Source organism: Setaria viridis, chromosome 5 (genome assembly GCF_005286985.2).
Source record: "Setaria viridis chromosome 5, Setaria_viridis_v4.0, whole genome shotgun sequence".
Lineage (NCBI taxonomy): Eukaryota > Viridiplantae > Streptophyta > Magnoliopsida > Poales > Poaceae > Setaria > Setaria viridis.
In genome coordinates this window covers 34,243,108-34,313,003 of record NC_048267.2, presented here as the reverse complement: position 1 = coordinate 34,313,003, position 69,896 = coordinate 34,243,108, and the positions used below count along the sequence as shown (strand labels likewise).

The 69,896-nt window shown below is 44.9% G+C and overlaps 6 protein-coding genes and 3 pseudogenes across 6 annotated transcripts; 3 read left to right on the top strand and 6 right to left on the bottom strand.

Moving 5' to 3' along the window:
- Nucleotides 1-20,289: 20,289 nt before the first annotated feature.
- On the top strand, nt 20,290-20,946 carry LOC140223023 (uncharacterized). Its single transcript, XM_072294322.1, has one exon. The coding sequence runs from the start codon at nt 20,314-20,316 to the stop codon at nt 20,863-20,865; it is 552 nt and encodes a 183-aa protein (XP_072150423.1). The 5' UTR covers nt 20,290-20,313; the 3' UTR covers nt 20,866-20,946.
- Nucleotides 20,947-23,731: 2,785 nt separating this feature from the next.
- On the bottom strand, nt 23,732-26,611 carry LOC117858569 (wall-associated receptor kinase 3). Its single transcript, XM_034741653.2, has 3 exons — nt 25,523-26,611; nt 25,276-25,443; nt 23,732-25,137 (listed from the first exon to the last, which is right to left on the bottom strand). Exons 1-3 carry the CDS (start codon nt 26,535-26,537, stop codon nt 24,059-24,061), a joined length of 2,262 nt encoding a protein of 753 aa, XP_034597544.2. The 5' UTR covers nt 26,538-26,611; the 3' UTR covers nt 23,732-24,058.
- Nucleotides 26,612-32,139: 5,528 nt separating this feature from the next.
- LOC117857799 (uncharacterized) lies at nt 32,140-36,926 on the bottom strand. The gene is made up of 10 exons (XM_034740663.2): nt 36,788-36,926; nt 36,629-36,668; nt 36,507-36,550; nt 34,567-36,395; nt 34,149-34,257; nt 33,836-34,064; nt 33,591-33,734; nt 32,795-32,938; nt 32,521-32,644; nt 32,140-32,371 (listed from the first exon to the last, which is right to left on the bottom strand). The coding sequence occupies exons 4-9, from the start codon at nt 34,574-34,576 to the stop codon at nt 32,534-32,536; spliced, it is 747 nt and encodes a 248-aa protein (XP_034596554.1). The 5' UTR covers nt 34,577-36,395; nt 36,507-36,550; nt 36,629-36,668; nt 36,788-36,926; the 3' UTR covers nt 32,140-32,371; nt 32,521-32,533.
- Nucleotides 36,927-38,958: 2,032 nt separating this feature from the next.
- Nucleotides 38,959-42,974, bottom strand: LOC117855145 (nucleosome assembly protein 1;2). The gene is made up of 10 exons (XM_034737429.2): nt 42,652-42,974; nt 42,491-42,534; nt 42,287-42,382; nt 40,955-41,047; nt 40,602-40,680; nt 40,419-40,480; nt 40,091-40,275; nt 39,732-39,906; nt 39,598-39,641; nt 38,959-39,461 (listed from the first exon to the last, which is right to left on the bottom strand). The coding sequence occupies exons 1-10, from the start codon at nt 42,701-42,703 to the stop codon at nt 39,311-39,313; spliced, it is 981 nt and encodes a 326-aa protein (XP_034593320.1). The 5' UTR covers nt 42,704-42,974; the 3' UTR covers nt 38,959-39,310.
- Nucleotides 42,975-46,638: 3,664 nt separating this feature from the next.
- On the bottom strand, nt 46,639-49,603 carry LOC117855867 (protein REVERSION-TO-ETHYLENE SENSITIVITY1). Its single transcript, XM_034738265.2, has 3 exons — nt 49,421-49,603; nt 48,004-48,371; nt 46,639-47,127 (listed from the first exon to the last, which is right to left on the bottom strand). Exons 2-3 carry the CDS (start codon nt 48,307-48,309, stop codon nt 46,708-46,710), a joined length of 726 nt encoding a protein of 241 aa, XP_034594156.1. The 5' UTR covers nt 48,310-48,371; nt 49,421-49,603; the 3' UTR covers nt 46,639-46,707.
- Nucleotides 49,604-50,057: 454 nt separating this feature from the next.
- Nucleotides 50,058-54,527, bottom strand: LOC117855865 (calcineurin B-like protein 10; annotated as a pseudogene).
- Nucleotides 54,528-55,347: 820 nt separating this feature from the next.
- Nucleotides 55,348-57,287, top strand: LOC117855866 (uncharacterized; annotated as a pseudogene).
- Nucleotides 57,288-57,486: 199 nt separating this feature from the next.
- LOC140222888 (protein ALP1-like) lies at nt 57,487-58,962 on the top strand (annotated as a pseudogene).
- A 1,980-nt stretch (nt 58,963-60,942) lies between these two features.
- On the bottom strand, nt 60,943-67,837 carry LOC117856739 (glycine dehydrogenase (decarboxylating), mitochondrial). The gene is made up of 15 exons (XM_034739113.2): nt 66,294-67,837; nt 65,876-66,121; nt 65,707-65,784; nt 65,515-65,615; nt 65,239-65,434; nt 65,022-65,147; nt 64,753-64,938; nt 64,187-64,300; nt 63,580-63,732; nt 62,409-62,597; nt 62,235-62,312; nt 62,029-62,154; nt 61,834-61,932; nt 61,437-61,554; nt 60,943-61,352 (listed from the first exon to the last, which is right to left on the bottom strand). Exons 1-15 carry the CDS (start codon nt 67,488-67,490, stop codon nt 61,258-61,260), a joined length of 3,102 nt encoding a protein of 1,033 aa, XP_034595004.1. The 5' UTR covers nt 67,491-67,837; the 3' UTR covers nt 60,943-61,257.
- Between the last annotated feature and the right edge of the window lie 2,059 nt (nt 67,838-69,896).

Below are 69,896 nucleotides of genomic sequence, written 5' to 3'. Positions count from 1 at the left end.
TAACAAACCAAACTAAACATTGAAGCCCAATTATAATTCCAGCCCGTCCCAATAGCACCCCCCTCTAACACACCACCACTGTCACCCTCTCAGTCCACTCCCCCTACCCGTCAGCCACCAGCTCAAGTCTTGCGCAAGGGCAGCACAGCTAGCACCGGGCAATCCTTCCCCAACTCCTCTCCTCCACTTTGATGGGCGACGACGACATGTTGAGTCAAGCCTCCAACACTACATCCCCAATTTGACTGTTGTTGGCTGCTGTAATCCTCTAGTATTAGTTGTTGGCCCATATGCCTCAATTCTGATTTGGTGCGACTTCATCCCCTACCCTAAGAATTAAGGACTAGGCAGCCAACCGCTCCTTCAGCGGGGGGCCTGGCTGCCTGTGCAGGTGCACCTCCTTCCTCCAATCCTCCCTCGGCTACAACAACAGCTTGACGTTGGGTGGGAGCGGCAATGCAGCGCCACCCCCCCCCCCCCCCAAAAAAAAAATCTGGTGAGGGGAACACGCAGTCCATGATGAGAATTCTCCGATCGACGAAGATGGACTTTTTCTTTTTTTTGTGTTTCGTATGTTTTTTGTTGTGATTTGCGTGAATTTTGGATGGGTTTCCTTCAATCTGTAAATATAATCGATTATCGAAAACCGAATCCGAAATGCTCGGTCTTGATTATGTTTGGGAACTGGTCTTCGTTTCTTGATAACGGAATTTTCGAATTAACCGGAGAACTGACTGATTGGTCTCGGTTAACCGAATGTTGGTGCCCACCTGCACCACGCCTGCCTGCTACTCGGGCTCGCGCTTCGCACACAGCGGTCGCGTGGCTGCTCCATCGTTCAGGCGCTCAGTGGCAGAAGAGGGAGACGTCACTGGCGGCGTGACTGCGTGAGCGGCCTCCACGGCGGTATTGCGGTGCCTAGCCACACCCACACGCACGCACCTTCTCGGTCAGACCACCACCCGCGGCCCGCCGACCACCGTTCACGCGACCACGTACGCTTCGGCAACCTCTCCACTCCAGCGCTGGGGGTGACACAGTTGGAGACTTGGAGCAGGTGGCATTGGCGTGTTGCTTTGTCAAGTAATAAGTGGCTGCAGTCTGCAGACGAGCGAGGTAAATCGATCGTAAGCAGACTAAAGAATTCCATTGCGACTCGTACTGACTGCAAGTGAATTTGGAGGCGCTGCTTCATCGGTAGTCGCCGTTTTTCTAATGATTGGTTCCAGTTTTGCAATCAGCATTTGTATCGATCAACGTGACTGAACGGATTGGCATAGCACGCAAGCGGTGTCAATTTCGGGCGCTGGCCGGCGAGAATGTCGGATGAACACGAGCCGCAGCCCCCCAGGCGCCTCACCTCTGTCCTCTGGGGCTCCATCGGGCGATGCCTCGACCAGCCTCTTGAACAGATTATGTCCGACGGTGATGACAAGCTCTCCCAAACGATGTATTACAACCAGACATTGATTGATTGACCCTAGGCTGACGAAACCGTGCATGAGCCTGGCTGCCTGTGCCACTGCGGCAGGCAACCCTCCCAGCAGGATCGGAAGCAAACAAGCCCCTGGGTGCCCGGGGAGGGATCGATTAACTCAATCCAGGGGAGTATTAGATCACCCGTGCTGCCAAACAAAGCCCTTAAAGCACGTTGCACCAGGGACTAGGGAGAGGTGCTACGATTTTGAGTTGACAACTACGAGCTACCTGTGTGCAACTTGACATATTTTGAATGTTTGTCCTGCAGTTCTCTTAGCGCAGTTTTTTTTTCCTACTAGTATTAATGCAAAAGACAAAAAAGATAGACAAGCACCCTACTTAAGAATCGTCTTGATTATCAGAATACCGATGCACATATCTTAGATACAACCAGGTAGATTCACTTAGATGTACAGGAATTCAACCCCTGTAAATCTCCCTAGTCCCTAGATGTAAATTCCAGTCAGGGCATTCTCGCATAAACCACAACAAAACCAATACCTCCCGGTATGGACCAAAAGAAAAGGGTACACTCTACTCATCATATCTCTCCGGCCCTGTGGCCTCTTCCGCTCCTTCCACCTTTCTCAACCAAGCAGCAAACTTAGGGACGATCCACTGGTATACCTCCACTCCACGCAGAAAACCAAGAATGTAGGAGGTACTCTTGAGGATAATAACACAACAGTAAACATATGACTTTCAAATCATAACATAGTTTGCTCTTTTTTGGTTCATCAACTGACCTTGTATTGCAGCGCTACACAAATGTTTGGGTGGTAAAGCCAAATGAACGCAGTAGCTGTTCCAAACACAGAATAGAGGCACAGCTCTAAATTGAATTCGCTGTAGTCCTGCATAAAGAAATTTGGCATTGAAAATTACCGTGACAACAAATTTTGTTTTTTGTAAGTTTTTTTAACTAATTTCTATCCTTAAAATCATTCACCAAAGTTGCCATTTTTCCTAATAAGTTGTTTGATGAATTTATGCATTTCTCTGCATTATTCCGGTACAGAATGGTAGCAAGTTCACTTAACTTGCTGTCTCTATCAAAAGAATAAGAGCAAATTTCGCAAAACACCATGTATTGGGCCATATGTAGCACAAAAACACCAGTTTTTGTTTCTTGTTTCACATAACACCACACACAAGACGCCAGTTTTTTCAACCTTCCTAGAGTGACAATCATGCAGGATTTTCTGTTACATATGGCTCTAGACTTGGTGTTTTGTAAACTTTTCTCAAAAAATAATGTTCTTAGATTTTTCTAACAAGCCAAAGATGGTAAATATTTACCATAGATGTCATCTTGAAGCACTGAGAGAGAAATCCAAACCCAAGGCCCACCCATCCAGTGGCAGCAACATTGGATCTTAATATACTAGCAAATGCAGATAAACATAGGCCCCCATAAATCATATTTCTGGTTCTGCATCCCTGAAAATAAAAACCATGTTACCAATTACGCGTAACAGGTTCTACATTTTCCTCAAACATACAAGAGTTTTAGCGGTATTACCGACACATGGGTAGGAACTTTCGACATAGCCACCAGAACAAGTAGAACATGAATCCATATTCCAGCAAATGATGAAAGCCACATTGGGCATGTTGAGTAACCTGATTCACACGTGGAGAAATAAAAGGCCCAGAAGATACATTGTGCAAGGCCAAGGATTAGCGACCAACAAAAGAAGGTATTTCTCACACCCAAGTGCTGTGGGCTCAATTTCCATATACGCCTTCTGCCAAGCCAAAATTATAAGTGCATTATAATGGTTAGCACATGTGATCCATTAAAGAAGGATGGGGAAAATTATATGAAAGACAGTGATAGCATTAGCTTACATTGCTGGAACAGAAAACAACAGAATGGAACATACGCTTGATATCCAGGGGACCCAATGGTCAGCAGGTGACGTAGGCTTGCTACACACAACAGTAACATTCCCACTGCAAAGATTTCAGCTTATAACAGCATGCTTGCAAAAAAAGAACACATTGCCTTATACTAACTTTCACTAGTAGAGAAATGACTTTCCATCCACCCCCTTTTGTCCCGGTTTAAAGTTGGCCCGGGACAAAAGGTTCACCAACCGGGACTAAAACTCGGTCACTGGTGGGGGCTCACCAACCGGGACCTTTTATCCCGGTTGCAAAGGCTAGTGGGAAAAAAAAGACTCTGAGAGGCATTTTATCCCGGTTTGAAACACCAACCGGGATAAAAGACCCCCCTTTTATCCCGGTTGGTAACACCAACCGAGATAAAAGGGTCAAGAGCCTTTTATCCCGGTTTGTAATACCAACCGGGATAAAAGGGGGTCATTTATCCCGGTTGGTGTTTCAAACCGGGATAAAAGGGCCCCCAACGAGGTGACTGGAAAGTGACTGGAAAGGAATTAAATCGGGGGGACCCTTTTATCCCGGTTGGAAACACCAACCGGGATAAAAGACCCCCTTTTATCCCGGTTGGTGTTTCCAACCGGGATAAAAGGGTCCCCCACGAGTTAATACAAAAGGATAGTATCCCCTACATAGTCAGATGTGGTGTGTAGGTGGGATGGCAAGGAAACTACGCGCGAGGCTGGAGGTTGTGGGTTCGAATCCCACGAACCGCGCACGCGCATATTTCGCGTGAAAAATCGCGTGACTTGTGACTTGCGACTTGCGCGTGTGGGGGCCTCCTGGGAGCATATTTAAGTTCCTGGCACCAAAACATTATTGACTATTGAGTTTGAACATCCCTCACTGGCGTGAATGGGGCAACATCAAAGCAATCTTTTCTTCTATCGAGCAAGATATAGCGGTTATGAGCAGTTTAATGCAGCACGGTACTAAAACATTAAATTGCACACAAACAGCAAGATAACGCAACTGAGATGTGAGTAACTAACCAGGTACAATTTGGGATCAGGTTTGAGATATGTGAGGAGGTAGGCGCAGTGGCTGAGGATGAGTAGCCAGATGCGGTGGCTGCAACTGACCTGACTGGTTCACCAGCCAATCCAAAGTGGAAAACTACCATCACCATGATGATCATCCACAGGGTCCTTACAGCCATCCTTGCTACAAAAATTACACAAAATTGGTGATGTACGGGATAATGGATTCATCCAGACAAATAATAGTATCACTTGTCAAGAGTCAATGAGAAATATGAAAAATCAATTATATATCAAGTCATGTTATATATATATAGATAAAGGGGGCAAACAACACATCAATGAGAGATTAGAATCAAGATGCAATCAAAATAGGCTGGTCACTGCTGAAAACTCATTTACTCAGCACTCACACACTAGTAGTGGCCTCAAGTATATGTTGTCTGATCTCCATTAGGACCATAATCCTTCTGATTAATCCAACCTGGCAGGGCAGCAGCTTGGCATTTGCTCGCCCACTGATACTCAACTCTCAATATGATAAAAAAAAATTACTTACCTTTGCCAAGTATCATCCAAGGACTTTTTTCCCAACTGCAAGTGAGACGCACATACGCCCTCATGCACATAGACCACAAGGCACAAGCGGCAAGCGCAGAATTGATAAGGTTGAACTCCAATTTGGCAAGTTTGTTGATGATATGAGAAAACGATGATACAATGTAATCAATTCCGAAAGGACTCATTAGGCTTGTTGAAACAAATAAACATGCTAGTATTATTAGATGTATTTCCTTCTTAAGCTAGTGTTGGCCAACAGTGCTCAACAGTGCCATAAGTTGAGAAATAGTAGTATAGATATGTTATAGGCAATTGTTTGCTCACATTTATTGAGGATGACATAATCAAGACTTCCATGGCCACGATGAAGTTTGTGGGTGAAGAATTTAGAGTACTATTATATCCATTTATGTAAGACAATATTTTACAAGTCCGAAATATTTACAATGTAATTTTTAAAAAATAGACTAACTTTTGAAATGTACAGTATTATAAGCCCTTTTTCATATATTTATTTTATATTGAATTTGTGTCCTTATGAAAATTTGGAGTGCATACCCATTGTAAAATTTTTGGCTCGACCAGTGGCATGCCAATATATACCGTCTATGAGACTAGAGAACAAGGTGGTAGTCATAAAAAGATGAGGAGCAAGGGTGGGCTTGGGAAAATTTGAAAGATGGAAAAAGCTAGTGCGGGCGATGAGCACTGCCAATATCATCATCGGCCTACGCACGTTCTGCATGTCAGCCAAAGAGATCTGCCTCAACTACATCCTAACTGCCCACGCTCTAGTTTGTCCTACCACGGCACGCCCCAAACTCTCTATCTCCCGCTCCCATTTTGGGGTATTCTGTATTCTGGTCCCAAACTTGCCCCATAATTCATGTGCATCGAAAAGTTTCAAATCCAAAGTTAAAATGTACATGGAGTAAGAAAAAGAAGTAAAATCAGTATGGATTTCTATAATGAGCAACCCATTACTCTTTTGATCCACAACAAGTTACTATTTTTACACTGATTTCACTTTTCATTACAACGTATGCATTCCACGTTTGAGTTTGAAACTTCACTAAGAGTAAGAGATAGATGCACATGGTGAAAAAAAAATTCAGGTGAAAATTTTCAAGTATCTTTTAAAATGCATCTGCACGGAACATGGGGCGTGCGACCGGATGGAGGCATCAGATATGGTCTCATGAAGTAAAACCTCAAGCAACTTCTTTTGAAGGATATTGGATAGTCAGGACCCAAGAACAATAGCATAGTCAATAGTGGCAAGATTAGCATTTGACTAACATTACGACCATGTATTTCTTAGTACCAGAGACGTTAAGGTCTAGGATCGCATTGACAATGCCATATCATACTACGTCAATCGTTTTGTGCTAAGGGCTAGAAGTCGCACGATTATGCCACTCCTGTAATTTAACACCTCAGGACAGAGTGTACGACTGAAAATAATTTATATTGCCCCGTCACTGCAGCAAAGACAAGGAAGAAGCCATCTAGTGAAGCTGAGAACCATACAACCACATCACTGCAACGCACAACGATCATGATCGGAGGGCTAGAACGCATCGAGTGAACCGCATGGAATTCGGTTGCTGGTGTAAATAGACAAAGCGTTCAGATTATGCTGACCAACTGTGTGGGGGGGCCTCCTGGGAGCTCGGGAATTTTTTTTTTTTGCAGCGCCGGCCGTGGGTGAACCCTTTTATCCCGGTTGGTATTACCAACCGGGATAAAAGGGGGTCTTTTGTCCCGGTTGAGTGACCCGGGATAAAAGACCCCCCCCTTTTGTCCCGGTTGGTTTGTCCCGGATGCATTTTCGAGATCTTTGCACCCTACCAACCGGGATAATAGGTGAGTTCTCCACCAGTGTTTCTAGAGTTCAAAGTACTCTTGTTTGGCCCTCCCTCCTATCCACAAAATCTCAATCGAACACACTAACCCAATAACAAGGGGCCTTAACAAAAACTGAAACCAGATCATATGTTGTGTTGCATCCATTCAACATATTTAAGTTCCTGGCACCAAAACATTATTGACTATTGAGTTTGAACATCCCTCACTGGCGTGAATGGGGCAACATCAAAGCAATCTTTTCTTCTATCGAGCAAGATATAGCGGTTATGAGCAGTTTAATGCAGCACGGTACTAAAACATTAAATTGCACACAAACAGCAAGATAACGCAACTGAGATGTGAGTAACTAACCAGGTACAATTTGGGATCAGGTTTGAGATATGTGAGGAGGTAGGCGCAGTGGCTGAGGATGAGTAGCCAGATGCGGTGGCTGCAACTGACCTGACTGGTTCACCAGCCAATCCAAAGTGGAAAACTACCATCACCATGATGATCATCCACAGGGTCCTTACAGCCATCCTTGCTACAAAAATTACACAAAATTGGTGATGTACGGGATAATGGATTCATCCAGACAAATAATAGTATCACTTGTCAAGAGTCAATGAGAAATATGAAAAATCAATTATATATCAAGTCATGTTATATATATATAGATAAAGGGGGCAAACAACACATCAATGAGAGATTAGAATCAAGATGCAATCAAAATAGGCTGGTCACTGCTGAAAACTCATTTACTCAGCACTCACACACTAGTAGTGGCCTCAAGTATATGTTGTCTGATCTCCATTAGGACCATAATCCTTCTGATTAATCCAACCTGGCAGGGCAGCAGCTTGGCATTTGCTCGCCCACTGATACTCAACTCTCAATATGATAAAAAAAAATTACTTACCTTTGCCAAGTATCATCCAAGGACTTTTTTCCCAACTGCAAGTGAGACGCACATACGCCCTCATGCACATAGACCACAAGGCACAAGCGGCAAGCGCAGAATTGATAAGGTTGAACTCCAATTTGGCAAGTTTGTTGATGATATGAGAAAACGATGATACAATGTAATCAATTCCGAAAGGACTCATTAGGCTTGTTGAAACAAATAAACATGCTAGTATTATTAGATGTATTTCCTTCTTAAGCTAGTGTTGGCCAACAGTGCTCAACAGTGCCATAAGTTGAGAAATAGTAGTATAGATATGTTATAGGCAATTGTTTGCTCACATTTATTGAGGATGACATAATCAAGACTTCCATGGCCACGATGAAGTTTGTGGGTGAAGAATTTAGAGTACTATTATATCCATTTATGTAAGACAATATTTTACAAGTCCGAAATATTTACAATGTAATTTTTAAAAAATAGACTAACTTTTGAAATGTACAGTATTATAAGCCCTTTTTCATATATTTATTTTATATTGAATTTGTGTCCTTATGAAAATTTGGAGTGCATACCCATTGTAAAATTTTTGGCTCGACCAGTGGCATGCCAATATATACCGTCTATGAGACTAGAGAACAAGGTGGTAGTCATAAAAAGATGAGGAGCAAGGGTGGGCTTGGGAAAATTTGAAAGATGGAAAAAGCTAGTGCGGGCGATGAGCACTGCCAATATCATCATCGGCCTACGCACGTTCTGCATGTCAGCCAAAGAGATCTGCCTCAACTACATCCTAACTGCCCACGCTCTAGTTTGTCCTACCACGGCACGCCCCAAACTCTCTATCTCCCGCTCCCATTTTGGGGTATTCTGTATTCTGGTCCCAAACTTGCCCCATAATTCATGTGCATCGAAAAGTTTCAAATCCAAAGTTAAAATGTACATGGAGTAAGAAAAAGAAGTAAAATCAGTATGGATTTCTATAATGAGCAACCCATTACTCTTTTGATCCACAACAAGTTACTATTTTTACACTGATTTCACTTTTCATTACAACGTATGCATTCCACGTTTGAGTTTGAAACTTCACTAAGAGTAAGAGATAGATGCACATGGTGAAAAAAAAATTCAGGTGAAAATTTTCAAGTATCTTTTAAAATGCATCTGCACGGAACATGGGGCGTGCGACCGGATGGAGGCATCAGATATGGTCTCATGAAGTAAAACCTCAAGCAACTTCTTTTGAAGGATATTGGATAGTCAGGACCCAAGAACAATAGCATAGTCAATAGTGGCAAGATTAGCATTTGACTAACATTACGACCATGTATTTCTTAGTACCAGAGACGTTAAGGTCTAGGATCGCATTGACAATGCCATATCATACTACGTCAATCGTTTTGTGCTAAGGGCTAGAAGTCGCACGATTATGCCACTCCTGTAATTTAACACCTCAGGACAGAGTGTACGACTGAAAATAATTTATATTGCCCCGTCACTGCAGCAAAGACAAGGAAGAAGCCATCTAGTGAAGCTGAGAACCATACAACCACATCACTGCAACGCACAACGATCATGATCGGAGGGCTAGAACGCATCGAGTGAACCGCATGGAATTCGGTTGCTGGTGTAAATAGACAAAGCGTTCAGATTATGCTGACCAACTGTGTGGGGGGGCCTCCTGGGAGCTCGGGAATTTTTTTTTTTTGCAGCGCCGGCCGTGGGTGAACCCTTTTATCCCGGTTGGTATTACCAACCGGGATAAAAGGGGGTCTTTTGTCCCGGTTGAGTGACCCGGGATAAAAGACCCCCCCCTTTTGTCCCGGTTGGTTTGTCCCGGATGCATTTTCGAGATCTTTGCACCCTACCAACCGGGATAATAGGTGAGTTCTCCACCAGTGTTTCTAGAGTTCAAAGTACTCTTGTTTGGCCCTCCCTCCTATCCACAAAATCTCAATCGAACACACTAACCCAATAACAAGGGGCCTTAACAAAAACTGAAACCAGATCATATGTTGTGTTGCATCCATTCAACATATTTAAGTTCCTGGCACCAAAACATTATTGACTATTGAGTTTGAACATCCCTCACTGGCGTGAATGGGGCAACATCAAAGCAATCTTTTCTTCTATCGAGCAAGATATAGCGGTTATGAGCAGTTTAATGCAGCACGGTACTAAAACATTAAATTGCACACAAACAGCAAGATAACGCAACTGAGATGTGAGTAACTAACCAGGTACAATTTGGGATCAGGTTTGAGATATGTGAGGAGGTAGGCGCAGTGGCTGAGGATGAGTAGCCAGATGCGGTGGCTGCAACTGACCTGACTGGTTCACCAGCCAATCCAAAGTGGAAAACTACCATCACCATGATGATCATCCACAGGGTCCTTACAGCCATCCTTGCTACAAAAATTACACAAAATTGGTGATGTACGGGATAATGGATTCATCCAGACAAATAATAGTATCACTTGTCAAGAGTCAATGAGAAATATGAAAAATCAATTATATATCAAGTCATGTTATATATATATAGATAAAGGGGGCAAACAACACATCAATGAGAGATTAGAATCAAGATGCAATCAAAATAGGCTGGTCACTGCTGAAAACTCATTTACTCAGCACTCACACACTAGTAGTGGCCTCAAGTATATGTTGTCTGATCTCCATTAGGACCATAATCCTTCTGATTAATCCAACCTGGCAGGGCAGCAGCTTGGCATTTGCTCGCCCACTGATACTCAACTCTCAATATGATAAAAAAAAATTACTTACCTTTGCCAAGTATCATCCAAGGACTTTTTTCCCAACTGCAAGTGAGACGCACATACGCCCTCATGCACATAGACCACAAGGCACAAGCGGCAAGCGCAGAATTGATAAGGTTGAACTCCAATTTGGCAAGTTTGTTGATGATATGAGAAAACGATGATACAATGTAATCAATTCCGAAAGGACTCATTAGGCTTGTTGAAACAAATAAACATGCTAGTATTATTAGATGTATTTCCTTCTTAAGCTAGTGTTGGCCAACAGTGCTCAACAGTGCCATAAGTTGAGAAATAGTAGTATAGATATGTTATAGGCAATTGTTTGCTCACATTTATTGAGGATGACATAATCAAGACTTCCATGGCCACGATGAAGTTTGTGGGTGAAGAATTTAGAGTACTATTATATCCATTTATGTAAGACAATATTTTACAAGTCCGAAATATTTACAATGTAATTTTTAAAAAATAGACTAACTTTTGAAATGTACAGTATTATAAGCCCTTTTTCATATATTTATTTTATATTGAATTTGTGTCCTTATGAAAATTTGGAGTGCATACCCATTGTAAAATTTTTGGCTCGACCAGTGGCATGCCAATATATACCGTCTATGAGACTAGAGAACAAGGTGGTAGTCATAAAAAGATGAGGAGCAAGGGTGGGCTTGGGAAAATTTGAAAGATGGAAAAAGCTAGTGCGGGCGATGAGCACTGCCAATATCATCATCGGCCTACGCACGTTCTGCATGTCAGCCAAAGAGATCTGCCTCAACTACATCCTAACTGCCCACGCTCTAGTTTGTCCTACCACGGCACGCCCCAAACTCTCTATCTCCCGCTCCCATTTTGGGGTATTCTGTATTCTGGTCCCAAACTTGCCCCATAATTCATGTGCATCGAAAAGTTTCAAATCCAAAGTTAAAATGTACATGGAGTAAGAAAAAGAAGTAAAATCAGTATGGATTTCTATAATGAGCAACCCATTACTCTTTTGATCCACAACAAGTTACTATTTTTACACTGATTTCACTTTTCATTACAACGTATGCATTCCACGTTTGAGTTTGAAACTTCACTAAGAGTAAGAGATAGATGCACATGGTGAAAAAAAAATTCAGGTGAAAATTTTCAAGTATCTTTTAAAATGCATCTGCACGGAACATGGGGCGTGCGACCGGATGGAGGCATCAGATATGGTCTCATGAAGTAAAACCTCAAGCAACTTCTTTTGAAGGATATTGGATAGTCAGGACCCAAGAACAATAGCATAGTCAATAGTGGCAAGATTAGCATTTGACTAACATTACGACCATGTATTTCTTAGTACCAGAGACGTTAAGGTCTAGGATCGCATTGACAATGCCATATCATACTACGTCAATCGTTTTGTGCTAAGGGCTAGAAGTCGCACGATTATGCCACTCCTGTAATTTAACACCTCAGGACAGAGTGTACGACTGAAAATAATTTATATTGCCCCGTCACTGCAGCAAAGACAAGGAAGAAGCCATCTAGTGAAGCTGAGAACCATACAACCACATCACTGCAACGCACAACGATCATGATCGGAGGGCTAGAACGCATCGAGTGAACCGCATGGAATTCGGTTGCTGGTGTAAATAGACAAAGCGTTCAGATTATGCTGACCAACTGTGTGGGGGGGCCTCCTGGGAGCTCGGGAATTTTTTTTTTTTGCAGCGCCGGCCGTGGGTGAACCCTTTTATCCCGGTTGGTATTACCAACCGGGATAAAAGGGGGTCTTTTGTCCCGGTTGAGTGACCCGGGATAAAAGACCCCCCCCTTTTGTCCCGGTTGGTTTGTCCCGGATGCATTTTCGAGATCTTTGCACCCTACCAACCGGGATAATAGGTGAGTTCTCCACCAGTGTTTCTAGAGTTCAAAGTACTCTTGTTTGGCCCTCCCTCCTATCCACAAAATCTCAATCGAACACACTAACCCAATAACAAGGGGCCTTAACAAAAACTGAAACCAGATCATATGTTGTGTTGCATCCATTCAACATATTTAAGTTCCTGGCACCAAAACATTATTGACTATTGAGTTTGAACATCCCTCACTGGCGTGAATGGGGCAACATCAAAGCAATCTTTTCTTCTATCGAGCAAGATATAGCGGTTATGAGCAGTTTAATGCAGCACGGTACTAAAACATTAAATTGCACACAAACAGCAAGATAACGCAACTGAGATGTGAGTAACTAACCAGGTACAATTTGGGATCAGGTTTGAGATATGTGAGGAGGTAGGCGCAGTGGCTGAGGATGAGTAGCCAGATGCGGTGGCTGCAACTGACCTGACTGGTTCACCAGCCAATCCAAAGTGGAAAACTACCATCACCATGATGATCATCCACAGGGTCCTTACAGCCATCCTTGCTACAAAAATTACACAAAATTGGTGATGTACAGGATAATGGATTCATCCAGACAAATAATAGTATCACTTGTCAAGAGTCAATGAGAAATATGAAAAATCAATTATATATCAAGTCATGTTATATATATATAGATAAAGGGGGCAAACAACACATCAATGAGAGATTAGAATCAAGATGCAATCAAAATAGGCTGGTCACTGCTGAAAACTCATTTACTCAGCACTCACACACTAGTAGTGGCCTCAAGTATATGTTGTCTGATCTCCATTAGGACCATAATCCTTCTGATTAATCCAACCTGGCAGGGCAGCAGCTTGGCATTTGCTCGCCCACTGATACTCAACTCTCAATATGATAAAAAAAAATTACTTACCTTTGCCAAGTATCATCCAAGGACTTTTTTCCCAACTGCAAGTGAGACGCACATACGCCCTCATGCACATAGACCACAAGGCACAAGCGGCAAGCGCAGAATTGATAAGGTTGAACTCCAATTTGGCAAGTTTGTTGATGATATGAGAAAACGATGATACAATGTAATCAATTCCGAAAGGACTCATTAGGCTTGTTGAAACAAATAAACATGCTAGTATTATTAGATGTATTTCCTTCTTAAGCTAGTGTTGGCCAACAGTGCTCAACAGTGCCATAAGTTGAGAAATAGTAGTATAGATATGTTATAGGCAATTGTTTGCTCACATTTATTGAGGATGACATAATCAAGACTTCCATGGCCACGATGAAGTTTGTGGGTGAAGAATTTAGAGTACTATTATATCCATTTATGTAAGACAATATTTTACAAGTCCGAAATATTTACAATGTAATTTTTAAAAAATAGACTAACTTTTGAAATGTACAGTATTATAAGCCCTTTTTCATATATTTATTTTATATTGAATTTGTGTCCTTATGAAAATTTGGAGTGCATACCCATTGTAAAATTTTTGGCTCGACCAGTGGCATGCCAATATATACCGTCTATGAGACTAGAGAACAAGGTGGTAGTCATAAAAAGATGAGGAGCAAGGGTGGGCTTGGGAAAATTTGAAAGATGGAAAAAGCTAGTGCGGGCGATGAGCACTGCCAATATCATCATCGGCCTACGCACGTTCTGCATGTCAGCCAAAGAGATCTGCCTCAACTACATCCTAACTGCCCACGCTCTAGTTTGTCCTACCACGGCACGCCCCAAACTCTCTATCTCCCGCTCCCATTTTGGGGTATTCTGTATTCTGGTCCCAAACTTGCCCCATAATTCATGTGCATCGAAAAGTTTCAAATCCAAAGTTAAAATGTACATGGAGTAAGAAAAAGAAGTAAAATCAGTATGGATTTCTATAATGAGCAACCCATTACTCTTTTGATCCACAACAAGTTACTATTTTTACACTGATTTCACTTTTCATTACAACGTATGCATTCCACGTTTGAGTTTGAAACTTCACTAAGAGTAAGAGATAGATGCACATGGTGAAAAAAAAATTCAGGTGAAAATTTTCAAGTATCTTTTAAAATGCATCTGCACGGAACATGGGGCGTGCGACCGGATGGAGGCATCAAATATGGTCTCATGAAGTAAAACCTCAAGCAACTTCTTTTGAAGGATATTGGATAGTCAGGACCCAAGAACAATAGCATAGTCAATAGTGGCAAGATTAGCATTTGACTAACATTACGACCATGTATTTCTTAGTACCAGAGACGTTAAGGTCTAGGATCGCATTGACAATGCCATATCATACTACGTCAATCGTTTTGTGCTAAGGGCTAGAAGTCGCACGATTATGCCACTCCTGTAATTTAACACCTCAAGACAGAGTGTACGACTGAAAATAATTTATATTGCCCCGTCACTGCAGCAAAGACAAGGAAGAAGCCATCTAGTGAAGCTGAGAACCATACAACCACATCACTGCAACGCATAACGATCATGATCGGAGGGCTAGAACGCATCGAGTGAACCGCATGGAATTCGGTTGCTGGTGTAAATAGACAAAGCGTTCAGATTATGCTGACCAACTGTGTGGTTATGACTCTATAAATCAAGCATTTTATCATATTTTAGGATATGTCTCACTTGAATTGTTGCATCACCGCATCTTGAATAAAAAAATATCTATGTTGGACTCCACGAGACAGAGAATTGGGGGTGTTTGGTTCATCGAGCTAAAGTTTAGTCCGTATCACATCGAATATTCGGAGGCTAATTAGAATTGCAACGACGAGATGAATCTATTAAGCCTAATTAGTCCATGATTTGACAGCTTAATAGATTGATCTCGCCGTTTAGCCTCCGGCTGTGTAATATGTTTTTATAAATAATCTACGTTTAATACTGCTAGTATCTAAATATTCGATGTGACATTCGATGTGACATGTACTAAAAATACTAAAAATAAGTCGAAGAAACCAAATGGCCCCTTAGAAGATTTTGTGCCGATTTTTCGACTGGCAAATTTGTGCCATGTTTTAGCAGAACTGGGCCCACTTGTGCCGCATTTTGGCGGAACTGTACTTGTGCCGTAAGCGCGATTCTGCCAGGATGATATATAAAAAATGTTAATTAAATTGTAGTGGAAGAAAAGGCTATATTTTTTTCTGGATCTGTGTCTTTCCGACGTAACAAATCTCAGAAAAAAATCAATCATAATTCCACATAAAAGCTTACCAGGCCTCGGAGGGATGTCTTCCGCCTTTGAGCCGTCGGAGGGGGCGCAATTGACGGAGGATGGAATTACTACACGAAGAAATAATATAAATTAGATGATTCCTTTTTTCTGGAAATAGAAAACGAAGATTGAACTTCAAATAAGCAGTGAATATATTCCATCCTCGGGAGCTATAGGAGGGGAGCGGACCGGGTGGAGGGAGGAAGGACTTCTGGGGCGGATCGGCGGGGACCGGGGAGGGTGCGCGGCGGGTCGAACGGGAGATTGGGTGGAGGGCGTCGAACGGGAGGAGAACGCGTCGGTCGGAAAGTGAGGAGAAAGAAAGAGAGAAGAACTCGGTGGTGGGACGGTCGGAAAGGAGAAGGGAAAAGGGAGCGGAGGCTGTGGCGGCGCGTCCGGACTAGTGGGAAGGTTAGGGTTTATGGAGAGGGTTCGGTGGTCGGTGAAAGCACGGAGGGAGCGTGGGCCGTGAGGGAATACATGGATGCGGCCCAAACAAAGTATCTCCCTTGTCCGAGATTTTTTTCAATTTAGTAAAAAAAAAAAAAACTGTTGCGTCCGGGGGAGTTCGAAGTTATGCCTGGAGTTACTATTTCCATGTCTAGCAGGACGCGTGGTGCTTGCATGCAATTTTTTTCTTTAACTTCTCATACGCTACCAACTTGTGAACAATGTCTCTGCTGCACGCCTCGGACTCCTAAAGCTTGTGTAGTCACTTCCTAGCAATGGATGTTGCTCCTTCACAGCGTCACACAAATGAAAAGGTACTGTCGGACCGTCTTCCGGAACCTCGTTAATGATATCATTCCGTACATAGAAATAAGCGTTTTATAGAAATAAGCATCGGAAATAGTATAATTCCGTATATGGAGTATATTTTTATTAATAATCACAATGTCATCCGAGTCTTTAAACTCTCAAAATTCATTTCCAAGTCTCGAAACTTATCCCAAGGTGTCACCTGGGTTCATAAACTTTCAAAGTGTATATTTAGGCCATCAAACTTATCCTCAGATTTCATCCAGATCTCTAAACTCTCAAAATACATTTTCAATTCTTAAAACTTATCACATGTTAGTGATGGCAATGCTTTCTTCTCGCTTATTACTTTCACAACTACCTTATACAGTGATCGTGCATATGTTACTTGATGCTTGATTGGGAGATTTTGAATCAGACCCGTTCGTGAGATTTTTGTGGCCTGGAGCGAAAACTAAAAAAGGGTCCTATAATAATATGTGTTGTGTTACCTTTTCACCTCTGGCGTTCGTCTCGTCGGCGTCAGAGGCGAGTCTCTGGAGTCTCAAGTCTCGAGATCGGATTGGGCAGGCATGAATAAAGTGGACGACGAGTCGAGGAGATAGGAGACACGAGATGAGGAGTCAGCCGTCGGCGTTTCAGCAGAGTTGCGGAGAGAGTTGCGGGATTTCTGCTGCTCGTGCTCGTCCTATGAGCCTGGCCCAACTGAACTACGTAAGCAGCCATAGCTTACTGTAGGCCTGCAGCACTACCTGTACCCTATACATGCATACACGGGGATGGGTTCCTCCGTTTCGTGGGTCAAGATCGACTGCAGTTTGAGAATTTAAGGACTCGAATGACACCCTGAGATAAGTTTGAGGGACATATGTTTTGGAAGTTTAGAGGCATGGATGGTATCCTGAGACTAGCGTATGAAATTTGAAATGCATTTTGAGAGTTTAAAGACTTTGATAACACCTCATGACAAGTTCTGAGCACGTATATTTTACTCTTATTAATAATACAAATATAGTTGCGTATGAAGTCACACTTCCAGTTTTACATTCATGGTTAAAAAAACAGCCTTTTATTCTAGCTAAACCAGTACTATTCCCAACCGGCAGGCATCATGGCAAGCAACTCATTACTAGAAAACTTCACATTCATCCACCCTTAGTATCGGACGGATTTGAATCTGGTACTAATGCTAATTAATGACTTTAGTACCGAATCATAACACCACCCAATGCTATACCCGGTACTGAAAGACCTCCGAGGATCTTTTTAGTACCAGGTGGTGTTATGAGTTATGATCCGGTACTAAAAGCTTCTTCATGGATTAATTCAAAAGTAAAGCACGTGATTTTCTCGCATAATATGCGCGTGCACGATTCCTGAGATTCGAACCCACGATCTCAAGTCTCGTGCGACCCTTGCTAACCATCTCACCTACATACATAGCATATGTGATGGAGTTAGATATGCTTTTCTTTTTAAGTAACTCGTGGAGGAGCATAACACCACCCGGTACTAAAAAGTAACATTTTAGTACCCGGTGGTGTTACTACCCAGTACTAAAAGGCTTTTGAGGAGTTCAAATTTGGACCCGCATTTATACCGGATCAAAAAATCACCGGTGCTAATAGATGAGACAAAAGATCATTGTTTAGTTTGTGTTCTGATTAGTTGTGTTCGATTGGTTCTGGCAGGGTGCAAGAGAGTTGTCCACATATAGCACGGTGGTCATGGATAGTCGACGGGCGAGCGGTGGCTGTGGAAGAGGGCAAGAGGTGGTAAGCATTGGGGAGCGCTCTTGCAAATCCAGCTCGATTTGAATCAAATGGGCAAGGCACACGAGCAGCATCCCGAGCTGGTCTACCTCGTGTTGTGGTCGTTATTTGAGCTGGCTAGGAATGGCTCAGGCCTCGTTCGGCTGGCTGCTTTGCAGCTGGCTGCTGCTGCTCGGCTCTCTGCCGCAGCAGCCAGAAGCCGAACGCAACAGCCAAGCGAACGAGCTGTCAATGGTGGCGGAGCAGACCGGCCGTGCAAGGAGAGGAGAGCTCAAGTTTGGGCCGGAGGAAGTGAGAGAGGGAGGAGGTGCCGTGGTGGTGCCGTCGTGCATGACATTTTCTAATTGGCCATGTTGTAGACCTGACCATTTTAGGCCCAGCCTGATCTAGCCCTGGGTCTGGACCGAACCTGTTGGATTTTGGCACGTTCAAACTATGTTGTAAGGCCGGGCTTGGCCAATGAAAACCAAGTTTGAAAAACCAAAATCAGTCCGATCCGAGTCCGTCCGGACAATTTATTTCTTATTTGAAAAAGTCTATTTTACTCCCCTCATCAATCTACTTTGTCCACTTAACACCCTCAATAAAAGTTAAGATCATTTTACTCCCCGTTCATTTGTTTCAATCTACCTCATAAATAGACTTCTCTTTTTTTCTTCGCGTACAAGCTGTAAGTTGTATTTTAATTTCAGATTTTGTTAGTTGACTTACCCTACGCTAGAAAAGTATATTATAAATTTTTCATGATTACTTTTATACAGTTTTGTATATCTAAGATTAATTTTATATTAAATGTTCCTATGAGAACGACCATGAAAAATTCTTAGTGTAATTCTTTAATGCAAGGCATTATGTTCTTTATCTTCTCACAAAGTTGAACTTTAAATTCAACTTATACATGGAGAAACAAAAAGGAAAAAACTCATTAGAGGTAGATTGTACCAACTGAAATAGTTTGGGAGAGTCAATCAAGCTAGCCTAAATTTTGCTTAGGAGGTTAAGTGGATAAAGTCAATAGGTGAGGGGAGCGAAATGAACTTTTTTTTTCTTATTTAATTTATTACTTTTCTACTAAAAAGGATGGGAAGCCCGAGCATATTTAGACTTGAGCATTTATCGGGCGGGTAAAAAAAGCCCGCATCATTTGGTTGATTTTTTTTTTTATAATGTTTTGTTACTTCACTGTTAAATTTGCTGTGTTGCAATATTTTATAATGTTTCCAGCCAAAAGTATCACAAATTTATAAATTATTTTTCATTTTTATAAAATTTTCATCATAAATTTCTTGCAGAATTAGATTTAATAGTAGCCGATAAGATAGCCATATAGCAAAATCAGTGCAACATTTGAAATGTGAACAAATTAAGTGTTGTATCATGAGGAACAGCAATAATCGAAACTCTATTAGGCATACAAATTCATCGAGAACCAATTCTGCAAACCCAACACAGTGCACGGGGTCACGTTCGGCGGCTGCGTCGTCCCATCCATCCTCAGCCCGCACCATATCCACATCGGCCTGTCCGACCCGTCGTCGCGGCGGAACAGCTTCACCTCGACGTCGAGCTGCGTGGCGCCGACACGCCGCTCCAGGGCCATGCGGTCCAGCACGTCCTCGGGCAGACCCGCGCCGTCGCCCGCCGACGCCACGAACCGTATCACCCCGGCGCCATTGCCGGGCATGCAGAACCCCGGCCGGGACTCGACCCGTCGCGACGGTGAAGCTGGCATAGCTCACCAGGGCTTCGCCATTGTGGTATAGCATCTCCCCGTGGCGCGTCGGTTGCTAGCGTGCAGGGTGACGTTGAAGGCCGGCGAGATGGACGAGCTGCCGGGAGCCGGCGCGTCGAGGCCCTTGATAGCCGGCAGGGATCGTCTCTCGGCTTGCCTGACGGACCTTGAGCGTTTTCGTGTCGTTAGTTCCTCGAAACAAAGCTTCTTCATCTATGTCCGCCATGCTTATTTTTGCAACAAGGAAGTTTTGTTGGTCGCCGTCGATGTTAGCAGAGCCTGGTTGCTGCCCTTTTTGCCTATTTATTTCGAGGGCTTATTTTGAGAGCTTAGCAGTACATTGTCCTAGAGCTCCACGACAACCATCGACGCGTTCCGATCGCTTCGCCGACCATTTTTGATTTGGACACAGATACTCTTCTCTTCGTATCCATATCGACCGATGAATCATGGTCATGACGACCGGCCTATTTATTCGCCATCGTCCATTGATCTGCGAACAATACAATTACGTACTCCCAATGGCGTCCACGCACAACAAAGACGACGGCTGTGGCTGGTGCTCGTGGGTAATAGGGACGATCCTCTTCAACGGCTTCTTCATTTTGTTGACGATGCTACCTTCGATGGAATCCATCGCGAACCCTGACGAAAAGCCAACAACGTGCTCCGTCGAGCTCGCCGGCTTCGAGGGGCTCCAGCCCGCGCTGTCTCCCAGGGTGACCTCGCCAGCCTTCGACCTCATCCTGCGCGTCAACAACGGCCACACCTTCTGCCTCAGACACGGCGGCGGCGACGTCGTCGTCTCCTACGCGGGCGTTCCCCTCGCGCACGGGCGCGCGCCGAGCTTCGAGCTGGGCGACAAGGAAGTGCTCGCGTTGCCGGTGAAGGCGACCAGCGCGGGGGTGGGCATACCCGGTGATCTGTCCCGCCTCATGGCCGATGAGAGGAGGTGGGGCGTGGCGCAGATCCAGGTTGAATTCGGTTTGGCCTGGGAATCTTTCGTCTGCGACGTCGAGTTGGATGGGCACCCGCGCGTGTCCGAGTGCTATAAGCCTACCTCTGTAAACTAGTTTATCAGATGTAGTATATCAGATGATAATTAACAATGTACTACATGCAGCTCATCAGTCTGATCGCTTACAACTACATGATTCTTTGATGAGCTCTAAACCGATTGACAAAAGAACACTATTTTTTTCGTTGTCACTATGTAGTTATGATTGTCTCCATGAACGGCGAATTTTTTATTGTTGTGCTGTGCAGTTTGTTAGAATTTTTCGCTATTCTAATTCAGATATACATCAAATTTTCATTACGCTCCTCCATGGTCTAAGCCACCCTTGCGAAGTCTTCCTGTCAGCACGGAGACGCGGACATTGTGGCCTGCGCAAGGAAAGGAATGAACGCTAGATGCTAGGGTTGATCATGCTTTCAGTGAACGATACAGGGGTCTGTTTGGATCCCTTCATTTTGAAAGAATTGAAATCTACGTATCTTGAAATTTGGCATTCTATAACTTTCCAAAATTTAGATATAAGCTTAGAGGGTGGGAGATGGAAATTGATTCTATAGATCCTCATGCTATGTTTCTAATATGCAACTTATAGCATGCTCTTCGACTCTGCAGCACATAAGTATCTCTCCCATATGGCCAACAATAATATATAAATATATTTCACATACAATTATATTAGCTTAATTAATTTGTGTCTAAATTATGATTATTAGAATGGAATTCAATTCCAAGGATCCAAACGGGGCTACAGTGCGTTCCAGTACTATCAATTTGGGCATTGGCCATAGTTGCTACAAGCAAGATCTTTTGTCAAACATCCATTGTTTGCAAGTTAGTCACGATTATCGGTGAATCGATGCCCTGCAAACTAGCATCGACTTGTTGCCGATCAGTAGTTCTAATTGATTACTTGGTGGCTAGAAATTCAACTCGATTTGTTATCTTTAAAAATTCACGAACCATTTGGTTGTTGCTTTCAGGTGTTACGTGATGATAGATTAGTTTTCATCACTATAATTGCAGTTCCAGAATGATCAGGACATGGTTCAAGTTTCAGCTAACAGTTTTGATGCGAAGTGGAGATCAGATTCGGTGTCCAGAGTATGAACAAGGAAGGAAATCTCCAAGACCATGGGTGAGACCAACTCAATCAAAGCGAGGAAATACGTACGGGTTCAGATGTTGAATACATGTAGGTGAGTGTGTTTGTTCTTACTACTGCAAGACGCAACATAGCCAACTACAAATTAATTCATCTTAATAAAAGATAAGGATAGTATGCAGCGACAGCTAGCAGTGTAACTTACACTGAGAATACGTAATAAAAGCTAAAATTTTGAAACTAAAACTCGGCATGCATCGATGTACAACACTTTATGCATCGAAGTCAAACATATTCTGCAAAGCAAACACGGTGCACATGGCCACCTCCGGCGGCTGCGCCGCTCCGCCCACCCTCGCCCTGCACCACATCCGACTCGGCCTGCCCGAGGCGGCGACGCCGCCCCCCTGGAATAGCCTGACCTGGACCTCGAGCTCCAGGGCGCCGACCTTGTCCGCTGCGGCCATGCGGTCACGCAGGTGCTCGGGCAAACGCACGCCGTCTATCCCGGCGAGCAGGAACGGCACCTCCCGGTTCCCCTTCCCCGCCACACAGAAGCCAGGCACGGCGCCGGACGCGATCGTGAAGCCGGCGTACGTCACCACCCCCTCGCCGTGGCCGTAGCATCGCTCCGTGGCGCGCCGGTTGCTGGCGTGCAGCACGGCGTGGAAGGCGGTGGTCGAGGCCGGGTCTGACACGTTGAGACCCCCGCCAGCGGTGGGCTCGAGCTTGACGGAGAACTGGGGCGGCAGGTCGTAGAAAACGCAGTACCAAGGGAAGGTGATTATGAAAATAGCCAATGCGACTTCGAACATGTCGCTGATGAAGAGCTCGGGGCAGTTGAACGCCGGCTTTTGGCCGGCGGAGCGAGCTCGAGGCATCGTAGCGGGCCGGCGGGGCACAGAATTCTTCAACCGTTCGTTGCCACGATTTTTAGTTTTTGCGAGTACCGATGGCACGATCGAGACCAATCTTAAATTTCGTTATGGCTTGCATGGCGTAATCCGGGTAGAAAACATATCTTGATCGGACAGGGCGCTGAGATGAATATATCTGTCGTCTTCGTGTTTATGTCGAGCCCAGGTTCTCTTTGGGCTGTGACTCTCGGTCGGGCAATTTTCCAGGCAATTTTTTTAATTAAAGAAAATAATATCCGGCCTCAACCATTCTCAAGTGAATGTATATAGCCAACTGAATTACAACTCCAGACCGAAACAAACTAGAAGCACGCAGGCTGACAGGGCAACATAGAAGTCCCAAACATAGCTTCAGAAGAAAAAAACTAGAACAGACTAAGAGCTCTAAGTCTGAAGCCTGCTTCTGAAGTTCCATCCATACTTGCTGAAAATCGCCATGACCGTGACTTCCAACAAATGGCAACTCTCTTTCAGGCCAGCTTTCTCTTCCTCTTTTAGATAGCAGTAACCAGCACCTCGTCCAGTAAATCCCTCTGAAAATTACCTGCAAGAAAGAGTTAGGAATGGTTTTGTTGAACACTACCTCATTTCTACTCAACCACAAGGACCAGCACAGAGCAGCCACCCCCACTAGAATTTGATTTCTAAGCTTTACAGCAAAACTTCTCAGCCAAGAACCCAACATATGAGAGGCATTGGTTGGAGGTTGAATACCAAAAGAAATGAAAACAGCATTTCAAATACACCTTGCCATATGACATTCAAAAAACAAATGTTGTGTGGTCTCATTAGAGCTACAGAAACAACATTTTGTGCATCCTTTCCGATTTCGTTTAGTAAGATTGTCTTTTGTAAGTACGACCCCTTTTCATAAATACCATAAAAAATTTTGATCTTCGGGGTAACTTTTAACTTCCAGGAAACACATTTTGCAGGTGTTCCTTCCTGTCTCACGAAGTCTGAATACATAGATTTTACTGTGAACAGCTTATTTTTACATAATTGCCAAACAAAAATATCTTTTTGTTCCTTTAGATTATAGGTTGCTACTTTTCCCACCAGCTCCATCCATAGGTCTAAATTATTCCCTCTCAGTGACCTTCTAAAAGCCACGTTCAGTATCATTTTTCCTTCTCACTATGTTGTAATTGAGATGCAAGAAGCCGTGATGAATAATTAGCGTTCGTATGGTATAACGGAAACATGACTGATTAATCTAACGAAATCAATTAGTTTTCCGCACTGCCTCTGCTGCACGACGCGCGGTTTCTGAGTCGATGGAGTTTGTCGGCGACCTCCTTCATTGTCGGCCTCTCCTCGCCGACCATGCTCAGGCACTGCATGACTAGCTCTGCAGCCTCGTCCAGCACCTCCACGCCGACCTCCTCCCTAACCTGTGGGTCCATGATCTCCCGGTGCCGTCCCGCCTGCGCCGCGGTGATGAAGACGAAGGCGAGGCCCCCTTCCTCCTCCTCGTCCTCGTCCTCCACCGGGACGAACGCCTTCCTCCCGGTGAGCAGCTCCAGCACAACCACCGCCAAGCTGTACACGTCGCTCTTGCTCGTGAGCTGGCTCGTCAGGAGGTACTCTGGGTCGAGGTACCCAAGCGTCCCCTGGACCAGCGTGGCCACCGCCGCCTCGCCGGTCGGCGCCAGCCGCGACGCGCCGAAGTCGGACACCTTGGCCGCGAGGTTGCCGTCGAGGAGGATGTTGGCGGACTTGACGTCGCGGTGGAGGATCGGCGGCGACGCCGACGAGTGCATGTACGCGAGCGCGTCGGCAGACTCGGCCGCGACTCTGAGGCGCGCGCCCGGTGGCAGCTTGCTCTCGCCGCCGTCGCCATGGATGTGGCTGTGGAGGCTGCCGTTGGGGACGTACTCGTAGACCAGCATGGGCACCTCGACCTCGAGGCAGCAGCCGAGCAGCTTCACCACGTTGCGGTGGTTGATCTGGGAGAGGATCAGCATCTCCCTGGCGAACTCCTTCACATGCTTCGCGTCGACCACCCTCGACTTCTTGACGGCCACTTCGCAGCCGTCGGCGAGGACGCCCTTGTAGACGACGCCGTGGCCGCCGCTGCCGAGGACCCGCGTCTCGGCGAAGCCGTCGGTGGCCCTGCCGATCTCCTCCTCGGAGAAGATCTTGAACGCGACGCCGGCGCCGGCCAGCGAGCCCAGCTGCTGCTGCAGGAGGAGGCCGCCGTTCTGCTCGAAAAATCGCCGCTTTGCTTGGAGCAGCCGCCTCTTCTGAAGCCACAAGTGCGCCGAGAAGCAGGCCAGCAGCAGAAGGAACACTCCGGCGCTTGCACCTGAAACCAACATGGATGCCAACAAGAACCAACACCACGCATCAAAACCTCATTCCTGCCATTATACTTTCCTTCACCAACCCGTTAACAACCAAATGAATTTGTTGTCTGAATTAATTCATTCATTCAATGAAGTACCTATGGCGGCCTTGAGTGCTGAACTGAATTTGTTGTCTGGGCGGCAGCCACCCTGGATAGTGGCGTTTCCACTGGATCCACTGGGACATGTGCAGATGAAGCTGCCCGGGATGTTAACGCAGAGGCCGTAGCACGGGAACTCGTCCCTGTGCTGGCACTCATCCACATCTGTGGTTCGATATCCATGATTCATCAGAGATGAGACCGAGCCAGAGGCCAGACTTTTTGAGGGAGCAGAGGAGCACACCTGCGCAGCCGTTGATCACGTAGGGGTTGCCCTGGTACCCGTCGGTGCAGTTGCAGACGTAGCCGGGACCATTGCTGGACTCGAGGCAGACGCTCCGCGCGCTCCGGCACGCGTACGTGCCAGGGTCTCGCCGTGCGGCGGCGCAGCTCGGGGCGTCCCGGATGGCCCAGTCCAGGACGACGGGCACGGCGAAGTCGCCGGTGCGGTTGAACTGTGATCCGGCGAACCAGAACCACCACGCGTCCACCATGAACGCGTACGAGCAGGCGGTGGAGTTGGCCAGGAACGTCGCCTCCTGGTCCCGGCCGCGGTTGCCACGGCGTCGCCTGCCGAAGCTCCCGAGGTAGGGGCGGTACGAGTCGAGGCCGAGCGGGATGTTGCTCTGGCAGCAGCCGTCGTCGCCCCGGCATGACCCTGGCAGCGCTCGCTCGGAGGGGCGGCAGACGGACATGCACCCGGTGACGTAGTACCCGTCGCCGTCGTTGAAGTAGGCGAGGCCGGGGCAGCCGATGGACACGAACTTGCTCTTCATCGACGAGAAGAGGAACGCGCTGCCGTTGAGCGCCATGGGTTGCTCCCTCAGGCTGACGACACGCCCGTCGGGGTCGCCGGGGCGGTCGTAGCACGCGCGGCTCGCGTTCAGGAGCACGGTGGCCTCGGCCGTGGGGAGCGAGATGGCGGCCACCTCGTGGCCGTACCCGGCCACGGTGAGGCGCGGCGGGCGTCGGGCGTCGTCGCAGCGGAGCCGGAAGCCCCCAGCGGCCGAGCCGCGGTGGCACCCCACGCCGATGCCGAACGGGTAAGGGATGGTCACGTTGCCGCACTGCCGCCGGCATCCCGGCGGCTGCTGCGACGCTGCACGAGGCGCCACTGAGACCGCTAGGCATAACAGCAGCCTCAACACCGCGTACACCTCCATTTTTGCAGTGCAGTGTGCTCCACCTCTTTCTTCTCTGTTCTGGATTTTCAACACGGATTGATTTGCAACTAGAGAGGTCAAGAGACGCAAACTCATGAGATAATCAAAGTATCAAACCCAGTGTCGACACGCACATCGTCAAGTCTTTTTCTTCGGTACAGCGCCGGCAACAACACGGCGGTATCTAGATTCTAGGCCAGGCCAAAATATGTTGCACCAACCTACGTACCACGTCATTACCTCCACGATTGACTTGACCTTGCCTTGAATAAAAGTCAGTGTTCACAGCAAGGCCGGCCGTCGAATCAAATCATTATTGGTTCCAGAAGCTTACCACCACCCTCTGTTTTCACCAACAACGGATTATACACAACAGTACTCCCGTACGTCACCCGATAACAATGCCAAGGGATTCACAATTTTACACCTCAATAGCCAGGATAATTCTAAACAAATCACCGTACAACATTTTACACCATGGAGAAGTACATGAAAACAAGGTGGTGCTTGAGCGGTGGTGGGTGTATCCCTTTGGTCATTGTTACATTCTATTGCCTGTCTTGGTTTATAGCTCCTTAATATGATAGACTGATCACACACCTGTTCCTTTCAAAAAATCATTCATAACATTTGGCACATGATGCCCCGACATTCTTGTATTGGCTAAACGACATCGGTTTTGGCTACTGGGCAATCATAATGAGTGGATATTTGCCAGAGGACACTCCTCGTAGTATTTGCTAGTGGCATTTACATTTTATATTTTTATTTATTACTTCTCACTCTTCTAAAATATCTTTAAATTTATTCACACACCGAGCAGAGGGAGAAGGAGCAAGTTCTCAACAACATCATAGCACTGAGCATCCAAGTGGAGTTCAACAGAATCGTCCTTGCTTCAGCAGCTCGGTGTGTGGAACGGCAGCCAGTAGAGGGTACTAATACGTACTAGCGCTTGGTATATGACGGTGGTGTGCACCGGCGAGGCCCTTGTACATCATAACTTCAGAAAAGCCTGTGACAATGTCAACGACCTTGTATACGCTGTCCTTACAACGCCCACAGATCGATGTGAATCATCTGCATAGCTAGACTTGGAGGCGGTGGAACGAGGTTGTGACATTCGGCTGCGTCACTTACATGCATCTCATAAAGGAGAACGCGGGCGTGTGAGAAGCCCTCGGCAACACTGCTATTTTAGCTATAATTGCCGAAACTGACTATGATTTTTTTCTGAAGAAAACTAACTGTAAATATTGCTGTATATTTGCAACCAAAATCAACATGCGAAAAGAACAATCAGATGGTATACGTACGTGTTGGATATAGATCATACGAGTTGGCATCAAATTGAAAACATATGGACTCAATCTTTAACAGCGCCAACTTTAAAACGTACATTGATCTTCAAACCTAACTAAAGAACTACGTCCTCAGAAATACTGCATCCAATCAGGTCCAATATCTGATGCCCAATTCTGCAACGCGAACACGGTGCACGGGGTCACCCCCGACGGCTTTGCTCCACCCGCCTTCACCTTGCACGACATCCACGCCGGCCTGGCCGAGCCGTCGTCGCCCCTGAACAGCCTCACGTCGACCTCGAGATCCACCGCGCCCGCGCGCCAGTCCGCCGCCATGCGCTCGCGGAGCGCTGGGGGCAAGCCGACGCCGTCGGCCCACGCCACGAGCGGCACGTCCCGCGCCTCCTTGGCGCCCAGGCAGAAGGCCCTCGTCCGGCCCCACGCGACGGTGTAGCCCGAGTACCGCACCGCCGCCTCGCCGTTGCGGTAGCACCTGTCCGTCGGCCGCCGGTTGGCGGCGTGCAAGGTGATGTTGAAGGCGGTGGAGATGGGTATGGGCGCGTCGTGCGCCGGCGGCGGCGCGTCGAGGCCCGTGGCGCCCACGACCTGGACGGAGAATTTGGGGGGCAGGAAGCGGAGGAGCAAGACCCAAAACGGTGTGCTGAACCAAAAGAGGATGAGGATCATCTTCACTGCACTGGCTAGGTCCTCCTTGACAGAATATTGGCGTCGAAGGTTCATGGCGGACGGCATAGTAGCTTTCGAGCGCAATGCAAAAGGGTAATCTAGTTTTGATGATGCTTATTATCACGAGCAATAGCTTGCAGGCCGCGACTATGATAAGGGATAGGATTACGAGTCCACGACCGACTTGGACTCGAAGCATCAGATCTGGTTAAACTCAAACACGACGCCAGGCAATCTCAACATGTTATGTCGACGGCGCAAATAGAGGTAATAAAGGCAATCACGATCGATCTGTTGTTGGCCACCTCCCTCCCTAGTAAAAAGAAGCATGGCAGACATAGACGAAGACGATTTCTTTGGAGGAGGCACAGACGATGAAGATGCTGGTCGAAGACCGACAGACATAGACCCATGGGAGAAACGCAAGGCCATAGCCCTAATGGTGCTTGGTTCAGCTTGCCTTTTGTCCATGTTGGCGTTCTTTATGGTTCCCGTCCATGTCTATGAAGCCAGAGAAGCTTCCGAGTTCTCCATGGAGCTTACCGGCTTTGAAGGGCTAAACGCAACGATTGGCAACACGGTTTCTCCCGTGTTCAGTCTCAAGGTACGCATCAGTAATCCCCGTGTATTGCAATCGTGGTGCTACAATGGCGGCGAGGTGGTTATCTCCTACTCCGGTGTTGCCATGGCATGGGGCCATGTGCCACGTTTCTGCATACACAAGGGGGCGCCGACAGAGTTTACGGTGCTGCCATTGGGGAGGGCGGTTGGCTTGTCTGATGATTTGCGCCGACGCCTCGCTTTGGACACGCACATGGGCACGGGTCAAATATTGGTGGAGATGAAGCTGTTTTGTGATGATAAAGGCCTGCCGTCAAAGAGGTTCCACGGGCCATTGTTGTATAAGTTCCAACTTATGCTTAGAGGTGGCGAGGACATACTTAATTAGTTCGTGGTCTTTCAAAAAGAAATAGTTTGATGGTCTTTTGTGCCCGGTTTGGTATTATGCATAGGCGTACGGCAACACATGTAACATCGAGACCATATGGACGATATATAATCTATTTATGGTATTATTTCCAAATTTTGGTAGCATGTCGTCCATCCAAACAGTAATAAATTCAGCGTTGACGCACGCACGGCCATCTGATCGAGCTGCTCGTGATAAGATGTGGCTAAAAAAGTCCCGCCGAAACATTGCCTCCATGTTGCGGAAACATCATCGAGAGTTCTCCTTCCACCGCTAGCTCGGAGCGGGCTCCGCCTCCGATTTGCTTCTCCTCCGATTCAAATTGGGGCACCAACATAGCATGGAGCATGCAGCATATCCTTTACAACTCGAACTAGATTGCAACACCTATCAGTTTCTAAGGAAAAAAAATCATGAAACATAACGATTTGCTAGGTGCAAACAAGGTGGAATACGTTGTGCAACATATAGATTTCAAATTAATAGATGAAACAGTATGTATTCACTATTGCAACAGTCTGAAAAAAACAGATGAAACCTTCCTAATTAGCTATTGCAACATTTAGAAATCAAGAAAAAACAACCTTTACATAAATCGCAACAGCTAAAATAAGTAGTTGAAGAGAGACGGGAGAGAGAGGGATTGGTGGGTCCCACATATAAGGATCCACGTCGTTGCACAGTCAGCATGCCAGGTCAGCTTATGGGTGTGATGTGGCTGATTTTGGACCTAGATGACCCACTTAGGGACCTTAAAATGCAATTTCATAGTATGGGGACCTGGATGAGAATCACCCGATAGTTTAGGGACCAGCCATAAAATTTACTCTAAATTCAACTTTAGGGAGCTGTTATGTGACATCATTTTTTGTTGTGGCCTGAAGTGGTAGTTCTCTATCTAATCGTGAATTCTACTTACTTTGCAAATGTTGGACATAACATTGGTATATACGTCAATGTGCCAGTGTACATTTAGTATATAATATTGTAAAGTCATGTACCTTCGGCTCCAGGATCCAGGGTGGTGGGTCGCCAATGCGAGCTCCATGCGGAACTCCTAGTGGTGGCGCAAACGCACACGCCACGCGGGTCCTCTCATCGGGAGCTCCTATACGAAGAATGGAAGCTGGATAAGGTTCATGGCTTTTGCCCAATCATTAGACCCATCTCCTCCTCATCTTTCTACGCCGATTTGTTCTTCTCCGACATATCCCACCCTCACCTCGGCTGGAGGCTAGCACGCTGCCACACCATCCGATCACCATCCACTACCACTCCATCGACCCACTCTTCCTACTCGAGCACTTCTCCTTGCCCTTACCATCGATCATCGCACACCTGTTATACAACGCCTGTTGTACAGCGCTCCCACGTCACCTCGCCTCCGCCGTTGGCAGAACCATCGCCACTGCTGAACCGGACCATCTCCTCTTAGGCGGTGGCCATTAGAATCCCCAAAATCCAAAACTCTAACCTAACCTTTGGTGGCGCCACCACCACCACCCTCGACCACGTACTGCCAGTCTGCTCCCTGCCCAGTTCCTACCCCTCCGCTGAGCTCCCTACCCCCAGCCAGAGATCGTGTGGCTGACAATGCCTACACAAATCTCCAACATCGGAAGTCAGGTAGCTTCCAGGTTTTAAAAAGCCATATAGGATTCCTACCTCTCATTGCACTCTGCCGCTCACCATCCACTACCACTCCATCGACCCGCCCTTCCTACTTGAGCCTATCCTTCCTACTCGAGCCTAGAGGATAGGAACTGATGGCTTGCTTCTTGGTTTCACGGAGAAGAACGAAGAGAGAGAGGAGAGCTGGTGGTGTTTCCTTTGGTAGAGAAGGAACATAGAGAGGAGATGGCGTGCTGGAGATCCATGGCTGGCTGAGCTGCTCGAGGAAGAAGAAAATAACAAAGGTGTTGTTGCTTGTTCGGTGAGAAAAAGATAGAGGAAAGGAAAGTGGAGCCACACATGAGTCTCACATGTCGGGTCGGTGCTATAGTATAAGCCACGCAAACAATTTAATTCAAGTTACGAAGATTTAGGACATATAGTATAATTTGCGAGTTTGGGATTACGTTTGCGTGTTTTGTGATTTTGGGAACAGGGACGATACAATTTAAGAGCCCGCAGTGGATTTTATACATACTTAAAAAAAGAAAGAAAAAGTTCTGGCAAGGATACCGAAGACTGACTGCAGAGGCTCAGCGCAGTCAACAGCTACGTCAAAAAGTGACACGATCATCGTCCGCGACCTCAAGCGGGAGCTCCGCTGCAGCGGCATCGTCGCCACATTCATCGTCAGGGCTGGCATGGCCACCAAGGCCAACACCAACTTCCACCACGCCGCTTTTTTGTCATGCTTTATAACCAAAATAAGCTGAAACTGAAGTCAAACGGAGTAATTTTTTGCAGCTTTTTTTTGCCACGCTTCTCCCCACCACCTACATTTGTACTAAAACGTAGAATCTGATTCAAACCCGCTTTTTAAATAAGCGCTATTTCAATATTTATACAGCTTATCTGAGAAACAGGACCTTAGTCGTCGTCGAATTGCATCAGGGCCTTAGTCGTCGTCGAATTGCATCGTGTGTAGGATGGATTTCAGATGTCAACTTCTATATGCCATGTTAAGACGTCGTGCTCGTTTTTGTATCGATAAAGCAGACTACTATAATTTTTTGGCTTTGTGTGCATGATTCATGCCGTGATGTGCAAAAGTTGCTATCCAGCTGTGTGTATAATTCTTGCTACTTGATTTGCAGAAAGTTCACGGGTATTCTGAACAGACATTGCCCTTTTCTGCTGGTCCAAAGTAAAGCCAGGGGGTGGGGGTCTTCCTGAACTTCGAGAGCAAAGTTCATACAGATGTAAGGCACGCCACAATGATTAATGAATACAGAGAGTACTTGACATTGGTAATTGTAAATAACTTGCCATTTCTCCCTCATTGGGCATGAGATTTTTACCTGTTAACAAAATAAAATGAAATAACATGCTTGGTTAAATATCCATTACTATGCATGATTAAATTATCAAATAGAATATAAAACCATAAAAAATCTAATGTAAATATTTGTGCAATTATCCTAATATTGAGAAAAATGAATGACTGTACCATGAATATGATGCTAAACATGATTGATCTCCCCTTCTATCTTTGACAATACCCTTGCCATGCCACGGGAACACCATAGATAGACCTCAATGGCACGCACAACTCCAATCACGTAAGAAGTTACCTGCAGTTAATATTAATGGGGCAAAATGTTACATCGGTAATGATGGTGTGGATGGTACATAATTACCTTTTTTCTTTTTCTTTATAAATCATAAACTTTCCTGATTTGAATAGTTTAGATTATGTGCCTCGTAAACTTTACCATTCTTACCTTGTATTCCATCGAGATGCACAACTGAGGGTGCCTAAGCCACAAAAATCCAGTTATGGATCCCACCACAGATATGAATGCATTAACCACCCAGATTGGTATGGATACATCAAAAAGCCAGAAGGTGAACTTGTCCCGATAGTTCTGCATTTAGAAAAAACATGCTTGTTTAGAGAATTTGTTCAACACTATATGGATGGCATGAAGAAATAAAATACTGATAGCATAGTGAAAATAACATACTAATGAAAACTTAAATCATGTCATTCTTTTGAGTATCTTTAAGGCATTGAATTCAAAATCCATATGCAACAATAGAAAAGGCCATCTCAAAAATCGTATAAACGGGATGGTGGTGGCATAGCCACCTCTGAAAGTTATCACAAAAGATATAGATTACACCAGTTGATGAATACACCTCAATCTAGTATACATAATTCGTTTGACCAATCTTGGTAACATTCTACACACTGATGATAAAACTTAATTATAATGTTCTTTCTACAACTACAGACCAGACACATAAATGGACTTTCACACACACACCTCGGACATGTCCATACTGGGTACATCCCCGCATATATTGGATTCCTAAGCCTACATGTGCATACTGTGGGAAGAGATCCACCACCAGAACATTGACCAACTGACCTAGGCCCTGATAATGATGTTTCATTTCATATTTCTAGAAAACTAAATTACAAAGGGAGATCATAGTATGAGGACTATTTACTAAAAATAGCTTATATTATAAATTAATAATCTGAAGATAAAACTAAACAAGGTTAATACGTACAGTAGCTCCGAACCGGAAGCAATGCGAAAGGGCTGTCAATGAGAAGCCCAACCATCCAATCCATTTCACTTTAAACACCCACAGAAGAGTAGCACCGATTAAGGATGATCCTAGTACAAAAATCAGTGCATATGGCCTCTTATCCTAAACAAGAAATTCATATGTGAAAGAAATACATTAGTCAAAAATAAAGAACACATGAAGATAAAAATTATTGTTTAGATACCAAGTAGCAGAGCTATTACCCGCACACCCAAAGTCAGATATGTAGCAATACATAAAAGGATGAAATGGACAATTGCCCCCAATATTGACACCATATATATTGGAAACACCGCTGCTTGATGTAATGAAGAGCAATCACTGAAGTAATATACCCATACGATGTAGCCACTAAAGCCACAGCAAAGATACCACCAAAATTGTGTATCCGACTTAGTACGGCTGTTACGCTCTAACCTCAATACTCGTATCCTGAAAACACATTTTGATACATTTAGAAGAGGCTAGTGTTCATTGTTATATATGATAATGGATTGAGTACTGGAATCAACTTACATAGGCACAACGAAGAAGAAGAAAGTTACGGCTGAGTTGAAACCAACAACCAACAACAGCCTTAGCACCATTAGATTCAGCAGGTTCACAGGAAACAGTGTGGCTGTCACTGCAACAAATTAAAAATTATATCAAGTGAAGAATGAATCGAGGAGTAATTACTTGTATATGAAAATGACAAGTGAGGAACTAGATAGAACAGGGATTCATAGTGGCTATGCTACCCTCAGGAGGGCAGCAAACACATTGTCATATACTCATATTCTTTTGTGGATCATTAAAATTGCTAGTCTTTCTAGAGGTGGAGTTCATATTGTAGTATTCTTATCCTTTGTGACCAGTTAATACATCAGCCTAAAACACATCATATTTGAACCAAGTTGTCATGTTTGAACTTGTCAAAGTTTTAGGGACCTACCAGCTGTCATTCCTGTGGGGCTCTGGCAGGGGAGCACTCCTGTTCAAGTGGGGAGCTGGGGTAGCCGTCTCAAGCCACATGTCACCAGGGCAACTAACACACCGCACCTTGACAGCTAGTAGAACAACCAACAAGAACATAACCCTCCAAAGATCCATGTGTTACTGAAAGGTGATTAAAAAGACAGGATACAGTTAAATCTATAACATGGATATGAGGAGGTGCTATTAAAAATTCAGGGATTTTACATACCGTTCAAAGTTGCACATGACAGTATGACATATCAAGTATTGACAGACAACTAAAGTAAACTATCACATACAATGCATTATGAGTTCATTGTACTAGCATATTCTTGTTCTCAATAAATATTGTTCAGCTTGACCAATTATCCAAATGCACACCAGTTATGAGCAAAACATAAAAACTACTCCCTCTTTACTTCAATATAGGTCCATTATCATCGATGCTTTGGTTTCATTAGAGAACCAAAAAGCCAATTGTTGTAGTACGTGCACTCCACCCCTCTACTTTACTGCTGCAAATGCGCAAGGGAGCCTCTACAATGACTATTTATTAGATACCATATTTTCTTGGACTTATATTGTGTGATGTGTGACGAAGGTGCAACTCATGTGAAAACAGCTCTAGACTTAGAAATATTGCATATTCCACAAAGACCTGCATAAAGTTTTTGGAAATATTTTTCATAAATAAATCAAGGTTAGGATCTACATGCATACAAAACTTCAAGGTAAGGGTGCGTTTGGCAGAGCTCCCAGAACTGATTCGGTGAAGTGATTCTCTAAGATGAACTAAGAGGCTGGGAGCTGAAAAAAGTAGCTTCTCCTGATTCTGTGAAGTGATTCTCCATCCTGATTTTAAGAGTTTATGCTAGAGAATCAAAGAGAATCACTTTCAGCCACTGAATCACTTCTCTCAGAGAATCAGCTCCCATAGAGAATTAGAATCAGATGGAGCTCTACCAAACGGACCCTAAATTGGACCCATTTGCAGAATACAAAGTTGGTAAATTCAACTCCAATAGGTTACATGTATGGCATCTTTTATATCACAAACAAAACTGAGGTGGCAATTGAAAGTTTGCATGTATGTGCAGCAAAATTTTAGCTGTAGGTAAAAAATGGTAAAATCTTCTAAAGACTAGCTAGTACCTAGGGTTTCCCAGAAATTTGAAAATTCCAATACCAGCACAGCTATAATTTGAGAATTTTCTAAAAGATTCCATGTAGAAGGTTAAAACATTGATCCCATAACAATGCACCATGCTTGTCTTGTGGTTGGTTTGAAACCTTAGTACTATGCACACACTCTGAAGTCTGAACGAGCAACCCACAGCAAGTTAGATCAATCAAACCGGAAACCAAGGGCTTGGCAGGTCCAATTTCTGGTTCTTATAACTAAGGCTCACACATTCCAGATGTATGTCCAATCAAAGGCACCTATAAGTTTGTGGGCTTACGGTCGGTGTTCAATGTAGACTTAGCTGTGTAATATTCATAATATTCCGCTCATGTAGCTGCTGGCAAAGCATACTTCTCAGTTGCAGACATAGTAACACAGCTTAAAATTGCATGCCCTAATACTATTTTTCTTACCAATAAGGAGCACCATAACTGCACTTTGGAACACATGATTATTTTCTTTTTTTTCCAGGATAAAATGTTAAATTAAATTCCAGTACACATGTTACAACATCCTAAATCTTGTAAATTTTATACGGAATACTAAAACTGGCGCTCCAAGCCCAAGGCATGAGTGATCCATTTTGCCAAAGTTTCGCTGCAGATGGGCCAGCAATCCCGATTCTGTCACAGATAATACCATGTTAAAAAAAAGTGAACTAAAAAAATAGTAAACGTGCCCGAAATATCTCTCTTCCTCTTATTCTCTACCCCCCCAAAAAAAACCAAGCGTACCTGTATCTTGCAGGGGCGAAGCGGAGGCGTCACACGAGGCGTAGCTGCAAAGGAAGGACAAAATAAATTATCATAGTCACAGGAGAGTAGCAGATTAGCTACGACGTGAGGGGAGAGCGCACCAGCGAAGAGGCGGCGGAGGAGGGGGCGCGGAGGAGAAAGCTGCAAAGCGAAAAACCAGTCAATTCTCTGGGCGAGAAGCAGATCGGCGAAGATCGAGGCGCCGGAACAGGGAGTGGGAGCACACGATCGAAGAGGCGGAGGAGGAGACGGGAGCGTACTGAGGTGAAGTAGGGAGGGCGAGGGCGCGGGGCCGGTAGATCGCCAGATCGGGAGGGGAGGGGGCGAGGGGCGGCGCGCGGCGTTCGCTTGGTGCCTTTGGTGGGGAGGGAGGCGAAGCGAGTCAGGATGACGGGAGGGAATGATCGCTTCGAGGCATACGCCGCATGGGCCGGCGTTGGGGTCGGAAGAGAAGGCTGGAATGGGCTGTCGCTTATGTTGCCGGGGTCAATTGGACCGAAAAAACAAATGGGCCGGTACCATTATAGTATTTAAGAATATGTTATTATAATTTACCTATTCTTAAGCATGTCATTACAATTCTTCTTTATATATGAAACATATCATTTTTTTATGCCGTTGTCCCACGCACATATATAGCTACAATAAATACATATGGACCCAAATACCCATGCCTCCTTGACTTAACACCCGATGGGCTCATCTGACCGGTGGGCCCACTTGAGGGCAAGGCCCAGCTGTCGGTGAGGTTTTGCCAATTTACCGGTTCAAACACCTCACCACTTTACCATGCCAAAGTTTGGCTTCCAAGAGCTGAACGGAGGAATAGCTGATGAGGATGACGGTCCGTGCCCTGGATTAATCCTTCTTGACGTCGAGAATTAGGGTCTTTTTAGGAGGACTTCAGCTTCCGCTTTTTCGGTGGCCGAAGCTGAAGCCGTACCAAAGGGTTCAGTGAAAAACAGTTTCGGCAGGGGAGCTTCTAGAATTCAGGTGACCGAAGCTGTTCGGTGGATAGGGAGCCAAAAATATTGGCACCCCTCGGCTTCTCGTGTCGTTGGACACCCTTGTCTCCCGGTGGCGCCCGCGGGGTGGAAGTGGTCGGCGGCGGGTGCAAACGAGGCCCGAGGGCGATGGCGCGGGCTGGTGACGCGTATTGGGGTGTGGGCAGCCCACGGCCGGCAGCGCGCGCGTTGGGATCGACGGTTGGCGCTCGAGCAGAGGAGGCGCTGGAGGCGGGGACGGGAACGGACAAGGAGGAAGAAAGAGAACGCGCAAGGAAAAAGAGGAAGGAAGGAGAAATAGGAAGAAGTAAAAGAAATAGGAAGAAAAGAGGGGGGAAAGAAAAAAAATAAGGGTACTACGAACATTCCATATTTTATCTATTTTAAACAATTAGAAAAAAATCGTTTTATCAAATGTTTTTCCAAACGGAGAAGCCAAACCCAAAAGAGTTATTTTACTGGAGAAGTCATAGTCGAAGTCATTTCAGCCACCGCTAAAGTTCTGCTAAACGATAACTCTTAAACCAAAATCTTGGTTTTCGGCACCTAACCACGAATCAACCGCCTAAAAAGATCTAATGATACACGGATCCGGCCGAGCCGTCGTCCCGTCACCCATCCGAAAGGCCAAAACTCCACCCCCTGAATGGCCAGTTGTTGGGATGCTCTTGGACTGGGGAGGTGGCTGCTTCGTCTGGGCGGCGCATGCAGACTGCAGCGATCCTAGCATCTGGAACAAGCGGGATGCCGGGGAAGACCACGACCCGGCAGGCGGTGGGCAGGGGATGACCGGAGCGGTTTGGACTCGATACAACTGACAATCATACCTTGCAGATTGTAACAAACTGCTAGCTGCATTTCGCAATCTGCAAGCTTAAATAAACAAGGCTTAATTACAGCATTAGACTGAGCAAGAGTGGACAGCTGACAATAAGCTCATCATATATGTAACAAGATAAATTCATTTCACGATACTCATGACATGTGAACGACTTTTTCGTTTCATGATGCACCATTATCCTCTCTCTCTCTCCAGCTTACAAGGCCATGTACATTGACTCCTTTGACCATACTAGTCATTTATGTTGTCATATATTTTTAAATGGTTTGTCATGTATTCATGTATTTGTGCTCCAGTCAAACATATGAAAAAGGCCGTGACAATCTTCTTAATACACCATTATTTTCACAACCAATGATCTGGCCCTATTCAACCAAACAAAGCCTCAGTTGAGCCATGTAGCCAAAAGGGGGGTAATGGCATAGAATCAAAAATATAACTGTACATGGCATCGCGCCTTGGGAAAGCAGACTCATTAGGATTCTTTTTTCTTTGGAGCTGCAGAGACGCAGTATGGTATGGTTGCTATGAATGGCACAGATGATAAAATAGTTAGGTTTGGCGCAAGACAATACGATATCACAGCTTGTGCAAATAGAGTAATAGATTGAGCAAGAGCAGGACAGCTAATAGTATACATCACACCATGTGTAAACTTTAAACATAAACAGTACAGACAAAGCAAGCCATGCTACTCCTATTATCTGCAAAACTTTCGTCTCCATGGACCAAAATTACAATTAACATACCTCTGTAAAAGAAAAACATTTTTCGACTCGCAAACGGAAATTTCCAGTGCTTCACTGCTGCGTGCACTCAGCAGGCCGCTTACCCTGCTGCAACTCCCTCACTCAAAGTAGAAAATAGAAAAGCAACAAGTGTAAGTACAAAATAGACCTCGCTTGGTATTACAATGAGACCTCCATACGTCACAATCGTCATTCGTTGTCTTCCTCTTCCTCATCATCTTCATCATCGTCACTGTTATTTTCATCATCCTCTAGAATGGTGTCGTCATAGTCTTCATCTTGAGCCTCTCCGGTGAACCATGAAACAGCATGTGGAATAATCTTGTCCCTGATAGTAGATCTGCAGTAGAACAAAGCTTGTTCAGAAGCAAAAATAAATAAATAAAGCATGCAGTTCCACAAGTAATTCAAATAGAAGCTCGATATGCTGACAGACACAATGGCATAGCTTATATAGTAGTGAAAAAGTGCATTACCCAATGTCGTAGTCTTGCTCCATTTGGTCCTGCAATTGCTCAGCCTAATGATAGAAGCAACAGACATAAAAGTCATAAATCGGACAACTTTCAAACAAAGGCATATCCAAAATAATTAACCTAGTTCAACTTACGGTATCCTCATCGATGAAATCGTCATCAGGCACTTGAGGAGGGTTGAAGAAATTAAAGAAGCTCTCGCAGTCTTCAGTCTTTATGATAGGTTCAGTGTGCTTTGAACCCTTCTTTGGCTTCTTTTGTAGTACCTTCTGTGTCAAACACTTTCCAGGATACCATTCAATTTCAGTCCTGAAAAACAGGCAGTTTGCCAAAATAAGATGCTGATCAAATCTTATGTGACCCTTTTTTGGATCTGGGACTTGGGCATCCCCCTTATCTAATAAAGTTTTTTAATCAAATACGCACGAGATCTGCGTATCATTGCCTTATATAATAAAGTGGAGTTCTTTTGCAGATGTCAGTGATCACGTACCCAATCACCTTCTCAAGAATGGGCTCGTCTTCATCAATCATGTGATAAGTTTTTGTCAACACAGAATTTTTGAAAAAAGGATTAGTATCAAATGAAAACTCAATCTTGAAACCCTTTGGATCATCAATTCTGCACCATTTGATGTTCTTAAGGTACTTTAGAGCTTCCTCATCCCTCATTTGGATCTAAAACCAAGAAACAAAGGAATTATTAGCAGCACAAACCAGTGACAATATAGAGGCCAATGCACTTTATGTACATACAGTATATTAACATAAAACATTGGCAGCTCAGCAAAGGAGAGATTCACAAGCTAATATCATCTTACTTCCTCAGCCAGTATTTCATTGTTCTTCATTGCATTAAGCCAGAAATCTGGAACACCCTTGTCTGGAGGAAATGTAAAGGCATTAGTCTTAAGAACATCAAACTTTTGCCTTCATTTTAGCCTTGCCACACAGCCAACCCCATAAAGAAAAAAATTCTAAGGAAAAAATCTGTTTGAATTCACCTTTCTGTTCAGCTATGGTCTCATCTCCACTCTTTGTGATGCCATCTACCTCAACCACACCGGTCACAATTTCATAACGCTGCAATTTCCATGTGCATCAAAGTCACCAACCAGCACAGATATTATATTTAGGAGAATTCATACTGAACATAAGCAACATTGCTGACGATTTATGCAACATTATGTGAATATGATGGTTGAACTACTGCATGAGTAGCAGCAGCACTTCCTTGAGATAGGGTTCAGGAAGTTTCATAAGTTGACTTTGTCAGGTAAAATGGAGGTGACAAATTCATGGATTATTATACAATTAATAATTTACCAAAGAATATGATAAATACAGATGAGCTCACCTTTGAGTAGAGTGGTTCATAAAGTTTCTGGTATTTAGCTTCTAGTGCAGCTCTTTCCTCAATGAACTTTGCTTCCATTTCATGATGTTTGCTCTGAAACAATGCCGAAACAGACAGAAATAGACCAAGGCAAAAGTGAGAATTTTGTTTTCGAAAAGATCACAGCATATTTATCTTTTAGAAAATATCACAGCATATTTCTTTCTAGAAAAATCATATATTGATTCTTAGGAGCTATTAGTTATTCCGAGTGAGAAATAGATCCGATGAACTCAGAAGCTTAGTGAATAGGAACATCAACTTCACAATCACCACAGTCCATGGATGTGAATCAATTAATTGGGTTCAGTGATTTTCTCGACTTCCAGATACACCTATGTTACTCAAAAAAATATCCTCTAATGGATTTATTACGGTTTAACTCACACCAAGGCATTTAGCAAGTCAGGGGAGTCAAGTGTAAAATATGACCAATATGTTCTTTTTATAGATAATGAATTAGAAGTGCGATATAATGTGATCTAGCATCTTTACAAAGGGCATGTCAATGAACAATCTCTAGCCAAATGGGCATTTCAAAGAGGACCTGGCTGGCATACCTGGCGCATTTTATTACGCCATTTTATAGGCTTAAAGTACATTCAGAATAAATGCAATAGCCAAAGATAGTACAAACAATAAACTAAATGCTCAAAACGTGGTGGGTTTGAACTTTGAACAAAGGAGTATAGAAATATTTCTCTCAAGGAAATCCAAAAAAACACAAAGGTGATATCACAAGAACATAAGCCCAATGCAACAGGACAACATTTGGAATAAAGGTGGCAGTCAAAATATCACTAATAATCAACAAAATACACCCAAAACATGGCAGGATGTGATAGAGATAAGACAGGTACCACATAAGCACAATACAAAAACACACCAATAATAATTCAAAAATGAGTAGTAAATACTAGAAACATACATGTAGCTGCTAATATGTTGTATTTTACCATCTTATAATGTACAGCCATTAAAACCCATTTCTGCCATTCAAGTCGTGTGAATTCAAAAGAAACTGATGAATTAGGCATTCAATTACCCTACGTCCCTACACAAGGGCTACATACGAAACTATTGATACAGGACGGATACTGAGTTGAGGATTTTTTTTTTATCCGTAGCGGCATGTTAGTTTAAACTACACATCACAAGGATCGGACATGCAGAGTTGCAGACACTGCCTGACATTCAAAACACGCTGATCACAACATCTCCGATTAATAAGATGTGGCTACTGGCTCCAACGCACAAAACAGAGTATGGCATCAGAGATTCGCTTTGAATTACCTGAATTTCTCTGAGCACATCGACGCGCTTCCTGATCTTAGGAGCGAGGCTCTCGAGCACATCCGTGTGCTTCGCGGCCAACGCCTCCAGCTTGTTCTGCACAAGCGCCAGTAGAATCAGACAAAAGCCCACAGCGAATCGGCACCACGCAGAGAGGGAAAAAAAAAGCGACAGCGGAAAAGAGGCAGAGAGAAGTCAGGATACCTTCAGCGACATCACGAGGGCGGCCTTCTGCTCCGGCGTGAGCTCTGCATTGGAAAAAAAAAAAACCGAAAACGCCGTCGCAAACGTTAAGACGGAACCGCAATCGCAAGAGGAGATGAGCAGCAGCAGTAACGAAGCGGAGCAGGGCGTCGAGAGCTCACCGGTGTTGGCGTCGATGGCGGCGAGGTCGAGCACGTCGCCCCTGTCGGTCATGGTTGCGACTGCGAGAAGCCGAGGGCTTACGCGGGGGACGAGGAGGAGCGGCGGAGCAGAGCGGGGCGGGAGGCGCGTGTCGGAGAAGGGAAATGGCAAAGGGCTGGGAGGAGAAGGGCAACGGTGGGCGCGGATTTTATAGGGTAGGATGGCGGCGCGCCCGCGCTCGCGCTCGTGTGGACTCGGGATTCGAGAGTCCAGGGCTCCAGGCTCTCGCCGTGCTTTTCCCCGTTTTCTTCTCTTTCTTGCCTTTTCCTCGGAGGACGCGGGCCGGGTCTCCCCAGAGTTTTTGCGACGGATTGTTTGCGAAAAGGCCGGGAGAGTACCGCCGGCACCCGGCGCCTGGTTTCCTCGCCTGCTCCGGTGCCGCGCAATAGGTGGAAGCAATTCTTCTTGCCCCTGCTTCATTCGCGTTAATTCAGGACTTCTCCCAAACTTCCAACTTTGACACTATAAAAAAGAAGATTTACCATCACATCAAATTTGCGGTACATGTATGGAGTATTAAATGTAGATGAAATCAAAAACTAATTGCACAGTTTTGCTGTACTTTGCGAGACGAATCTTTTGAGCCTAATTAGTCAATATTTAGACAATAATTCACAAATACAAACGAAACACTACGGTGTGCTACAGCGCTAAAATAGTAATTTTGTATCTCCAAAATTAAGCAACTAAACAAGGCCTCGTTGGATTGGACAAACCACTCTGAAAGTGGAAAGTTTGTCGTCTCGCTGGTTCTCAGAATGGACAGCAACGGAGGGGGTTCAGGTTTAGACGCTTGATGGCTAGAGATCTTCTCACTGAAAAAGGGCCAACACTCGAGCACTTGCGCTGCAGGGTCTGGGGTCTCTAGCTAGTTGGGATTGCGGCCTGTCGACGGTCCTGAACTGTGATCCGTTGCTGTCGTTAGCCTATGAGAAAAATATCGGTCCAGCTTCCAACAGCTGGAAAACTTGGGCAGGATCTGGATCAGGGATCCATCCGACGATATGATCAAGACCACTTCACACTACTTTCGGCTGTTCTCTGCTCCTCAACAATCTAGCCAGCTGGTCAGAGCATGAAGATTCGGCTGTTGCCTCGCACATTCGGCGAGACGGCGATCGCGTCCCCGCCTTAGGATAGGAGGCATCTCGTGTCCTGTAAATGTTCATTAGATTTGCTTCGTGCGAAGGGCCCGGTACGTACAATTCACCGTGACGATCGCCAAAACGGCCGGCAACAAAGTGAAGCCTAGCTTCCGGAACTTTTGACACTACTTCAAGAATTCAGAGACTTGAATGGATGATTTATGGCGAGATGCAGCAGCGCGTGAACTGGGGATGAGCTGCACAGTACAGCAAAGACAGCTGAAACCAAACTGCAGGGCACCCGCCACCACAGCAGAATTCCAGAATGTCTGAGCCTCTGAGGATAAACAGGGGTCAGCAATGCTGTGGCTAAAAAAAAGGAAAGGAATCGGCTGGGCTACTGAATTCGTTTCCGTCTTGGACCACCATCCAAGTCATATCAGGAGTAGACGCGCTCAGCAAATGAGATAGAGCAGCCGCAACGCTGTCTCAATACAACATGTCAATCAACCGCTGAACCGCGTCGCTAGGGCCGTTAGCAGTTCGCAGAACTCCCGAACAACGACGTACTCCCTCCGTCCCAAAATAAACACACATCCCACTTCTCGAGAAGTCAAATTTTTAAATTTAATTACTATTAGAGCAACTCCAAGAGGCTACTAATCTTACCCCAATACATTTTTTAGAGAAAAAAGGAGAAAAAATGAACTCCAACAGTCCACCCAAACCTTCCCCAATTTTTTAGCAACGCTAAAAAACAGCCTACCACCGTGTATATTTTAGCGTTGGCATTTCTCCCCCAATCCTGATTCCCACACGCTCGCGCGTCCCTTCTGATGGGCCCAATACGATGACGTGGCCTGTTTTTAAATATTGGAGGCTATTTATTAGCAATCTGCTGTGGATTGATATGTTTTGGGGGGAATTTTTTTTTGAAAGAACCCCCAATACATAGTTTTGGGGAAGAATTTTTTGGAGTACTCTTGAAGTTGCTCTTAGATTTACTTTCCTAATAAATTTATCTAAAGATACAAATGTTGATACTATTTTCTATATTCAAACTTAAAAACGTTTAACTTCTCGAGAAGCGAGATGTGCATTTATTTTAGGACGGAGGAATACCACGAGTCCACGACACCCGGTTGTCTCTTTCACCGTGTAGCCCCATTTGGTTCTTTAGGAGCTCCTAAAATTCCTGTCACATTGAATATTTAAATACTAATTAGGAGTATTAAACATACTAATTATAAAACTAATTGGACAGATGGAGGCTAATTTGCAAGACGAATCTATTAAGCCTAATTAGTCCATGATTTGACAATGTGGTGCTACAGTAAACATGTGCTAATGATGGATTAATTAGGATTAATAGATTCGTCTCGGGAATTAGCCTCCATCTGTATAATTAGTTTCATAATTAGCTCATATTTAGTCCTTCTAATTAGCCTCTTAATATTTGATGTGACGTCCGAACTAAAAATACAATCACCGATCCAGTTGCAAAAATAAGCATGGCGGACATAGACGACGACGACTTCTTTGCTCGAAAAACGACCGGTAGCAGTCAGGCCACGGGACCCCTGGGAGAAAGGCATGCTCGCAGCCCGAATAACGCTAGCTTCGGCCACCTTGCTATCCGTGGTAGCTAGCACTCATTATGGTTTACGCCCTCGCGACCCATGCCAGAGAAGCGACGGAGTTCTCCATGGAGGTCTCAGACTTCGTGGGACTAAACGCCACAAGACTTGGCGTTGGCGACCCGGTTCCCCCCTCATTCACTCTCAAGGTGCGCGTCGAGAACCGCGGTGTCTTGCAACCGTGGTGCTGCAATGGCAGTGAGGTAGTAGTCTCCTACTCGGGTGTTGTCCTCGCGTGGGGCCACGTGCCACGCTTCTGCGTGCAGAGGAGGGCGCCGGCGGAGTTTAGAGTGCTGTCATGGGGGATGGAGATTGGCTTGTCAGAGGATTTGCGCCGACATCTTGCTTCGGATTTCCACATGGGCACAGCTCTATCTCGCCAAGTGGCCATGAAACTATAGGAAGAGGAGTCCAGACAATGCAGCACGGTAACCTTGCTCTCTTTGGATCTATCTCGCCAAGTGGCCACAACTCTTGCAATCCATTATTTGAACTGACATCTTCATCATCAAAATCAGCTTCAAGCTCCATTGAGGAAATCACTTTTGGTGACATTAAGGTAACAAAATGCGGCGAGTTTCTGATCCAAATAACCACGTAGAAAACCATATGGACTGCGCCGAATGTGCAGGCTGCAGCCCTAGGAACAGTGAACACTACTCCATTTGTGAAGTTTCTGAATCCGACGCGCTATGCAGCTACTCCTATTTCTCTAGCTACGTACCGAACATGTTGTTTCTTTACTTTCACCTTAAGGCTTCCCTTTTTTTTCTCGTAGTTTGGCAGAGTACAGTTTATTGTTGTCAGAAGACCGTTATTTTTTCTGGATGGGGAGCTCTTTGGCCTTGAAGTTTCGAGCTTAAGAGCTCACAACTTCGATTGTATTTCAGATGCTAAAATATGTGCTCCTTAGAATGGAATGATGAAGCTGAGCTATGCATGTGGTTTTATCTTACATAAGAGATCAGTTCACCTGTCAGGACTGTATTTACAAGGATTAAAGTTGTGGCAACTTAAACCACTAGGCCAACCAGGACAAGAATATTAGCATGCCATGAACCAAATTATCTCAAGACCATTTCAACAAGGCAATATTGAATTGAGGAACTTGCATGGCTTCCTGAACCAGAGAGGCTGAGGATATCATAATCTAAGACAACCTCAAACGCTGTGTACAGGAGCTTTCTTCTGAAAATTTTCAAACGGATGATCATGATCCTGATAGTGAGTAATTTGAGTAGTTCATTTCGAGAATTCTTTGCGGAGCTCAGTCAAAAAGTTTTATATAAATCAATTAACACACCAAGCCCTTAGTGCAGTATACTGTAAAAACAAACCATCCAATCAGAAGAGCAGAGAATGCTGCCATCCCTACTAGGAAAGACCAGCCAGCCATTAAAATACCGATGCATGTCACAGTTAAGAAAGGTAAGAATGACCGAACAACAGACATTTTGTCCACCCATTGGCCATGAAACCAAACAAGGGTCGCCACATTCAAAACATTCCACTCCACAGAGCCATTGTAGGCAAGATGGTTCAGGCAGTTTGCCACGAAGGAATGGCAATTGCAGGTGAACAGATTGTAATACTTGTGTTGAAAGCGCCTCATGCCCGATTGCAGAGCATCATCCCATGATATCGCAGCTCCAACTTCTGAGTGATTGTATGAACGCTCACATACATGAGCCGCAAGATTAGCAGGAAAGCAGCACTGGCCATGAACGAAACAATAAGTTTGTCATGAAGCATTCACAAACTTAAACATTTCAAATGAAAATATATGTAATGCGACAACATAAGTAGGTTTTGGAAAAAAAAACTTAAAACCAAACAAGATTATGAAACAATTTATGAAACTTCAGCATTAGAGTTTTAAAAGTGTCTTCCCTTATAAAATAGGAAATCTAAATGTTCCCAAGAAGAATTATCTATCAAATACAGTATGACTTTATTACAGAAACAGTTACTAAAGAAAACAGTAGCTGAAATTGATCAGGACTTCCCAAACCACTCAGCTTTGGCTCTGTCCTAGTCCTCTACACGTGACGTGCTCTGTCTGTGATAGCTAGCTACTGCCTAGAGTAATCACAGGCCCAGTTTCCAGATCATATATTTGATTTAAATGTTCTTTTTTTAACAGGATTCTACTTCTGTTTTTTATAAATAAATATTATTATTAAATGAAATATTAAATAAATATTATTATTAAATGAAATATTCATTTGTGGACTCAACTTCACAAGTACCATTTATAAAATACTCTATTGTCTAAAAGATTAGGAATCATATTGGAAAATATTAGTTTTTTACATACCATGCATTCAAAATTAAATAAGAAAAGGAAACATGTGTTGATTCCTTGCAGTCCAAAAATACATTTGCGAATCACTAACATTTGAACTACCTGACAAAATAAAATACTATAATTGTGGTATATTGACAAGCGAGCATGCTACTCAGAAGTCGGGATGATAGGACTAATAGGCTTTCTTCACTTGGAAAGTAAATCAGGATTTGTATTAGTTCCTTGGATCCTAAACCGAATTGCATAGTACAAAAAAATGAAAAAATTTGGAATGATCCAAACCTTCTTTCTGTCAAGCTGGAGGTATCTGGCAACTGAACCATAAGCAAAATTATCCATGCTCACCAAATTTGAACCGGCAAAATCCAATACAGCCCCATCCTCCTGACAGATTCCAACATGCCCTATGTAAGGAGCAAGCCATGAAACTACAGGAAGAGGAGTCCAGACAATGCAGCATGGGAACCTTGCTCTCTTTGGATCTATCTCGCCAAGTGGCCACAACTCTTGTAATCCATTATTTGAACAGACACCTTCATCATCAAAATCAGCTTCAAGCTCCATTGAGGAAAGTACTTTTGGTGACATTAACGTTCCTTGTACTTAAAGATAACAAAATGTGACTAGCTTCAATCCCACAGTATATCAACCTTCACTCAAAAGAAAGGAGCAAGTTATACTCTCATACTTCACGATGAAAAAGATTGGTGGGGAATTAAATGTGCACCTAGTTTAGTCACTACCTTTACAATTTCATATGGCAATATCACAATGAAATATATGAATATGTTCATAGAGGCATGAGCAATGGATCCTCAACCAAATGAACTTCTTTATATCGACAACAAATTCTCCTCAAATCAAGTTGCTGCTGAATTTTCCTAGTACATCATCTTTTAACACACACCACTCCCACAGAAAAAAAAAATAGCATGTCCCCTTGTCTACTTTGTGGTTTGTGCACAGTTGGACCAGGTTCTAATTTGCTATACCTGACAAAGTGAAGAGGATAGAAAAGCTATTATAACAGCCTGTATCGGTACCATATGGTTCAAAACTTATGCAGACAAAGGGCACTAGTTCGACATTGCCAAATGTGGCTTTAATGTTTTATTTATCTAACATATTAGGGGACATCACGAATCCAAATACATTGCAGACGATGGAATCAAATTGGTAAAGAATGGCTAGGGTTACATGTTTAAAATACAAGCACATTTGCACGTCCAGGAGCTCCTGCTGCTCTCCCCGATCCAAAACAAGAGTACACCATCGCGTCCTCTGCCAGTTCGATGAAATGCCGAAATGAAATGCAGGGCAGTACAAGAATTCGATTTCTATGTAATTGCGTGTCGCCGTGTCCTAATTGCTCAGTACTACTACAGCTAATTCAGTAGGTCCTACTCCATTTTCAGGCGTGTGACCGGAAGCTGTCTCCCACCGCTGTCTCGTCCCAGGCTCACTAATCGGATTTGGTAGGAAACCAAACAAACAGTAAACAGAAGTGAATCGCAAGACAGCCGATTGCGCATCGATAACCACTCTTAACGATCTCCCATCTCAGCGGACCCAAAAGCATAGAAGCTCCCAAACTCGACCCCGAATCCGTTCCAGGCACCCTGACATAAGACCACGCCGTAGGCACGCACGACCGAACCAACCGAAGCGCAAGCGGAGCAGAGGAAGGCAGGGAACTCACCGGAGAAGCTGGATCGGCGCCCTCCGCGATCCGGCAGGCGGAGAGCGGAGGGGGCGTCGAGTCGATCGGCTCGCCGTACGGGGAGAAGACGACGACTCGAGGGCGTGCTCTGTTTGTGCCGCTGCCTTCCCTGCGGGGAGTGGCCGAGTGGGGGAGGCGCGGTTATAGAGGATGGAGACAGGGGGGAGGAGGGAAAGGTGCATGCACCTGCACTGCACCGGATGGGCAGCACCCGCAAATTGTAGCCGCAAACGCAGGTGGCCGGCGCTTGCTTCGCCGGCCGGCTTCCGTGGACGGTTGCGTACTCCGTACTTGCCACATTTGCTTTTTCAAAAAAAAAACTTTCAAAGAAATTCACTTTTTAAAATAAATAAAACCGCGTTTGCTTCTCCCGGAAGCCGGGGCGAAGTCGGGCCACTGACAGGCCTGTCCGGGGTGTCAGAGGCAACCGCGGCCGGTGCCCTACGGCCCTTGCCATTTGCCGTGGGGTTGAGCCGAAGAGGAGCATCTGCCGCTCTATGCGTTCTCGAGGCCGTGGAACAGTGGAGACGGACGGAAACTGAACGCAAATGGCAAAAGAAGATGTCGATGTGGATGGTTCAGGCAGAATGAGATGGAAAACGCAAATGGCAAGAGATGATGACAAATGCTTGAACGATTCTCTCTCGGTTGTTGGAGCATCAAAGCTTTCAGCCCATCGTATGAATAAGATGGTCCTGAAGATCATATTGGAACATTCTAGAAACAATAAATTGAAGATACCATATTGGAACTACTACTACTACTACTTGCCTTAATAAAATACACTGCAACAGTTGAACAAGGGGCTGCCGAGTTGATTGAGATAAAGGAATAACCTTATGTACCCTAATGTAATAAAATGGAATGCCTCAAGAAAGCAGTCGCTGTCAGATTTTTCACAAATCACAACAGTGCCGAATGCCGATAGCGATAGAATGAAATTGGTGCTTTGGATAGTCCCCGCCACGTCGAATGTTTGGACACTAATTAGGAGTATTAAATCTAGACTAATTATAAAATTAATTACACAACCTCTAGACTAAATCGCGAGATGAATCTATTAAGCCTAATTAGTTCATGATTTGACAATGTGGTGCTACAGTAACCATTCGCTAATGATGGATTAATTAGGCTCAATAGATTCGTCTCATGATTTAACCTATGGGTTCTGCTATTAGTTTTGTAATTAGCTCATATTCAGTCCTCCTAATTAGCATCTAAATATCCGATGTGATAGGACTAAAGTTTAGCTCCCATCTCCCAAACACTTACGCATGCCCCTAAATCAAACCGCAAACACAGAGGTTGACTCTTCCAGCAGCAGCTTTGCGCATCATCCACTCGACTGGGAGACGGGGGCCAGGTCAGCAGGAGCAGCAGGTTCCGGTGCTATCTAATATCCACCAATTTTTTCAGAGCTCCCATTTCTTTCTTCGTCGACTGTCCATCTCCGTCTTTTGCTCTGAATTTAGCAGCCATAATAATAATACTGTACAACCAACTGTGTATCACCCTAGTCTTCAACTTGCGTATTGAAAACGAAGCTGGGGAATGCCGTTGTGGTGTCCCTGGGAAGGAAAAGGAGGATGAATCAGCAAGTTTGTCATTTACCATTGCGGCGTATTGCTAGCAGACATTCAGAAGCAGATAGCAATTAGCCAGTATGCAGCTCTAGTGAGAAACATATATTTCCTAGCACCATCACTTGTTTTTGACAAAATAGAACAAATCATGAACTAGCAGCTCCTGGCCAGGAAGGAAAGAAAACAAGTTGATGAAATGCATAAGCACAAGTAGCATCCATACTTCAGGTGCGGCAGTGTCATCTTCTTATAACAGAAGGGTGCCGCACCACAAAAGCTTTCCACTCTTCTCTGCTAATCCTGCCGTCCTTATCAGTATCAGCATCCTTGAATGTCTGCAGACGGACAAAGCAGGCATAAATCATCAAAAATTCCTGCTACTTAGTGCAGAAACAGGAGAGGGCTTGAGGGGGAGAGACAGTTACAATGATACCTTGTCCATTATCCCTTCTACAAGATCATCAGACAGCTCCACCTCTGACTCCATCAAAGTAGCAATGACCATCTGTTTCACCTGCGGAAAATAACATGCATGGGCTTTGGACTTCAGAATAGGGTCATGTCATACAGCATTGATTTCTCCTGACAAGCTCCATTACCAAAAATAAGAACAAGGCAATAAGTTTAACATCATTTCAATGTTGTCCGTACTGTTTCTACTCAAAGACTGATTGTAATCCATTGTATGTCAAGAGCATGCCTAGATTGCTCCTCAAATAAGTAATCCCAAGCCTACTTACTTTGTCGGTACGTATGAAGTACACGAGTTGCCACTTACCAATCTGATATTCTGAGTGCTGGAAAGATTAAACAGAATTATGTGGTCGTTAATGAAAAGGACAACGAAGTAGGAAATTCATGGTTAGGCTAGATCTGACACTATGAGGGTTTCAACAAAATAAACATTTTCTGATGAGGTGTCTACTGAAATCTAGATCATATTGATCCAAAGCCCAGTAAATAACCGATATTCATATACAAAGCTCTCCAAACACGTAAGTGCTGGGACAGCGAGACTGACAGTGGCAATGCAGAAGTCCCAAGCAGTAGAATATCAAATATTCAAATGTTGACAAAGTAATACAAATCGCTGAAGAAATTCTATGCTTAGATAAATTTGTTTAGAACTTGTGCACTAGCAAACGCATACATACCTCTTCACACTCAATGAAACCAGTTTGCCTCAAGTCATACAATCTGAATGAAACTGAAGTGCAAAACAGATTTTAGTGGCAGTCTGGAAGACAAAACTTCACATGTCAAGAAGAGCGGATCAAGATCGCCATACTTACAATCAATTTTATCTTCAATAGGAGCATATGGATGAAACACACTAATTGCATGGATAAACTCTTCGAATTCAATAACAGAATTTTTCTTTTCATCAAAAATATCAAAAAACTACAGGGACAACAGAAAGAAAAACTCAATTGTGGATCTCTAAAAAAATTAAAAAACTCAAATTAGTGGAGCTACATGGAAAGCAAGAAAATTTCAGAAATAAAAGTAAGGTTGCTTTAACATGTTATGAAATATATCAGTTATTAAATCATACAGTATTTTTTCTATTTTGCCTTGGGGTTTTGCATTGCCGCACAGCATTGTAACCAAAAAAGGCATCAACCATGATAAGTTTGAATGTGATAGCTCAAAAAACAGCAGTAACTTCACAACTATGCAATGTGCATTCACCCACACAATGCATGAAGCTTAGTTTTTATTTTTTTAAAAAAAGATATAGAACTTGGAAAGCAATTCAAATATGATATCTTGTCAAGTAACAGAACCCCTGTTCCCTAAGAAAATTCATTAATGTAGTATTTTAGAAAGATACAGAAAAAGAACAAGCCATGTGATATTTCAGCAGCCAAAAAGATAAAAAAAACATTTCAATCGAGAGGAGTGGGTGCATAAGTTTTCATCTTGATCATTTTCCTTTTCTTTCTTCCTTTCTCTTTATGTCCGAGAATGGGTAGAGCAAGCTTTGGCACTTACTCTATCTAGGTAAAGATTTTTCCCAGATGGCGTCTTGAACAATGCCAACTGCAGCTACTCGTACAAAAGAAGTAGAATCTTTCACAATTTATGGCCAACAAACAAACAATACTATGGATTGGTACATTATCCACTATAAAATCTTCACCTGGCAGAGACTATCCTGCTTTTAGCATACCATCACTGAAAGTATTGTAGAGTGGATAAATAAAAGACTTTGCCAGTCAAGGCATCTTTAACTAATGTTCAACTACTTTCAATGCCCAACCCCATTTTAGTGCATGATACCTTTTGTCAAGGATTGATAACTTACCCTTGTTCAACTTTCTTCTCTTAAAAGATGTTAGGGTCAATTACTCAATTTACCTTTCTGCTCTCCGTAAAGTAACTAAAAGTATCTTCCAAAATGTTTAATGGCACCAAAAGTACCATCCAGGAAAGTGTGAGAACACCACTGGACACTGGAGTGCAAACTGAGGAAACTAGTCCTAATTGACTCAGGGAGCTTCTTGCATGGTAAAAAGCATTGGAAACACATATTTTGCCAACTTCAAGATTTGCTACTGCCCAGCAAAGTTCTAGAGTTGCCATCGATTAGAATCTGGGAGGCGCCGGCACAACTAATACTAAAAGGAATAATCTAACATCAAATTGAGGGTCCCATTTTCCACGTTATGGATTCGTTAAACTGGATCAATACTTTTTGGAGGGCACAAATTTCACTGGAATATGCAGAAATTTCACAGCAGACAGTTCAATTGTGGATTGTCAGTCTGTCACTGGAATCATAAAAAAGGCTCACCGCACAAACGGGGTCCAAAAGTTAAACAAAAAGCGCACATATGGCAAACCGTGCCATAAAAGAAAGGAAAGGATAAACATTTGCAAAAAAAGAACCTTATGGATCAGGCCGTCGTCGATGATGGAGCAGCTGATCTTCTTGTACAGCTCGTACAGCGCCTCCACCTCGTTCACCTAGACTCCCAGCAAACACACCCAGAAAAACATCTCAGGTCACGACAGCAGGCGGAAGAGAACACAGAAACCGGACAGGCAGCCGTATACTTACAGCAGTGGGACTCGTCGGCGAGCTCGGCGAGCTCACGGAAGGTGAGGCGTCTGCCGGCACGGATCCTCCCCGCGCGCGCGTCGACCGCGGACAGCAGCCTGGGTGGGCTCTTCTGGAAGCATCTCGATGCCCCGAGCAGGACCGCGTCCACCACGGCGAGCACGGGGAGCAGCACCACGCACGCGAGCTCCCCCAGCGTCAGAGAGCTCTTCGACGCCTGCAAAGCAAACAACCGGATCAGACCGAAGTGAGAAATGGCCAGACCGGATCGGAGATGGCGGAGTAGAGCGTACGAGATCGTTGGAGGAGCGGAAGGAGTCCATGTGCCCCGGAGCCAGCGGCGAACCATCGACCGGTGGGGGGGCACCTCGGCGTCCTCCTCGGCTCGTCACCGTTTCGCGGTGCGGGGGGAGTGGGGTGGGGCCGGGGGCGGCCGGACGGGATCGTCACGTCACTCTACGGCGGCGGCCGCCGCGGCGGAGCGCGGTGGGAATTGGCGGCTGGCGGAATTGGCAGACCAGCTGTTCTGGCTCAGATTCTGCCACCTCGGTCGGTCACATTTCCTCTGATCCAATCATTCACCGGTCCGCCGGTGCACGGCGGCCTCGGGCTCGGTGAGCAATGATTAGGAATAGTTTAGGGGATACCATCCACTAAACTTTGGCAGGGCATATCCGATATGGGATGCTAATTAAAAGAATTAAACGTGAGCTAATTACAAAACTAATTGTATAAATAGAGTCCGAGACGAATCTATTAAGGCTAATTAATCCATCATTAGCAAATGGTTACTGTAGCACCATATTGTAAAATCATGGACTAATTAGGTTTAATAGATTCGTCTCGCGAATTAAACTCCATATGTGCAATTAGTTTTGTACTTAGACTATGTTTAATACTCCTAATTAGTATCCAAACATCCCATGTGACAGGTGCTAAAGTTTAGCGGGGTGTATCCAAACACCCCCTTAATATCATTGGCGCTGGCGTGCATTCAAGTTTGTCTTTAGGGCAGTTCCAATAGAGTATTTATGGTGGTTTTTATGTCTATTAATTACCTTGGCAGCTCAGCTTTTTGCTTATGTGGCAAAATAATTAATGATGAGTGAGAGCACAAAACAGAGAAATGATTTCCTCCTCACGGAACCGAGTCGACGCAAGGACCGAGACACCACGAAACCACCCAAACCCCGTTGAGGAGACTCGAGTAGTTTCGAGCGGCATCCATCTAGATCCAGTGCGCCGCCACCACCACGCAGATGGCGGGAGCAAGCAAGGCCGCAATTCCTCTCCCGCACGTCGCCCTCTCCTGCGCTCGCTCACTGGAATCAATAGAGGTGCGCCCCTAATTCCAAGACCTAGCCTCCTCTGCCCCCAATCCATCCCAAATATCTGAGAAAAATGAATCACCGGGCGACAAATTTTAGGAGAGGCACTAGTGCTCCCTTCGCCCTTGCTGTTGGATCCAGTTCAGTTGCTGGTGCTCCTGCCGCCCTTGCTGCTGGATCTTCGTCGGTCGCTATTGCTCACGCCACCCTAGCTGCAGCATCATCTCCACCACCTGCAAGTGTTCAACTCGCCGGTTATCCTGCGTGGCGGACAAGCTCATCTCCTATGACCTCTCCCACTGAAGGGTATGCTTATTTCACTCCTACACAAGTCCTTCAGGCAGTGCATCTAGTATGGTTTAGCAAAGAGTTGTTAATTTTATTCTAGTAATTTTCTGAAAATTACTGATATTATTTGCACTAGTATGTCTTTTTCTGATAAATAATCAGTATGGTTTAGCAAAGAGCTGTCATATTTTTTTTAATACTTCCACACGGTTGTAGCACATTAGTTCCACTGAACATATCTTTTTTCTTTTTTCAGAATTTATCCACCAGGTGGGTTTACCAATATGCAGTTAGATCAATCTACTAACCATCTCAGTGAAAATTTCTATTTTGTTGGAACTAAAAAAGAAAAAGTGCAACTTCTCCAATTGCTCCAAGTTCTGAACAAACCCCGACAGGTAGAAGCAATGCAAAAAATAAAGAAACAATCGATGTTGATGCAGATACTAATGAAAACCCCCAAGATCCTAGGACTGACAAGCAATTGAACTAGACGACAGATGAAGACATTAGATTGGTAAGCCACCTTTCTTACTTTGTAAACTTTGAGCCTAGAGTATATGAAAAATTATGTTTGGTTGTAAACTTTGAGATGTTATTTTTTTAAATGTAGGCCATTGCTTGGTTGCATAACTCAAAGGACCCGGTTGATGGAACTGACAGAAAGGCAGATCAATATTGGGCGGATCTTACTAAAGAGTACAACCACACCACAAAGAGTTGCCGCAAGAGAAATCGGAACCAGATGAAAATTCGTTGGGATCGTGTTAAGAAACCAGTGAGTGAGTATCATGGTTGCTGGATACAAACCAATAGAGTGTATAGAAGTGGGTTTAGTGATGACCAATTGACAGATCTTGCAGATAAGATGTATGCCTCTACACATAATGATAAATATTTCATGCTGAAGCATATATGGAAGGTTGTTCGAGATGAAAGGAAGTGGTATGCATATGTTAAAAAAATGGAAAAGGAAAAGGAGAAGGGTGCAACTACTAAGCCAGCTGAAGTGGTGAATTTGGATGATAATCCTAATATTCGTCCTATGGGTCATAAGAAGGTAAGGATGAGCGCTATGGGAAAAAGAAGGCATCTGATGCTTATTCAGCTATTACTGAGAAGCTAGACAAGTTTATTGAAGTAAGCACAATGGCTAGAAAGAACCGTGAGAAGGTGTCAGAGGTGCAACAAAATTTGGCAAATAGCAAGCTTGAAGCGACCAAACTTGCACATAAGGAGCACAAGAACAAGTGAAGTGTAAAATGCTAGACAGTTATAAAGAGCTACTGTTAGCACCCACAAGCAATTTGAGTGCACATGCTTTGGCTGAGAGGGAGAAAGCAATGGAGAGCATGAGGATGGTCTTATTTGCTACAAATAATTAAGGTATTTGCTAAACTGCATGCTGTTTTTTTTGTAGAGTTATGACTTTTATTTGTTGTCAGTATTTATTTTCTATGAAAATGAAAACTGCATGTGAACATTGCAACTTTATTTGCTTGGAAAATAGTCAAACTTGTGTGAACACCGCCTGCTGGTGTGAACTGATTTTTGGTGTGAACACTGCATCTCTGCTGTGCTCATGGGGGGCTGCCTATTTGTTTCCTGTGCGACTATAGTATTTAATTGTTGTACACACATATATATGCACCAGCAGTCTGCCCTCTGTGTGCATATGTAGTTCTCCTCTCTATCTACCCATAATGTCTCACTAGCCACCGCATGATGCTGATCCTAATGATGAGGATGGCAGCATAGACCTAGAAGATTTGTACACAGTCGATGCTTTTTGTAGCCGAGCAAGATTTATTAGAAGACCTACAAGATCAAGTGGTTGCAAAATTGAGGGATAAAATTGAAGTGCTAGAAGAAGGGAGGAGACGTAACAGTGGTCCAAGGAGATATTTGGCAAGGCCTCGTGAAGAAGCCAATCAGCGGCTTATGGATGCCTATTTCACATAGAATTATGTCTACAATTCTACAACCTTTCGTAGAAGGTTTAGGATGAGTAGACCTCTGTTTCTGCGCATTGTCGATGCCCTCGGTGAGTGGTCTCCATTTTTTACCTTAAGATTCGATGCTGTTAATCGCTCTAAGCTACCCCCAATCCAAAAGTGCACTGCTGCTATAAGGCAGTTAGCAAATGGGAGCCCTGCAGACCAGCTTGATGAGTATATTAAGATTGGTGGAAGTATTGCAATTGAGTGTTTGAAGTTATTTGTGAAGGGAGTGATTGACAAATTTGGAGCGGAGTATTTGAGGCGACCAATAGTACAAGATGTTGAACGCTAAATGAAGATCGGTGAGCATCGTGGGTTCCCTGGTATGCTAGGGAGTATTGATTGTATGCATTGGTATTGGAAAAAATACCCTTATGCATGAAAGGGCATGTATACCCGCGGTAATCATGGTGTACCTACGATCATTCTAGAGGCAATTGCTTCACACGATCATTGGATATGGCATGCTTTTTTTGGTGTTGCTGGATCTAATAATGATATCAACGTGCTTAACAAATCACATTTGATTTTCGACCAGCTGAGAGGAGAAGCTCCTAAGGTGCAGTACTCTATCAATGGAAGACAATATGATATCGGCTATTACCTAGCTAATCGCATATATCCAGAATGGCCTGTTTTCCTGAAGTCTATACGTGAACCACAATCAGACAAACATAAACTTTTTGCACAACAGCAAGAAGGAGCAAGGAAGGATGTTGAATGCGCTTTTGGTATTTTGCAGTCTCGCTTTTGTGTTTTGCATCGACCAGCACGTCTCTACGAGCAAGGGGATCTTGAGAATATCATGCTTGCTTGTATAATCCTCCACAACATGGTAATTGAAGATGAGAAGGATATAGAGCAGGTTCCACTTGATTTGAATGAGGAAGCCAGCACATATATTGTTCAAGAAGCTACAATCTCTCATGGAAAAAACTCAAAGATGGAAGACGTGCTTAACAGAAATATCGCCTTACATGATTGCGAAGCGTACAAACAACTTCAACCTGATTTGATTGATCATATTTGGCAAAAGTTTAAGAATTCAAATAGGCAAAATAATTAGGTACATATCTTTGTGTGCAAATATTGCTAAGTCATCCTGGTAGCTCATGCTAGTTCATCTTTGTGTGCAAATATTACTAAATAATGATTTTTTAAAATTCATCTGTTTACTGTTTTGCCCTTGCAGATGATGATTTCTGGAATGCTGTGTGACCTGATGGCTACTGGAGTTCGTGTGCATCCTACCTGACATCAACTACATGCATGAGAGATGATGGATGATGCCACCTTATTATTTTACTATGCATATCATGGACTTTAGTTCTTTTATTATCAACTATATGTGCTACCTATTATTATCAGTTCTTTTGTTATCAACTATATGTGCTACCTTATTATCTTTTTTCCTGGATTTCTATTATTAATATATGATTCTGGAAACATGTTTACTGCTGGGCGTTACAAAGTTTGCTGGACTGCAAAAATATTATCTTTGTTTGCTAGCATCATGCGTAGGTCACACGAAGTCAGGCTACATGGGTGATAGCCGCAGTAGATCTACTCTCTCTTTGTGTTGCATTTAATTTATTCTTTGTATGGACACTGCTGTAGAAACCATAAGTTGGAAGAAATAATTTTTATTGGATATTAATTATTCTCTTTCTCTCTTGAAAACTGCCTCTAGAAACTATCCATCGGGACCGCCCTTAGGGGGTGTTTGGATACGAGGTACTAAATTTTAGGAGGGTCACATCGGATGTTCGAACACTAATTAGGAGGATTAAACATGAGCTAATTATAAAACTAACTGCAGAACCCCTGTACTAATCCGCGAGACGAATCTATTAAGCCTAATTAATCCATCATTAGCAACTGGTTACTGTAGCACCACATTGTCAAATCATGGACTAATTAGACTTAATAGATTCGTCTCGCAAATTAGACTCCATCTGTGTAATTAGTTTTATAATTAGATTATATTTAATACTTCTAATTAGTATCCAAACATCCGATGTGACAGGTACTAAAGTTTAGGAGGTGTTACCCAAACACCCCCTTAATTACCCATCCATCTCACCGGAAGGAGGACTTTTCGTCGAGGAGGTTGCCTTGCCCTTGAGTTAGTAGTTCAGTTAAGGAATGTTAAATTGGTCAATGAATTTTTAACCTAACCCAGGATTAAGTTAACGCACAAGAACGGTAAAAATGAGTTAACCTACTGTAGCGAGGGGTGACGGTGTTCCGTCAATGTGCTGTCGGCCTAGCTATCGTCCATTCTTTCCTTTTTATCGTCCTTTTCGTTTCTTTGTTTCAGGGGTAGGTCGCTGCTCTCAGCTTGCAAAAAAAGCTGACGTGTCATCGGTACTACCACCAACTGTACGTGGTGTCGTGTCGGTCTCACTTTTTTTTTCTTAAAAGAAAAACGTGCGGGGCATGTTCTAAAAAAAATAAATCAAACCTCTTGCGTTGGTATCAAGCTAAAACATCTGATTTATTTAGCCAGACAACATTCGAGAATATCTAGATTAGTTTATGAGCGTCAGGTCAGCTAGCTTAATGATCTTAACGCAGAACCAAACAGTGTAGAAGGAAGCGGTTAGATAGTTCAGATTATATATGTTGCAAAATTGCCCAAAAGCGATTCAGAAGCCCATGTCCAGGACATACTCGAGGACCACCATTTGCTTGAGTATTGCTTCCAACGGTCGCGGTGGTGCCTCATTGGCACAAGATAGAAGCACCAACACAGCAATAATTGAAAATCCTGGCCCCTGATTTCCTATTATTGTTGCTGTTTTGAGTAAGGCAGGCACCAGGCATCAACAAACAGAGCTGGAGCCTGGAGGGGAGATAAGCTGACGACAAAGATAAATCGACATTAAATTTGGTTTGGCCGCTTGGTGCCATTATTGGTTCAGTGGAGCGCGAAAACTGTAGAAAGACATGTTCAAATATCGCCACAACTCCATGGAAGTCCTCTATTTTTGGTCGCCAAAACAACGTCTTTATTGTTACGGATGATTAGAGAACAGCATATTCCTTCCCCACTGTTTTGATACGGATCGGACATGTATCAATCAGATATTCTTTGGTGTTGACTCCAGAGAAAAGAGCAGCGATTCTAGTCGAGAAAAACTAATTTGTTTCTAAAAAGGGAATGGAGGAGCAATGAAGTACAGAATTACAAGATAGCAGCTGTGCGCTTCAAAAAAAAAAAGATGGCAGCTGTGGGTAGGAGGGGATCAGGAGCTGCCATGAGCTAGTATATACATCGCAGAAAGGACAAAGAGGAGAGGGGATGCTTCCCTCCTATAGGAAGCATTACAAGCTGTTGGGCCAGTCTCGATGGGGGCGTTTCATGATAGAACGCTACATCAGCAAAATTGCTGACTTAGCAAGGTAATTAATAGAGGGAGTTTCATCAGATGAGAAGTGAGTTTCATCCCCATGACACTCATCTGGCACAGTTATCTAGTTCTCAATCTAGGTAACTGTGCAATGAAACTATGCACTGAGACTAACCGCTTCGGTTGTGATTCGGACAAGATTACGCAGTGGCCGCTGCTGCTTCCTCCGCCACCTGCCCCGCCTGCTGCAGCGTGCAGATGAGATTGCGGTCCCCGTACACGTTGTCCACACGACCTGAGCATAGCAACGATTAGCTTTCTCTTACAGTAATGATGAAGCCAAGAAGAAAAGGCTTGGAGACGGTGGATTTGCTCATACCGGTTGTTGGCCAGAACTTGGCACCCCGGAGCCATGCCGCAGGGAACGCGGCGTACTCCCTGGAGTACGGCTTAGTCCATGAGTCACTCATCAGGAGTTGGGGTGGGTGAGGAGCGCCCTGCACGAACAAAGCAAATGCACTCGTGAACCTCTGTAAGTATGAAGAGGTGTGATGTGTGAAAAAACCATCTATGTGTGGACGTCTTAGCATATGCTAAAAGGCAGATATTCTTTACAGTTATAGCTTTTTTTTTCCTTTTAAAGTTATTCACACCCAATAGGCGAGGAATAGGATTCAAACGGACCTAGCAACTACTTACTATGTGGACAAAGATATTGCTTGATATGGTGAATAACTGCTACCTAAGAGATACCATCTGACACTAATGATATTTACCTTCAGGACATTGTTGAGCGCATCTGCTTTGCCATTTTCTATCTCTGCAATCTCTTCTCTGATGGAGATAAGAGCATCACAGAACCTGTCTAGCTCGGCCTGCAGCCAAGACAAAAAGGATGTGACATTAAGCTAATGTGAAATCAACTAGATGATATAACGGGAAGCAAGAGATTACAAGCAATATGTGCTGACCTTGCTCTCACTTTCAGTGGGTTCAATCATAAGTGTGCCAGGAACAGGCCATGACATGGTTGGTGCATGAAATCCATAGTCCATCAAGCGCTTTGCCACGTCCTCTGGCTCTATACCAGCAGTCGTCTGACAAAGTTCCGGGAGCCAATTAGAGATTGAATGCATCAACACAAGTTTCAATTTGCTAATAAGATTCGGATAAGTACCTTAAACCCTCTTAAATCGATGATGAATTCATGGGCAACAGTTCCATTGACTCCACGGAACAGGACTGGGTAGTGCTTCTGCACACAAATTATTGCAAAGTAGATTTTAGAAAACTAATTTTTAACAAATATAACAAATGTAACTAAGGTATGATGTCATGAATAAAAAAGTACCTCTAGACGTTTTGCCATGTAGTTTGCATTCAAGATCGCAATCTTTGAAGCATCAGTGAGTCCCTGTGAGCCCATCATGGCTATGTATGTGTAGGAAATTGGGAGAATCAAAGCAGATCCCCATGGAGCAGCAGAAATGGTACCAAGAGGGTCCGTTTTCTCCGGGAGGGGAAAGCCACCAGTGGGAATCTAATAATAACCAGATTAATCAGATGATGTTGTTGTATTTGCTTTTGAATGAAATGATGGAAGCATACAAAAATTATGAAAGATTTTTCTGGTTTTAGTGCTCCGCATTTGTAGAACAGTTTGGGTAGTTAAGACATCATTACTAAATACTACAGTAGCATCACTCACGGTACTTTCAACATGAAACAAAATGCTGCCAACACTTTCTTGCTTCACTAGTTTAGGACAAAACATGAAAATAAGGTGTCGATTATAAGACCCATGAGCCAATGTGGCAAACACAATTGGACAGAGAACAAATACGTCAGCAGGAGAGCAAAATATTGCTTAGGTTGCAGAACAACGATAGGATAACAAGGATTCTAGTTTTCAAAGAACAATGTAGGATTAGACGTAACATAGAGAAATACATATGGAAATCTCTCTTAACCTTCCGTCTGAAACATACTAGGAAGCTACTATTGGAAGTTAAACATGATTATAAATAACATATTTTTTGTTGTATGAACATAAAATGGAACTTTTCAAGCTCATAAAATGATAGAATGCCAGGTGGTGATGCACTGACACAGTCAACAATGTTACAGTTTTCTAGCACTCAAGTTAAGTGTTGAACATTGGGCAGTACTAACTAGGGGCATTTGTGTTCTTACGTCTTACCCTTACTTTGACGTGGAATTGTGATTTTGCCCTTATTTTCTCAACTTTGTGATTTTGCCCTCAACTATTCACAAGTCAATGCAATTTTGCCCCTAGTCAACGATCAAAACAGGGGCAAATACGCAAAAATCAAGGGTAAAATTGCATTAACTTGTGAATCATTGAGGGCAAAATCACAAAGTTAAAAAAACGAGGGTAAAACACAATTGCACTTCAAAGTAGGGGCAAGATCACCAAAAGTCCTACTAAATATATGCCTCAGATTCGAATATCAATTATTATAGACTGACAAATGACAGGATAAAGAATTCAGGGCACCTACCACCGGGTGAGATGGTAGAAATGGTGCTAAGTGCTCCTTAACACCAATAGGACCCATGCCAGGACCACCTCCACCATGTGGGATGCAGAATGTCTTGTGAAGGTTAAGATGGCAAACATCAGCTCCAATAAAACCAGGGCTTGTTAACCCAACCTGTAAAAAATACAACTTCCGTAAGCTCAAGGGAATTTCCAGTGAACTGATCATTTTGGCTCTGGCCATCCAATAAGAGGGGGCATTTAAGTTCTGAACTAGGTTCAGGTGAACCTGGAGAAAATAGTATAATCCAAAATTTGATCCCAAATATTATCAACAGAACCACAGAATTACCACTTAATGAGAAATTAACAGGCGAAACGTGATTGCTGTCTTACTAAGTACTGAACTCAGATGATTTGTCTCATAAGTTCACTACTATTTTATTTTTTTCAAAAAACAAAGAAGAATAAAATTTGTCGACATGCTGGAAGGCCATCTACAGACTCTGGGTACAAATATAAATATGTCCCATATTCATTTTAGAATAATAAACTCTTGAAAGGAGTGCTTGCATGATGAACAAAGTACAGAATATGGCATAACAATCTGCAAAAAAAATAATAATAACCTGAGCATTCATGTTAGCTCCGTCCATGTAGACCTGCCCACCATTATCATGAATGATCCTGCATATCTCATCAATGCCTTCTTCATAGACTCCGTGAGTTGAAGGGTAGGTAACCTGAAAAATAAGTTAATAATGTAACACTCTGTTATTCTCGGCATACAGCAAAAGGATTTCAAAAGGTTTCTTTTGAAAACAATCAGCTTCATCCTAACTGAAGTTTAACATTTCCATGGTTTCATAGTATTCACTCCAATCCGTCACTCGTTTATATATCAATATAAACAAAGTGCACGGCACCTCTTTCTATTCCTCCTATTGCATATGTATGTATGACTAGTACCATAAGAGGGAAGTATGATGAAGCAGATGCGATTGCCATGGTCATCTAATTTGCATCATAATACAAACGAAGCAAGAAGGCTACACAGTGATAAACCTTCAGTATAGCATCAGAACAACATAAAAGGTCAGCTTAGCAGAGCTGAAAGAGTAAATGTCCGATGTGGTGGCATTATTATTTAAATTTTCAAGATAATACAAATCCTCATAGGGCATAGCAAGAGTACCATCAGAGCAGCCAAGTTGTCCTTGTTTGCTTCTGCAGCTTTCCTCAATTCCTCGATGTTTATGTTTCCTTTGGAATCAGTTCCAACAGCAACAATCTTCATTCCAACCATAGCAGCACTTGCAGGATTTGTGCCGTGTGCGGAAACAGGAATGATGCAGACATCGCGGTGGTGGTCTCCTCTTGACTGCATTTTTTCAGCATAGTTTGTAAACAAAGATTACTGGAAAAGCAATACCAAAAAGCTAGGACAGATATATCATGACTTACGTTGTGGTAAGCACGGATAACCATCAATCCAGCATACTCTCCTGAAGCACCAGCATTTGGTTGCAAAGAGAAAGAATCAAATCCTGTGATCTTGCATAACAGATCCCCCAAGTCGTCAAACATTTCCTAGGACACAAAAGGTATGTCAGATGTTTAGAGGATCATGATGCAAATAGTCTGCCATTAGAAATTACAAAAACTGAATCATGGTCCTTACATGATAGCCTGCAGCCTGATCAGTAGGGGCAAATGGGTGCAGGTTCGCAAAGTTGGGATATGTAACAGGCATCATCTCAACAGTAGCATTTAGTTTCATCGTGCAAGAACCGAGAGGGATCATACTGTGGCACAGTGAGAGATCCTTGGATTGCAACTTATGCAGGTAGCGGAGAAGCTCGTGCTCTGTGTGGTACCTGCAAGCCCACAGCATGACAAATTAGAAACGTTCTGATAAATTAGTGGAGCAAACGTGAAAGCATTTACAGCCGCGTACGTGTTGAAGATGGGGTGCGTTAGGTAGGGGCTCTCGCGAGCAAGGCTGCTAGGAATTGAGCTTGAGACCTCTGGTGCGAGGGATTCAGCTGTAAAGCTCACCTGAAAGTGTTTGCAATGGCACATCGTTTAATATTTGGATCTAATTTCACATCAGGCACACGCATTTTGCAATAATTGAATGGCTACTTACTGATTTGCCATTGTTGAAAACCTTGAACAGCTTGTCAACATCCTCCAAGGTGGTGGTCTCATCAAATGCTACAGTTATCTATAACATCACAAATAGAAATTAATGCTTAACTCTCTAAATCATCGCACAGTAAGTTGCAATTCAATAGTGACATCATGATAAAGCGCACCGTGTTCGCATCGACAACCCGAAGGTTCATCTCGTTTTTGACAGCCTCCTTGGCAATTGCACGTGCATTAGGACACGTGACCTTGACCGTATCGAAGAACGGCAGATCCTGCACCGTCACTGTCTCAAGCTTCTTCAGTCCATGGGCGAAGGTACCAGCCAGGCCATGAACCCTGTCAGCGATTGCTTTCAGCCCAGCAGGACCATGGTAGACTGCGTACATGGCAGCCATGTTGGCGAGCAAGGCCTGTGAACCACAAGTGTCCTTGTCACTACTTATCTATCACAAACACTACTCGGTCACTATTTCAAGGTGGCACCCAATCTGTCAACATAAAAAAAATCAAGGTCTACAGCGACGCATCTCGTACCATCCTATCAGGCAATTTGGTGAACGGGTGGATGGAGTGCGTGAGTACCTGGGCAGTGCAGATGTTGCTGGTGGCCTTGTCCCGGCGGATGTGCTGCTCCCGGGTCTGCATCGCCATGCGGAGAGCGGGCTTCCCGGTGGAATCGACGCTAACCCCGATGATACGGCCGGGCATCAAGCGCTTGTACTCCTGTGACGTGGCGAGGAACGCGGCGTGCGGGCCTCCGTAACCCATGGGCACGCCGAACCGTTGCGCAGAGCCGACGGCGATGTCGGCACCAATCTCGCCGGGCGGGCGCAGCGTAGTGAGCGCGAGCAGGTCGGTGGCCATGACCACCTTGACGCCGTGGGCGTGCGCGTCCTTGACGAACTCGGCGTAGTCGAGCACCTCACCCTCCGTGCCGGGGTACTGCACGAGCACGCCGCACACGTCGCCGCTGCTGTAGTCGAAGTCCTTGGCGTCCGCGACGATGACTTTGATGTCGAACCCGGCGGCGCGCGTCTCGCAGACGTCGATGGTCTGCGGGTGGCAGTTGGAGGCGATGAGGAATGTCTTCTTCTTGCCCCTCAGGATGCCGTTGCACATGGCCATGGCCTCGGCCGCGGCGGTGGCCTCGTCGAGCAGGGAGGCGTTGGACATGGGCAGGCCGGTGAGGTCCGCGATCATGGTCTGGTAGTTGAGCAGCGACTCGAGGCGGCCCTGCGCGATCTCGGCCTGGTACGGCGTGTACTGCGTGTACCAGGCGGGGTTCTCCATGAGGTTGCGCAGTATCACCGCCGGGACGTGGGTGTTGTAGTAGCCCATCCCGATGAATGACTTGTAGGCCTTGTTCATGGACGCGAGGCGCTGCATGTGGTCGATCATCTGGGACTCGGTGAACCCCTCGTCGAACTTGCCGGCGAAGTGCATCGTCGGCGCGCGGATGGCGGCCGGGACGGTGGCGTCGATGAGCGCGTCGACGGTGTCGAAGCCGCAGGTGGAGGCCATGGCGGCCTGCTCGGCGGGCGTGGCGGAGTTGTGCCTCCGCGGGAAGGTATCGCTCGGCTGCAGCGCGGACACCGACACGGGCCGGCCCTGCGCGTACTGGTGCGCGCCCCGCGCCCGCGGGCGCCGCTTCCCCGCCGCCGCCGGCGCGGGCGCTAGGGTGGAGATGCCGCGGGACGGGGCCGGGGACGTGGTGGACCCTGCCGCCGCCAGCAGGCGGCGCAGCAGCGCGCGGTTGGCGAGGCGGCGCGCGCGCTCCATCTTGTTGGGTGTTGGGTGTAGGTGTGGGTGTGGTGGGGACGCGCGCCGAGAGGGAGGCGGGCGCGGAGGAATGGAAATGGCGAGTCCCCGGGGTGGGTGGGAGGCCTCGGCTCCCGCTCCTGCCGAGAAGAGCGGCTGTGCTGCTGGGTTCGCGAGTGATGTGGTTGTCCGGTAATATGTATCGGCGCATCCGGGAAAAGAAACGTAAGGCGATTTTCCCCTCCCCTCCGGTGGCGATGAGCTTTGCCTGCGCAACGTTGTTGTGGAGTGAGTTGGAGAGCACGCACGCCCACGGGGACCGGCGGTGACGTAGGCGCTGACACTGTGATCGGCAACGGGAGGCGGGTGGCGCCGCAGATGGCGTTTGGATGGACGAGGAGCCCGAGCGGGGAGGCCCAGCCAAAGAAATCGGCGAGCAGGGGCAGCACGGCGGAGTGGGAACGGGCGTGGGGGAGGTATCACGGGGGTTGGGGATGGCGATGGGGCGCGCGAGCCGAGCGAGAGGGAGCGCTGCGGGCACGACGCCGGCGTGTGAGGATCGCCGTATCGCTTTTCCCGGCGCGTCCCCTCCGCCGCAGAAAATTTTCCGCGCGGGCCACGCCGATCGCCCGAGAGCCCAGGCGTATTTTTTTGCGGCGCCCGTTGTCCCGTTGCTGCTGGCGCGGCAGCGCACGGGTAGGGGTCGCCCGGTGGTGTGCGGCGGAAGCCGGCGTGCTTGGCGACCGCGACGCGAGGGGATCTGCGAGGCCAGGCCAAAGCCAGACCCGGACTCTAGCCTGGGTGCAAGCGCAAGTGCGCAACACGCCAACACGTGGGGTTGCGACGGGCGCGCTCGCGCACGGGAAATCGCGGGGGCTGACCGTGCCACTGACGGATTGGGTGCCGTTGGGTTGGGGGATGGTGCGTCAGTGTCGCTAGCGACGAGCAGGGGGGGTTTGGTGGACGGGTGCATCGGGGTGGGGCATGGATTTTTGTTGGGATCCGGATCACCTACCGCCAAAGAATCTCTGGGAACCCGTGGGGTTGGAGGAGTGGACGGATGTTCCTGTTCCACCAACCGCACTAGTGACCTACTGATCTGCTCGTCTTGAGAAAAGCCTTTGGTCTTTGGCTCTTTGCCGAATCTGATTGGCCGGATCTGCGAACGAAGCCGGTTTGGTTTGCCTATAGTTTAGTCATTTTAGTCCCTACAATGTCAAATAATTTCTAAAGTTTAGCCATTTAGTTCCCAAGGGATTGCTTATAGGGACTAAAAGGTACATGAACAGAGTGTACTCCTCATTAAATGTCTCGTGCCTCCCGCCAACCCCCTCCCGCCTGACCCGCTACCGTCGTCCCTGCGGCCCCTCCCTACGCCTCCGCCACCGTCCTCCCTCCTGCTCGACCCTTGCCGCCCTCCCGCCCATCACCCCTGTCACCGGCCTCCCTCCCGCCCATCCCCCGCCTGTCGCCGCCGGCATCCCTGCCACCGGCCTCCCTCCGATTTGATGCCGGCAGCCTCGATTCATCGCTGGGTTTAGAAGGTTCGGGAGGGGTGGGGATCCAAGAGGTGGCGGAGCTCCTAGCTTGGGTGCCACAGCGTGGAGCTCGCGGAGCCGCGACTCGGCGAGGTGGGAGCGGCGGTGGGGGAGCCTGCTCGCGGCGGGGGTGGTGGAGGATCCCAAGCACGGGTGTCGGCGGGGAAGGGCATGGGCGGGCACTGGCAGGGAGGTGGCGGTCCAGGTGTTGGCACGTGCGTCGGGAGGAAAAAGGGTACCAGGGCAGGGGTAGAAGGATCTTTGTTCAACAGCTTTAATGACCTTAATCACTAGAACCAAACAGAGAGGGACTAAACTTTAGTCCTGACTAAAGGGGAGTTTAGTCCCTAAAAATAAGCAAGAGCAAACCAAACAGGCCTAATCAGCTGCACAAAGTCTTATCTTTGTAACGAATGTGGCCACCCATACTCATATTTTCTGCTTTCCATTGTTGAATGTATATGCGGCCAGTGTTTACAGTTTGTGCTTTCCAATTGAATATGTCATCAATCGAGTTAACAATACTACTAATATGATAATAAACCATTAAATGTTCCCTAAGTCTTTTACGAGGCAAGCTGTTTACACCTCAAAGTGAAAAATAGCTAATATGATAATAAACCATTAAATGTTCCCTAAGTCTTTTACGAGGCAAGCTGTTTACACCTCAAAGTGAAAAATAGCAAAAAAAAAATGCATGAAGATCCATGTAATCTCCTGTATTCAATATATCAAAGTTGATTTTGTAATTCTATCATTTTCTACCGGATCTTGGCATACAAAATCATATCATTATTGTTAAGTTTACGTGTATCATCGATTTTTTTGACCGAAGTCAACAGGGGAAGTCCCTACCTATTTTTTTATTTCAAACCCGTTTAATTCGCTC

What these genes read in the sequence shown, in the direction of transcription:
- LOC140223023 (XM_072294322.1), top strand. Translation starts at nt 20,314, where the DNA reads ATGGCGTCCACGCACAACAAAGACGACGGCTGTGGCTGGTGCTCGTGG.
- LOC117858569 (XM_034741653.2), bottom strand. Translation starts at nt 26,537, where the DNA reads ATGAGTTTGCGTCTCTTGACCTCTCTAGTTGCAAATCAATCCGTGTTG. An exon ending in CGTGATCAACGGCTGCGCAG is followed by an intron (nt 25,444 to 25,522) that starts GTGTGCTCCTCT and finishes ATCGAACCACAG; the next exon opens with ATGTGGATGAGTGCCAGCAC. An exon ending in AGCACTCAAGGCCGCCATAG is followed by an intron (nt 25,138 to 25,275) that starts GTACTTCATTGA and finishes TGTTGGTTTCAG; the next exon opens with GTGCAAGCGCCGGAGTGTTC.
- LOC117857799 (XM_034740663.2), bottom strand. An exon ending in GCTTCCGGTTCGGAGCTACT is followed by an intron (nt 32,939 to 33,590) that starts GTACGTATTAAC and finishes TTCTAAATGCAG; the next exon opens with AACTATCGGGACAAGTTCAC. An exon ending in GCATCTCGATGGAATACAAG is followed by an intron (nt 32,645 to 32,794) that starts GTAAGAATGGTA and finishes TATTAACTGCAG; the next exon opens with GTAACTTCTTACGTGATTGG.
- LOC117855145 (XM_034737429.2), bottom strand. Translation starts at nt 42,703, where the DNA reads ATGACCGACAGGGGCGACGTGCTCGACCTCGCCGCCATCGACGCCAAC. An exon ending in CCCTCGTGATGTCGCTGAAG is followed by an intron (nt 42,383 to 42,490) that starts GTATCCTGACTT and finishes GCGCTTGTGCAG; the next exon opens with AACAAGCTGGAGGCGTTGGC. An exon ending in ATGAACCACTCTACTCAAAG is followed by an intron (nt 40,681 to 40,954) that starts GTGAGCTCATCT and finishes TGGAAATTGCAG; the next exon opens with CGTTATGAAATTGTGACCGG.
- LOC117855867 (XM_034738265.2), bottom strand. Translation starts at nt 48,309, where the DNA reads ATGTCACCAAAAGTACTTTCCTCAATGGAGCTTGAAGCTGATTTTGAT. An exon ending in TCCAGCTTGACAGAAAGAAG is followed by an intron (nt 47,128 to 48,003) that starts GTTTGGATCATT and finishes GTTCATGGCCAG; the next exon opens with TGCTGCTTTCCTGCTAATCT.
- LOC117856739 (XM_034739113.2), bottom strand. Translation starts at nt 67,490, where the DNA reads ATGGAGCGCGCGCGCCGCCTCGCCAACCGCGCGCTGCTGCGCCGCCTG. An exon ending in TTTTCAACAATGGCAAATCA is followed by an intron (nt 65,616 to 65,706) that starts GTAAGTAGCCAT and finishes AAACACTTTCAG; the next exon opens with GTGAGCTTTACAGCTGAATC. An exon ending in CAAGTTCTGGCCAACAACCG is followed by an intron (nt 61,353 to 61,436) that starts GTATGAGCAAAT and finishes TGCTATGCTCAG; the next exon opens with GTCGTGTGGACAACGTGTAC.